This window comes from Phaethon aethereus (genome assembly GCF_964289735.1).
Source record: "Phaethon aethereus genome assembly, chromosome: 4".
Classification (NCBI taxonomy): Eukaryota; Metazoa; Chordata; class Aves; order Phaethontiformes; family Phaethontidae; genus Phaethon; species Phaethon aethereus.
In genome coordinates, this window is record NC_138578.1 from 28,285,670 (window position 1) to 28,352,895 (window position 67,226).

General features: G+C 42.2%; 2 protein-coding genes across 2 annotated transcripts; one reads left to right on the forward strand and one right to left on the reverse strand.

Annotated features, from left to right (window-relative positions):
* Positions 1 to 1,593: 1,593 nt before the first annotated feature.
* On the forward strand, positions 1,594 to 13,316 carry INTS12 (integrator complex subunit 12; the record flags this gene model as incomplete). The annotated part of the gene is made up of 6 exons (XM_081999225.1): positions 1,594 to 2,171; positions 4,168 to 4,320; positions 4,867 to 5,054; positions 8,829 to 8,988; positions 10,338 to 10,490; positions 12,735 to 13,316. The coding sequence occupies exons 1-6, from the start codon at positions 2,016 to 2,018 to the stop codon at positions 13,314 to 13,316; spliced, it is 1,392 nt and encodes a 463-aa protein (XP_081855351.1). The 5' UTR covers positions 1,594 to 2,015.
* Positions 13,317 to 21,378: 8,062 nt separating this feature from the next.
* Positions 21,379 to 59,298, reverse strand: ARHGEF38 (Rho guanine nucleotide exchange factor 38; the record flags this gene model as incomplete). Its single annotated transcript, XM_081998958.1, has 14 exons — positions 21,379 to 21,564; positions 22,342 to 22,598; positions 22,780 to 22,978; positions 24,188 to 24,328; positions 25,941 to 26,282; positions 28,669 to 28,791; positions 29,944 to 30,048; positions 31,737 to 31,870; positions 32,389 to 32,588; positions 37,325 to 37,342; positions 40,320 to 40,467; positions 44,777 to 44,900; positions 47,442 to 47,632; positions 59,103 to 59,298. 14 exons carry the CDS (start codon positions 59,296 to 59,298, stop codon positions 21,379 to 21,381), a joined length of 2,364 nt encoding a protein of 787 aa, XP_081855084.1.
* Between the last annotated feature and the right edge of the window lie 7,928 nt (positions 59,299 to 67,226).

Genomic DNA, 67,226 nt, shown 5'->3' on the forward strand with positions numbered 1-67,226 from the left:
TAACAGTTCCTTTACAATAGATGTCATTAAAATGCTAAAGCTAGAAAAAAATCTGGGAAGTGCTGCCTTCAGAAAGATGAAAATGGAATTAGTATGCTTATACTTGTTCTCTAAATACTCCAGGCACCCTGAATTAGCTGTTAATGACTGTTGAGGCTACCTGTTCTTTACAAGTATATATTCCTAGAAGCCTCAGAAAAGAACTGAAAGTATTTTTTTTAAACAGGGAGTTATTCTGCATTCTGAAATTGGTGGTTTAATTCTACTGTTTTCATTCAACAGAGGGGTTAGCTGAGTCCTAATTTAAGATTATATGGTATTGAAACTTGGTAGGCATATTCACGGAACAAAGTGGTGGAAGAAATAACCCATGCGGAGAACTCAGGAAGAGCCTGAAAATTTATCAGAGGTAGATGCATAAAAATAGAGGGTATGTGCTTTCCACATGCATTGAATTAACTTTTTGTAAACATCAGAAAGAGACTGAATTGTCTGGGTGGTGCTTTGCACCACAGTCTCTGCTGGATCAGCCAAAAAGCAGAGTAACTGGTGTGTAGTACTTACTAGCAGAAGTCCTGTGGCCACCAGAAAATTATTTGAAAAGTAGCAAAGATTAAGGAAGAAAGAAGAAGCTCTTGAAGAGGATTCTTAGCTCTCTGCTGGGTCCATTGATAAAATCCCTATGAAGTCTACTCTATGTCGAACTCCTTGATGATCTCAGTCAAGCGATTCTCTGGTGTCTTGTGAAAGCTCAGCATGAGAGAAAGGTTCCTGGAGACTTCTAGGCAAGTGTTGAGGGAGCAGGCTGCCACTGCTGGTGTATTGGCCAGAGAGGTAAAAGTTTACTGTCTTGAATATCAAAAGGAATTCATCAGACAAAACCTTGGAAGCTCCAGCTGAAAAAGCTGTCCAGGCAGTGCTTTTGAACAGAACTGATGAAAGCCTTTTCAAGAATGTCTTCTAGATTACTGTATAAAAAATAAAATGTCCTGATGTGTTTCAAATGAGATTTGAAGGGATTATTAACAATACAGCTTCTCATCCATTTTGGAAAAGAGCAAGAAAATTCCCTTCATGTTATTTCTTAAACTATTAATTACTGATTAAATTAGAGAGCTATCTATCTTTGTAGAGACAATTTCTGATGTAAATGCAGTTCCGTAGAGCTTTTGTTAAAGAAGTTAACAGAGAAGGCTCCAGAGTACAGGAGTATATTGCTATGAAGCAAATAAATTTTATTTTTTTTTAAATTTGTTCCACCCTTTTCTTCACTTTATTTCATTGACATTGACACTGTGGCATCTTGGAGCTCTGGATGGTCATTATTTGCCATAAAAACCTAGGCTACCACAAGGGGACATAGATAAATCACAATCTGAGTTGAAAATTTTCTCTGTTTCAGCTAAATTTAAAAATGGGCAATATATATTTTCAGATTTTTAATGTATATATAAAATTGTATACTAGCTGCTTTATATCTCTTCTATTGTATGTTACAATGAGCTTTTCTTTTTCAGAAGTTAATTTTTCTACAAGTAAGAGATTTTTCTTTGTTATTCTTAAATGAGCAATGAGATGGAAATCACTGTATGTGCAAACAATGTTAAGGAGAAAGGTAGTAATTTCTTTTCTTGAATTTTACACTTATTTTGCGTACTTTTTAATATTCTGTATGTACGGACTATCAAGAATATGGAATACTTGTTCCATTTGTGTATGATGAGGTTAGTTTCTGAACATCAGGTATGCCAAAGAACGAATCTGACATCATTTAAGATGTAAAGTCAAATTCAAGTTCTGCAGCTCTGAAGTTCACAATCAGTCATCTTCTAATGATTATGATAATTAATTCCCATATTATATCACAGCAAGGATGATATAATTTCATTTTACAGAAAAAAAAGTCCTCAGTGAGCTAGTTAGCCACATGCTGTTTGAATTATGCTCCATATGAATAAAGTTGTCATTGGTTCATTGGTGGGTTTTTTGTTTTTTCTTTCTCCAAAGAGATCACTATGGCTGCTACAGTGAACTTGGAGCTTGATCCCATTTTTTTGAAAGCCTTGGGCTTCTTGCATTCGAAGAGTAAGGACTCTGCTGAAAAGCTGAAGGCACTTCTTGATGAGTCTTTGGCCAGAGGAACTGACTCAAGCTATCGTCCATCTCAGAAGGTATTGGTATTAGAGAGCATGGGTCATTTCTATATGCCTTTATAAAGCTCCTGCTATTCCTGGTCCGTCTTTTATAGCTGAAAAGTTAAAAGAGAATCAGAAATTGAGGAAAAATAAGTAATTATGGAATGTTCATATTTATCATTCCCCTTTTATGCAGCAAAATCTGTGCAATTAATTGAAGTTAATGAAAAAAAAATCTCTATCTTGTTGGTGTACAAAGATCTGTAAAAGAGATATTCAACACTATATTGCAAGTGCTGTGACTTTGTAATAGTACTTTTTGTATTCACTTTTATTGGTTTTAGCATTTTTGTTAGTAAGCTATTATACATGGTATCTAAGATGAACCTAAAATTATGGATTTCTCCAGTTACGATCAGAGCTAAAAGGTCTTTAAAATGCAGATTATTTTTGCCACAGATAAATATGAAACAAAAGAAGGTATTTACTGAGAATGCTGTATCTCTTTTCTTGAAATTTTGTTGATGAAGTCATATGAGAATGAAAAACACCAAATGGTTCAAAGCAGAAAATGATTTACGGGCTGAAATCATTGCCATCCAATGGACAAACATTATTTTTCATCTACTGAAAATCACTGAACACCTGCTAGAGAGAATATTTGAATCTGAGATTAGTGTATGGAAATAACCAAGTGGAGACATCCTCATATTGCTACATATTGCCATATGGATAATGAGGTAGTGTTCTCCCCTAGGATGCCTAGAAGTCGATCTGGTACGTTCTAATGGTGATCTGTATGCTGATACATTAGTAATATTTCATTTCCACATGTACGTGCTTCCGAATAACTAAAAGGCACTCTTACTGCTACAGCGTACGTGATGCTTGCACTGTGTGGTCTAACTGCTTTCTATTCAGATTAACTCCCTGAAACCTAAACTGCAGTTCCCTCCAACACAGGTCTCAAAACTTTTAGGAACCCTCTATGTCAGAGCTCAAAGAAGCACTGGTTTGTAATTTAAAGAGGAAGCAGGGAGCCAAATAATAGTGCCAAGAGGCTTGGGAAACCAATTATAGTAACAGCTTGGCTTGTAGTCACCTGCCCTCAGGTGAGACTGAGATTCAGGCCAGAGGAAAAAATCTTTAGTTCTCTTTTTCAGTGCGTTTCCAGTACCAGCTGGACTGCAAAAGTTAGAAATGGAAAAAAGTACAAGAATTCCTTTCCTTGCATTCTCAGCTGCAGGATTAACTTGTGGTTGACAACGAAATCTAGGAACAGAGTAAGGAGCACAGGATTACCACAGTTGGGCAGATGAGGAAATCCATTTCTGACTCTGGATGCAGCAGGAAGTCAGCAAACTTCAGGGGCTGAAGCTCAGGGCTCAGGACCCATCCCGGTATAGAGCACAGAATTATTCCCTTCTTACCAAGCTGGGGGGGTACCTTGCTTGTGCACACGACTGTGATGAATCACTCATTTACAGACACCCTTGCTTATTATCCATTGCTGACGTGCATGCATCATTAATAAGAACTATTGAGATCTAAATTTGTTAATCTGATAGGTGAATACGGACCAAGATTAAGCAGAGGCCAATATTTTTCTTCATGAGGGAATGAAGTATTGATGTCTGATGACATCAAATGTCAACTTATGTTTTCAGCTTATATTGAATTTTGTCCTCAGAACTATCTGAAAATTTTTGTTCGCTATGTCCTTGAATTTTAAAAACAGAAAAGTTTTCCTTTTTAATTAATGTTCCAAAGAGGATCTGTCTTTGCAATAGGAGCATCTTTTCCTCTGGAAGGTGAGTGATAAGAGGAGGTTTTAATAATGGACTGCAGCATAAACACACTAATTTGTCGATGTGATATGAAAATACTTAGGAAATGTTAAAAAAAAAAAAAGTGTATATATAGGTGATCAATGCTGTATGACGTTGTTTGCCTAACCTGTTATCTAACTAATTGCAAACTAGGAAGTAACTCAAGTGTAGGGTTTGCTTTCATTTTTTGTTTCTGTTTTTAGGAAGTAGAGCAACCAAAAGTATCTGTGACCAAACCTATTTCCAGTAAGCAAGAGCCTAAAGCTTCTTCTAGTTTGCCTTCTGGCAACAATAATGGCAAGCCCACTACATCAGAAAAGGTGAAAAAAGAAACAGAGAAGAGATCTGCTGATAAAGTAAGTAATTTTTGTTCTCTAATGAAATAACTTGGTTCATAAACTTGAGGATGTTTTAGACAAAAGATCTCCTTTTTAACCTGTGTAAACCTCATTGGCATTGCCTGTGAGCTGCATTATCTAATCATATTGCCATTTAGGCAATCCAGCCAAAGTCTTGTTATAATTCTGTGAATGTTTTCCCTGCTCACTGCAGAGGGGTTGGACTAGATAACCTTTAAAGGTCCCTTCCAACCCAAACCATTTTATGTTTCTGTGTTTTAAATATCCTGATAATAAGAGGTTATTAAAATGTAGCAAGCTGAAATGTGGGATTCCCAAAGCTTTTTCAGGGATTTTGAGGTGAAGTACAAAAAGTGGGCTTGAGCTTCTAGTTCATAAATATTTTGAAGACAATATGTATCTAAGCAAAATGTGTTGTGTGTATGCCGTGTAAAGTACACTTTCTTAACACTGCTAACCAAATTGTTCCGGTCATTTTCTCATTTTAATAATATCCATTAGCTTTTTGCATTTTCACATTCTTTGTGTCTGTGTGTGTAATAGATAAAAGGGGATACCGCTGAAGGAGCTGATACACCAAAGAAGTCCAGGATAGAGAAGCAAGAGGCTCGTTCCTCTCCTATTACGGTTCAGACGAGCAAGGATTTATCCATGCCTGATTTATCTAGCTTTGAGGAAACCAGTGCTGATGACTTTGCCATGGAGATGGGATTAGCCTGTGTTGTTTGCAGGTAAGTCAACATTGCTTCATTGCAATTGTATAGTTACCTTTTTTTTTCCCCCTGTGTACTATGGAGTTAATGCTTCCTGTAGTTTTTATTCTGGAAATCACTTAAGCACATACCAAAAATTAATAATACATTTAAGCATCCGTGATGAATAAGAATGGTTTCTTGAAAATGGAACCTTTAATGAGAAAACAACTTTTCTTCTTCAGGAAAGGGCAAGTGAAAAATAATAAAACTAGACAAAATGCAAAATGTATCATGACAAATACTGATTTTTAGTTATCGGAAAACAAGTTAAAATATTAATGGCTAATGATAAGTATTTTTAAAAAATCAGTTCTCTTCTGAAAACATTTTTAGTGGCATTATTATGAGATCTGTATGTGTTGCTCCTCTTTTCAAAATCGTTTGACAAGAGTTTTTTCAGTCAATGGTATAAATATATCTTGCAGTCGAGACAGGTTCTTTTCACTTTTCATTAGGAGCTCAAAAATTGGATCTTAGTAATGTTCTGCTAACAATACATCTAGTGTTAATAGAAGTATAAAATATGCTTTTGAGTATCCACCCTGGGATCAAATCACTCAAATCAGGATTTGGTTTCACAGATGATTTATGTCCTTGTAAGTTCCCACTGCTGCCAAAGGAACAGTCTGGCTCTCCCAATTGTCCTGTTTAGGGAGTCTATTTTTTTCCTGTCCTGTTTAGGGAGTCTATTGCCCGCACAGGCTTGTGGTCTGCTGTATCAGCTTCTGGATCAGCTCTCCCCTTGGGTTTTTCAGCAGGTTTAGGTTTCAGCTAAGTTAGCTTAGTGAGTGTAAATGCTTATGCTGGAACATGTGTGGGTACAGGAATGTAAAGCCAGGACGGAGAGGAAGGTGGGACTGGCCTTTTGGTAGCAGTATGTATTTTATCTCAGTTTAAGTTAGTTGGGAAACTGTGCTTTATAACTTTGTTCTTCAGTCATTTCCATGGTCACTCCCGTTGTGCAGATAAGGAGCTGTCTTCAGTCCATGGAGATACATTTCCATTGTTACAGCTAATTATGCTGTTAACTAATTGTGGACTGATGAGATTTCATGTCACATTATTCCCAAGTGTTGCTCAAATGTTTAATTTCTTATTATAGACATTGAAAAAGCAATAACAGTTAAAAGAGTTGAAGTATGAAATAAATATTTCAATTTTACCTCTCTTCCTGCAAATTCCATTTTTTGCTGTCTCCTAAAGGGGCAAAGCCTTGTTCAGCAGTATGTTAAAATGCTACTAAAAACAGTATGGTATTAACTTATTTGGCAGGAGGATATAAAGAAAAGTTTTGTTTAGGCAATCTTGAGCTGCTGTGGATTATTAATTCTGCATCTTCCCTGGCAAAGGAAAATACGTACAGGCATAATGAGAAATGCCTGCAAAGTGAAGAAAGTAAAGAAAGAAAATGCAACTACTGTGCCTAGCGTGGCCAAGACTTTGCTTTGAAAAGCGTAGGCCAGGTATGTGGTTCCATTGGCTGTTCCACAATCGACGTTTAACCTGGCTGCTAAAGGTGTTGCTTTTACCTAATCATGGTCACAAACTCATAGTGCTCTTGCAAAAGATGCATGTATCCTGGCTAACTAAAATAGCCCTCAACGGAACTGGCTGGAACTGATTCAGGTGGTTCTCGATCTCCAGCTCATGCTGGACAGGATGCTTTTCAGAGTGCTCGTGCTTCAGACTTTCTGAATCTAACACATTGATTAGGTGGTATTCCACTATTTACTCGTCAGCTTTCAACAAGCGGGCCCTTTTTGAGGTTGGCCATCTTGGGCCGAAATAATAACATCCCAGTACATGTGAAATATAAAAGCACTGAATACCCTGTAAAATAACTCAAGTATGAATAGTATTAAGAAAATTACATCTTTTACTAACTCAATCGATTATTCAATCAATTGTGAATGAAAGCATCATGTCCAGTTGCAGAGTAGGTGGGGTTCATAACCAAAGGGTTTATATTTATATTGCTTCAGAAGACAAGTTAACAAGAACCCAGCTGTGGGTTCACAAAGGCAAAAGAGTACATTTGAATATTAGCTATTCCTTTTTTATAGATGTAAAAAATAAACTAGAGACGATAAATATTTCTTCAAGATTTGCTAAGTGTCAAATGTATTTTCATAGTGATTAGGAGTATTGAACACTGATGCCTGTGGTGTTTTTCTTATTGTTCTTTTATACCAAGTTAGGCATAAGGAGAGAGGGAGTATTAAAATAACTTCACCCTCTCCAATACCTGCAGATCTGAGAAAACAAGACTCATTAGTTACATGGCTCCTCACTTAATATGAGGAAATACTACATGCAGTTTGCAAATGATAGTGAACTCTATCTCTCAAAAAAAACCCCAAAATATGTCTTTAAAAAAAGCCTGGTTTTGAAAGAACAACCTCATTTCTTATGAATACTTTTTTGTTTGTTTTCTGAAGGTAAAAAATCATTATGTTTGTTTCTTCGTTATCATATCATTTAAAAATAACTCTGGCTTAACTTGTTTCTGGGCCTGAAGAGTTCATGTGTTGTTTTTTTAATCAGCCTGGGATTGTTCTTTGTAATTTTAAAATAAGGTGAGTCTCCTCCCTTGAGACATGGGGTTGAAATATCACTGCTTTGTTCTGACCCAGTTTATTTAGGAATAACAAGCAAACAGAACGGCTTTTGAAATATCCTGCATCTATAATAATGGGCCCTGGAATTTCAGAAGGGTTTTTCCCTCTGTTTTTAAATAGCCTGTTTAAGAGAAATATTTCTTAGAAAATGTTCTAGTATCCGTATGGACAATACCTTCAGACTTCATTTTCCTGTTATATAAAGAAATAAGGTATTACCTTTCCTCACCCATCTACAAATAGAGTTTCCATGGTTACCTGGGTACCTGCTCCTTGGGGATATGAGCAAAAGCAGCTTAGCAATTAAATAGCCTGATTTGTCATCTGAAAGAAGAAATCATTAGGAAAATGGTATTTGGCTAATTCACAGACATACTCCCAGTCATGTGTATATCACTAATTTGTCATTTATACAGCATGATTACTTTCACCAGAGGCCCACGCAAAATTAAGTCCTCATCACCAGCTTACATGTTTGCTTCAAGGCAGGACTGCACAGCTAATCCTTTCTATTCTATCTTTCTGTGATTCTGGTATTACAATTCCAAGAGTCTGTCTGTGTAGTAGGGACCAAAAGGATGGCTAATAAAACATCTTTAAAGTAGTATACGGCTTGGATGATGATGCTTTTAAATCCTGTAGCAGAAAGCACTCTTACAGGCTTGTCACTGAGAAATTTTTTGTTCTTGGACTATATTGCTCTACAGCTTACAGCGAAATTATCCAAATGTAGACTAGGCCTTCATATGCTAATATAATGAGGAAGCCATAACTGGTATACAGTGAGGTATTGATAAAATGCCCAGGTGAAGCCAAGCAGGTGAGACTTACATTTCTAATATAAAAATGAAACAGTGAAATCAAAAGTGTTATATACACATGTTTAATAGTATGGAAGTTTTAGATTTGCTTGAAAGAAGTTACCTTTAAAAAATACAGAATTTCTAAAATATTTGTTAGGAAGAACTCATACAGGAAGAAAAGGAATACATTTCATTTGCCACAGGTAGAAAATATATGTGAAAGCAAAAATATTTTTAGTTTTTATCTTAAGCCTTGCAAAATTTGCAACAATTGGATAATCCTTTAAATGCTTTCTCCCATAATCTGTTCTTAACTATTTGCTCTGCAGGCAAATGACAGTTATTTCTGGGAATCAGCTAGTGGAGTGTCAGGAGTGCCATAATCTCTACCACCAGGATTGCCATAAACCTCAGGTGACAGACAAGGAAGTGAATGATCCTCGACTTGTATGGTATTGTGCCCGCTGTACCAGGCAGATGAAGAGAATGGTAGGAATCATTTTTTTTGTCTCGTATGAACACTGTTTGAATACAGCAGGCTATTTCTAATATGTGAGGTATTTTATGGGTTGCAGAAATCTTTGGAAGCACATTGGATAACTGTTTTTTTTCAGCAGTCCTTTCCTTACTGCAGCTGTGGGTTTTTTTAATGTAGCATCGCAAACAGTATTCTGTAATGCACATCTTAAACAAAGCTTTTTAAAAAGCAGAAGTTGAGTGAGGAAGAGTGAAATAGGATTATTTCCTACTTCGTAAGCAGCAGTTGAAAACTTTTATTATTTCAGGTGATACTCAGTTTTTAGTACATGTCTACCAAATAGCCCTACAGTTTTAGTTTTCTTCTTTTCTTTGGACATGAATGGTTGTTTTTCTGTAAGACAAGACTGCAAGTTTCAGTCCAGATCTTAAGTGTTAAGTGTTCTCACGCTCAACAGTAAGCTGAGGGTAGCACATTCCAGGGAAAAAATCTCTTTATTTTGATTGATCTGCATGATAATTTCTTGACTAAACAGGCACAGATCCCACAGTAATGCCACTCGTCTTTTTATGAGAAACAAACATGAGAGTAAGAAAGCATCTCTGGATGCATGAAACATTAACCATTAGTTCCCACGACTTTAGTTATAACATTTTAAAATCAAACCCTTTTATACAGCAGAAAAAATGTGTTCTGTTTTGGAACTGTTTTATGATAACTTAGCAAATTGTTATCTATTGAAATGGGTCTACTAAGAAGCAAGAAAAGAAGGCAATGTAAGATCCTGGCCTAGGACTTATCATCATTCACTGAAATACATCATTATTTTGATGATCATCAGGCCTTTGAACTCAGAGGAGTGTTTGCTTGAGGTCAGTTACTGCACAGGATAGCCACTGCAGCCATTCAACATTTGCCTTCAATATGCCCTTTCCTTTTTTTTTTTTGTTTTGGCATAAATTCTACCATTTTACCTGCCACTTCTTAGCAGACTCTTGCAGCCTGCATCCCAGTACTGCTGGATTATGTCCCTGTCTCCCTCAAGTTCACCTGTCTTTGCCTTATTTCTATGAAGGCCGAGTGCTTTCCTTTTCCCTAAGTGTCAACACTGCCGCTCTTTCCACACTGAAATAGCAAGTCCTATTCAATATGCTTTTTGGCTGGACTCTGTCCCCAATACCATCCTCAGTGCTGCCTCCACATGCCCTATTACCTTATTTGTCAGGCACTACTCAGCTTGACATTGTGAAGGTTAGATTGCAATCTGATAATGCTCATGCATTTTGTTAACAGTCAAAACAGTCAATGTCATGGGGCCCATAACTAATTTGGGTTGGGTTTTTTATTACCACTTATACAGGCTCAGAAGACACAAAAAACACCTCAAAAACCAGCCCCTGCAGTGGTTTCAGTTGCACCAGCTGTGAAGGATCCATTGGTCAAGAAGCCAGAAATTAAGTTAAAACCTGAGACCCCACCAACTTTTCTAGCATTCAAGAGAACAGAAGTCAAGGTAATGTAGTTTAAATTTTCCAGAGGAAGAGTTTGTGTTTTACTGCATAGATTATGATATTTTCAATTAGACCAATCTTTTCTCACAAGAACCATGAATGAAAATAGTTTGGTATACTGTGTGTACTGAGTAGTACTATAGCATAGTGGTTTTGCATTAACACTAAGAGAGAGGGGAGAAAAAAACATCAATTCAACTATAAGTCACTAAAGCATCCAGCTCTTGACCGTGCTTTTATGTTACAAGGGAGAGAACAGAACTTACTCCACAGAATTTTTTTTTTTAATGCTATTTTATACAAATAGAAATCCTCATAAATGTGCACTCACAGCCCAGAAAGCCAGTTGCATCCTGGGCCACATCCAAAGCAGCATGGCCAACAGGTCAAGGGAGGTCATTCTGCCCCTCTACTCCACTCTCATGAGACCCCACCTGGAGTCCTGCGTCAAGCTCTGGAGCCCCCAGCACAGGAAAGACGTGGACCTGTTGGAGTGGATCCAGAGAAGGGCCACAAAAATGATCAGAGGGATGGAACACCTCTCCTGTGAGGACAGGCTGAGAGAGTTGGGGTTGTTCGGCCTGGAGAAGAGAAGGCTCCAGGGAGACCTTACTGCAGCCATCCAGTACTGAAAGGCGGCCTACCGGAAGGATGGGGAGTGACTCTTTATCAGGGAGTGTAGTGATAGGACGAGGTGTAACGGTTTTAAACTAGAAGAGGGTAGATTTAGATTAGATATTAGGAAAAAATTCTTTACTGTGAGGGTGGTGAGACACTGGAGGTTGCCCTGAGAGGTTTTGAATGCCGCCTACCTGGAAGTGTTCAAGGCCAGGTTGGATGAGGCTTTGAGCAACCTGGTCTAGTGGAAGGTCTCCCTGCCCATGGCAGGGATGTTGGAACTACATGATCTTTAATGTCCCTTGCAACCCAAACCGTTCTATGATTCTATGAATTGTATAAAAGAGGTGATTTGCTCTCTGTGGTCAAGTAATAGATGCATATTTTGATAGTTAGAAGTATTCTTCTCGAGATAATAGGGAACCTCTACTTGACTCTGTGAGATCTAATTTATGAGGCTGCTTCTTATACACGTTGCCTCGTGTTTCTGTTTCTCCAAGTTATTTAATAAATACTGTCATAAATTGGTCAAAGGTGGTAAACCAGAAGCAGCGTAATAAATAACATAGTAGTCTACGAAAGCATGACCCTTACCTAGGGAAACACATCTTTAACTCAGAATCAAAGCAATTATTCATGTGCTCAAAGTTTTGTTTGCCATTGCTCTGCCTGGATGCAAACCATCATGAATAATATGATGGCTATTGCTCAAGCACTTACACTTGTGAATAACTTTTTTCACCTCAGCACAATTATTTATGTGCCTAAACACGTTGTAAGAATGAGGCCTGGTTTCATCTGTCATCTTTACTGTTTAGAAACTGTCTGGATATATTATAGAAGGGGTGTTACTTGAATAGAGGGTTTTCATTTCCATTTTGCCTCTGCCATTTGGTATAAATCTGGTTTAATAATTGAACATGTGTATTATCCCCATGTGAAAACTGGATATTACAGGGTTTAAGGTGTGGGAGCTGCAGTTAATGTGTATAGTACTTTGCAGGCAAGGAAAACTTTGTTTGCAGGAGGTTTGTCTTTTGCAGTACCTGAATGGGAAGACTACAGGAAAGAAGTCCAGTGACTTTTTTTTTAAATTGTATCCATGGTATAGGCTGCTAAGAACCAAGAGGAGGGAAGGGTATGAAAGAAAAAAGTTTAAACACTGCTACTTTGACCAAAAGACTGTAATAAATGCAGTGCTTGATTTTTGTCTGAGCTTCTCTCATCTTGTTAAAAAGTGACACCAGGTAACCACAGTAACAATCAAAGGTGGGGGGTTGCCTCCCTTTTTTTCTGCTTCACAAATTTGGGCTTTTTCTAGTTGCTTCAGTTAAACTATCTTTTAGAGTTTATGGGGGAACCACAATGCCATATGATAGCCTGCGAGCTGTATAGAAGAAAGGGAAGAAAAGGTAATACTGGTTTTATGTGGCTGGGAAATTAAAAGTTGGCTGCACCTGGCATCCTTTCCTCTTCTTGCTAATACTTTTAATTGTAGTGACCAGTGATGAAATATTGTCCACTGCATGTTCCTGGGAAAAGACCTGAAACAGAGGCTCGATCTATTTCTGCTGTGATGTGTTACATGAATAGATGCCACTATAATAAGAGTGCTTTATTTATTTTAGACCTCAGCAGCAATTTCGGGGAACTCGGCCAGTACAAGTGTTTCCTCTTCAGCAACCAGTGGCCTTACAGGATGGGCTGCTTTTGCAGCCAAAACCTCCTCTGCCAATCCATCAACTGCCAAACTGGGATCAACAGCACAGAGCGCCAGTGGGAAACCTGCAGCTTCTTCAAATAACCAGAAACCCGTGGGTTTGTCAGGGTTGGCAACTTCCAAAACAGGACTAGGGTCAAAAATAGCTTCTACCAACAACAGCGCAAACCCTGCTCAACTGAAACCTCCTCCACCTCTGACGCTGGGGAAGACCACCCTTAGCCGTTCAGTAAGCAGCGACAATGTCAGCAAAGTAGGTCTTCCTAGTCCCAGCAGTACTGCACCGAGCACCAGCAGCCAGGTGAGCAGCGGGAATGGCAACAGTGGGACTGCGGGTAACAGTGGAGGCAGCGCCAGCAAAGCCACGGCAGATCCTGTGAATCAGTCAACCTCCCTAAAAGGCCCGACTTCTCAGGAATCTCAGCTCAATGCTATGAAAAGGTTACAAATGGTCAAGAAGAAAGCTGCTCAAAAGAAACTCAAGAAGTAGTATGGCTGCTTGCTAATTTTGTTGGTTGTGTTCTGTGAAACAGCAGCGTTGGTGTTTTTCTTAAAGAAAATCCCCCAGTTACTGGACTGAAACAGTAGTTAAATCAGGGAAGCCCAAAACCTATGTTATACAGGAGGTCAAACTTTGATAATCCTAGTATTCCTTCTGACTTTGCAAAACTATGAGTATGTTGGAGGAATTCACTATTATATGCTCCTGGTTTTTAGCTCTAAGCAGTGAAACTTGAAATTGTAAAAGTTGGTATTTTGGAGTATTAAAAAAAAACAAAACCCAGATTTATGTGGACACTTAATAAATTGAACTTGCTGAAACTGTCATTCTTAAATGTTATTAATAAAAGTATTCTTAATCTGGGAAATCATTGCCGCTTTTCTTTCATCACATTTTCCAATCCTTAAAATGCTTCGGTTGTGTATTTTATGCAGAGTTAATGACATTTATCCCAAATTATACAGTTCCTTAGGGAAAAAATATTTTTTTCATTTAAACAATTTAAAAAATTAACTGTTAACATGTTCTATTTAAAGTGAGAATTTTAAGTGGCCTATTCTGGTTTTATACAGTGAGAAACTTCATGGGACATTTTGTTGTTGTAATTCTTTGAGGAAGGAGAAAAGAGTGTTGGCAGAAGATAAATGGCTCCTAAACTGTAAAAAGAGTGGAAGACAGCCAAAACAGTGTTTTCAAGCTTTCTTAATCTATAGAGAACCTTAACACTGTCCTGTTGGATATGAATGGAAAATAGGTGGTAGGCAGTGTATATTTTAAGTAAAACACCGATTGAACAACATTGTTTTGATGATGTGAGAGGGGGAAAATAGAACAAAATGGAGGGAATTGTCTTAGGTGTCAATCAGTTAGCTTCCTTTCTGGCACACCTGAAACACAGATGACTTTTTGATTACCTAAGTGTTCCATGATATTAAGTATTGCTATAAAATTCACAAGCCTCACATGTGCTTGCCAATCTATCTTGGAAAATGAAGCCTCTAGTCTCTTAACTGTTCTGCCATAGCCTATATGATTACTATCTAAAATTACTGCTTTCTCATACAAGGAAGGAGCAAAGGCAGAAATCTTTTTAGTAGTTAGTGACAGTGTTGGTCACTCTTCAACACTTCAGATGGGTAAAAAGCCTTTTCTAGCTCTGTCACCTAGTTTCGAGGGGGGGGTGCTTTTTAAAAATAGGTCTATTACAGAGTTTTGAAATCAGTTGGAAAACCTTTTCCAGCAATTTCTGTAGGAGATAGAAACTATGTAAATACATGTGAGTCCATGTCTTCTTTCGTGATACTCAAAGTAGCAAATGGATTCTGGATATTCTAAAGGTTCACTTTCCTTCCCCTTCCTCTGTGATTTGTATTTTAGAGGGAACACTTTGCTAGTGCATGCTTTCCCAAATCTGCTGGAAGACCCTGTATTTGAATTTACTAGCAAGTGTTGCAGGACTTCTCCTAGCTGGATATTGTCATTGGATCTTTTGAGGCTTGTATGTAGATGGGTTTAAACCTGGGGAGAAGTGTTGGATTTCCAGATGCAATCTGGAGAGACGGGCCAGGTCATGTTGGAGATTTAGAAGAGTCTTAAGCTTATAGGAAGTTGATTCCAATCTCCTGGCTGTGGAAGCATATTCACAAAGAAATGCTAGGATACAGGCATTACCCAGCTGTCTTACAGTACCTGTTTTATCTCTTGAGTTGTAGTTAGACAGAGGAAAAATGCCACCAACTTGGAGGGGGAGCTGGTGGAAGAGGAATTTGTCTCTGTGTGTGGGTATTGTTTAAACTGAATACATTCAATTCCCACTTCCAGGGCCTTGGGTGGGATCAGCTTTGTCTCTTCCTTTTGCAGAACATAAGCCTCTTCCACCCCCCTCCCAGCCCCAGCATGGTCTTGCGCTCAGCCCAGCTGCTGCTGCAGAGGAGGTTTGTAGGCACTGTGACCGACTCGGGAGCTTCCTGTGGAGCATGTGGCTTTTCCCTGCCTGGACCTAGCTCTTACACCCACAAACCTCTCTTCAGCTATTTCCACAGATCCTGCCAGATTCTGTTAAACCCTTTCAAACCTTTCAAACCAGCCACACATGGATTACATTTAACACTTCACCACCGCCACTAAGACGGGTAGTTGAGAAAGTGTCAGGTCTTCCAGCTCTCCGATCACACCCCTGAGCCGTTCTTCGCAGCTTGTGCTGCTTCTTCCCAGCTGCTCCAGGTTTTGTTCGGTTCTCAAGAACTGGCTCGGGCCGAGGAAGAACTGGCACTGGCAAAGGATCTCATTGCTGTCTGTGACCAGCACTCAGCAATCCTCTCTCTACGCCTTCTGTGGTGGGGGAAGCATCTCTAAACAGGAAAACATCTCAGACTTTTGCAGGTAGGTGAAAGCTACCGCTTTTCTTAGCCGTCCTGTGTTTTAAGTACGTGTAAAGCTGATACATGCAGCTATTTCCCATACCTCTTTTCCCTTCTCCACTGTTAAGATTTAGGCTAAGGTTCCTTAAACATCCAAAGGAATAGTTTCATTTACTCAGGATTGCCTTAGCTACTTGGAGAATTTGCATACTTTTTCAACTATTATTTCCTGTGGAGGAAAAAAAGGAAAGGCTTTGTCTTTGTAGTGCCTGAGGCTGCCAGGGCGATTTAAAAATAACAGCATGAGGAGAAGGAACCCAGAACTTCTACTGCTTTTTAATCAGCCCATCTTTCTTCTGCTCTAGCACAAAAGGGTTTTAATGGTGGTATAGTAGGAAAAGACACTGAAGCAGTTTCCATTAACAAAGAAGGCATATTTTCTTCCTGAATGTTCATCAGAAGAATGTTGCCTACACTATAGAGTTTGAAGATAGATTCTTTTAGTGGCTGGAGTGCTCCTATGTAAAGTGTTCACTTTAGTAGTAAAACCTGCTCCCACAAGAAGGTTCAAGGTGCTAGCTGCCTCTGTCTTGCCTCTGAATATACATACAGTTTTGCTTGTGAGAGTTCAGGAGCTTACATCTGAACTGCACGGATTACTTTAGGTACCATGTATGGAGTGATCAAAGGCAGAAAAAACTGATCTTTTTTTCTAAATTGTGGTAGCTGTGGCATTTAAAATACCTTCGAGAACTGATTCAAGCATATCCTGATGTTTTTACATCTGTAACTCTGGCAGGGGTTGACTGTAGGTTATATCCTACTCATTTAGAATAAAGTAACTTAACGCTATACCTTTTATGCATGCCTGTCTTTTCCCTCTAATAAGGCCAAGACTACCTGGACTTGCCGATATCACTGTATGAGCAAAATCTACAATAGAGCTGCAATTTGTATTGGCAAAAGACTTTCTTCCACTGTAACTTTCCCAGCTTCCTAAATGAAATACAAAGTCTGCTTCTGTTGGTAATAAAAATGTCAGTTAGGATTGCGATTCTTTGAAGTACTATATCAGGAAGGATTTATAGCATAGACCTGGTCTTTTAAATCAAGTGTTTAGCTTGAATATGTAAGATAGGCACCGCTGAAAAACATAGTAGGTGGAAGGGAACAGTTGCTTTCTGCTTTGAAGTTATAGTTAGGATGGAATTAACCACTGTATTTTCAGGAAAGGAGTCTGTTCTACAGGATGGTTTGACTGAATTTGCACGTCACGTTGCGGAATCTAGTGTAGGGCAGGAAGAAGGAAGGCCCTTCTGAATTTTGAGAAGCATACCTCATATTTAGAAAAAATACCTGGAAAATAGTCCTGTGATTTTTTTTTCTGCCCCAAAACCAAATTGCTCTGTGATTTACCATAAAAATAGCTACTTGACTTTCCTTATCCATTTTATAAATTGGTATGGTAGTACTTTACTTCCACTAAATTATGATGTTTTTTCATAGATGCCTGAATTCTGATACCCTTAGTAATGTGAAATGATAGGTTACTCTGGTTCCATGAGTGCTCCTTCTGGCTGGACTAGGGGATACCAGTAATACCTGGATCTAAGAGGAAAGATCTAACACAAAGTTCTGTTATTTATTTTAGTAACACAAGCTTTTATCTATTACAACTCGTGACAGACCTCTGGCTGGACACAGCAGTAAACAATGGTCACTACCTCAGGAGCAGCTAGAAAAGAACAGAACTAAGCTGACATTTGAAATCTTGAAGTGTATTTTGAAACTTGCTTGGTATTTTGATAGTTTGACGCGTTCTGATTGATAGATACGCTAGGATGCATACTAGAAATGCAGCATTTTATCTGAGGCAACTATTTCTTCTGCTCTGCTAATTTTGCACTGATGCTTTTTATAGTTCACAGTAGAAGGCAGCTCTTGTATAGCATATAAAGCTCTTTTGCTTCTGGAAAAAGTCTTGTTTAAAAAAAAGAAACAAACTTTTACAAAAATAGATTTTTATTATCACAATAATTCAAAAGTAGATTTTTTCACCATCTTTGAACAAACAATATTGTAAGAGGAATTATCAGTAGTAGATACACAGGCACAAGGATTGTCATGGCTGTGTTTCCTATTGCAGGCGTCAGGACTGCTTCATGTTTTTTTACAAGCTCTCTTAAAATGACAGCAAACGTATACTTTAGTGTTTGAAGGAGGTAATTACTCAGTGAAGCTTCCTAAGGTGAAAAGTCAGAAGGAATATTTCTTCAATCTGTGTTTGCATTGAAAAGGCGAACCCTTACTTAAAGGTTCACGAGCACCATCCAAGCAGAGGGAAGACGGTGAAGCACACAGGTGCCAGAGGTCAGAGCCAGAGACTCTGTGCTGTTCATTGGCTTGGACATTTTCTGGATTCCAGGTTATCAATGGCAACACTTAAAAATATTCCCTGCATGGAGAGACACTTCAGTTTGAGTGGACCCAATCTTGGAAGTATTTGTACATGCTTATTGTCACAACAGTTCAAGTAAGTAAAATGCACATTTGAATAAATGCAACATTGGTCCATTAAACTGCAGCCTGTCCCTGCTTCAATCAAAATAAATCAGTTTTGTCATTAATCAGAATAAGAAAACTCTTAGAATATTGTAACCTTCTCTGCATTAAGGAAAGAGCTGCAAAAACATTGCATGTTCTTAGGAATTTCTAGAACCTTAACATAGCTCAGTTTCTAGTATTTAAAGCACTATCTTAACAAAAATGTGTCCTGAGCAAGTCTAATATGAACTGTTGTAAGTCTCCTTAATGTAGGAAGGCTTTAGATTCAAAGAGCATCTCTAATTTTTTGCAATTGTAGTTTGCAATATATCTAGTATCAAATGATAATGAAGTAAAACCAATACTGAAATGAAGTAACCCAATCCACTTGGGTACCTAATAAAGTACTTTTTCTGGATCCCAAGTTACAAGGGATTATAAAGTCATAGAATTATCCCACAATATTAAAAATTATTATGGGTTCTAAGCATACACTGGGATTTCATATGGCCCAAGTCCCACCAAAATTCAATGAAATTAGGTGGCCAGCTCCAGTATATTTCATCCTTCATTCCTTGTTACTTCAGGATACCTAGCGAATATTTTGGAGAGCAGCATTTGAGTACTCTTTGAGACACCTTCACAGAGTCTGATTTTTCATGGGGAACGTACCTAACACTCAAAATCAGAGTTCTCCCTATGACTCAAGCTGAGTTCTCAGAACTAAGACTTCAGAAATCTCTTTTTTTGCTGACTCTTGCCCTTAATTAATTTCACTGTCTGAAATACCAAACTTCATCATTGTGCTTATGCGACTGCATTGAGCCTATTAAGTACAACTCAGTCATTTCTAAAAATCATCTCCAAATATCATAAGACATACCGATAAACTTCTTGTGTGCATCCTTCCCATAACCTTAAAATACAAAAACTAAAGCAGCGCAAGCTTAGTAGGGGAGAGTCAGTCCATCTTCCAAGCTGATACTCCCTCTCCAAAGCTCTATTTTCTTCATTTAACTAAAGGCAAAGTTTTCCATAAAAACAGCTACATCCGTTAATAAAATGAACGAGAACCTTTTTAGCTTGCTGTGGAAACAGCAAGATTTAAGTGCATGAGGTGATGTACAGTCAGGCAAAATAATGCAGTATCTATTAGTGCTCATTGGATTGCAGTAGGTCACAGAGTTTCACATACCAGTTTCTGGATGTCCATCTCGGAGAACTCAGAAAGTTTCTCTATCATATGATTTAATCCAGCACAATTTCAGATTCTCATCTCTGTGATCCATTGCATTCATCTTCCAAGCAAGACTGAGAACTTTCTTTATCATTTTAGGAAAATAATATGAAAATTTGGGACACTAAAGAAAATGAAACTAGGCTCATTAGTGTAGCAAAAACTATTGTTTGGATCGACTGCCCTAACTTTTCTCATCCTTTCTTTGCTGACAGGTTATTTCCTATTATGTCTCAAGCAAGGGTTTTGAGTCAGTTCATCTTCATACCCCACACTTCAACTATAGGAACTAGAAACTTCCCCAAAAGCTTCAGCACAATTTCTGTATACCCTTGATCAGCAACACCCCCCCCCTTAATTTTAATAGTGTTGTCATTTTAATGGTCAGTCAGTAATAAGCAATTATGCAACAAAACAGAAAATACCTGGCAGTTTACCTTCAATTACACTGCCTCCTGCAGGCATAGTCACTTTTTTGATTCCTTTTTGCAATGCTTGGCACAAGAAGGTCCTCACTTCTCACTAGAGGGCCTAGGCATTGCTGTATTGAAATAAATTGTGACGAGCACTCAGTTATCAATGGTAATAGCAACGAGATGTTGACTTGCACACTAGTGCAAGTGTAGGGCACCAGCCTGACCTCAGGATCGCTGTAGTCAGTGAACCTAAAGAAGTACTATTTGACATTCAGATCCTTCCTTGGGACTTTTTATCTTGTATGCTGATTGAGGATGCAATGTGAACTATATGAACTTCTTGTTAAAATAGCCTCAACTTTGAAGATACTTTAGCAAAATGCAGGGCTTTTGATTCTGAATTCTGCAAACAGTGAATCAGCTCGTCGATATATTCTTCACTGTTCAATCTAACATCAGACACTTTGAGAATGATTTTTTTTTCCTGAAAGAAAAATGTTGATGTATCTTAAGTCCTGGTTTATTCACTAGACATTATGATCCCTGTATCTGACTTAAGGAGTCAGATAGGCAGTAAATATTCATTGAAAAGCATTGCTTGACTTTTATTTTTTTTAAATCTTAATAGATTTCCCCAGTCTAATAACACAGGCTTTGTTTCACTACACATATCTTGCACTATAAAGCAGTTAGTGTGGAGACATATGTGGAATTTCAAACCTGGGGCACTTTCACATTGCTACAGTTTTCTACCTTATGAAGTAGTTGTGTAATTCTTTTGAAAATTGTAACTTCTTTATTTCACAGTACCTGTTTCTTGTGCCCCCTCTTTCCCTCCCCCCATTTCCATATTTAACTAAACATACCTTCTTCCTTTGGACCAGCCACTGCTACCACCACAGTTGATATGTTTTAAGTTGAAATGTTTCCTACAAAAATTAAACCCTTTTTTTTTTCCCCACTCCACTAATCTCCACAGAGAAGAAGGTTCATTACAATATGGCTGAGGACAAAAACAGACAACGAAAAAGCTCAAGATGTGTCTGTGTTCATTGAGGTAGTGGTTCGGGAGCAAATTAGCCTGAACTACAGCATCCCTGAAGACTGAATTTGTCCTTTTTCAAGCTAATTCTCTTCATCTTGAATATTATTTGCTAAATATCATGGAAGAAAAACATAATTTTAGCTGTGATTTGTACTTGTAGGTTGACTTTTGACATAGGATGCTTTGACAAAAGAAAATTATGGGGCAATAGAAAAGCAAGCTCTTCAGGATGTTAATCAGAATCAGTCTTCCTGTTAAATGTTTCTTCCCTCAGGTCTTGATAAGGTGATGGCTTTTGGAGGATGGAGGTTCTCAATATCATTTGTGTGCTGTACCAGATACCGTGGCTTCTGTCAATCACTCACGAGTTTGCCTTGTCTGCTGCAAACCATAATAGATGATTATTCTGTCTACTTCAGAGAAACTGGCTCAATGGGCCTTTCTATTCCTAAGCGTATGTCATCTTCCCGAGATAATTAGATGGTACATATCCTTTCTGACCTTTTGCTTCTGCTAGCCACCATTCTTTATTGCCACTCAGGTCAGAAAACCGAAGTATCCTAACCTTCTGGTGCTCCTGAAGACTGAGTTCCTGATCATTTCTTGCTTGAAATGCATAAACAGCATAGAAGGTCTGAAAAAGGAAAGCCACAAAAACCAAAATCTGAATTCAGAAATGCAGCCACGTCTTACCCTGTCATTGTGTATTAGTATGAATTCTGTATACAGAAAATGTGTAACACCTTACACAAACTGGTACGCAACTACATGCTCTGTAATTGCTAGACAGACTACAATGAACAGGGCCAACATAAAAAGTAAAATTAAAGGATCTGGGCAATTCTGCATGGGAGGAACAAACCAAGCTCCAAGATCTCATCACCTTACTACACTAGTAAGGTTTTCGGCTCACACCAAGTGTCTGTTTCTGTCACACCAAGCGGCCTTGGACTGGACAGAGAATTTTCTAGCAAGGTTTCCTCAGGGAGAATCGCCTTTCCTAAAGCTCCTGTGCTCAAATGTGGCACATGGGTCACTTCTGTGCTGTGCTGATCAGCATTGCCACGGCTTTCTTGTCAACAGCTAAGTGGAAAAATCCCCCGAACTGTGCTATTTTGCAGGTTCCTGCTCCACAGGAGAACCTTGAGGCATTGTACGTGGGGTGGAGTAATGCAACGGTGTGTTTTCTGTGAGACAGGACTGTGATTCACTGTTTAACTGATTATCTTTTCCTACCTCATAGCTATTGAAGAAAGGCAAAGAACAGAGGATAACACATTCCCATGTCATACTGACAGATTAGTGTCAGTCTTTCCCAGTGTAAAAGGAAACCATTTAAATTACAAGCAGTATAATTCCAGATTTGAAATAGGAAAAACAAGAATACAGGCACAGTGTGTCTCATACTTACATGCTGATCATCCATATCCTGCAAAGCATCAGTCCCCGTGCCATTAATTGTGGGATTTTTGCAGAAGTTCAGAGATAAGCTGCTGTCAGTCGTCTTGTGCCCTGGGCTTCTTGCACTGCTGTCAGAGGGCCGTGAAGAGACAAAGAGGCTGATATTATCAAAGTCATCATCACCGAAGCTGTTTTCTGCTACGTCTTTCTGTGCTTTGGCTGGATTGTAAGGCCTCAGGAAGGAGGAATACACATACCCTTTAAGGACTGGACACCAGAATAAAAAGAAAGAAAATAAACAAACAGCAAAATACTGCTAAAACCATTTCAAAACCAACCATTTTGTGCAGCTGTCAGTACGACAGAGGCAAACAGATGGGGCCAGAATGAAAAGAAATCAATACCCAAAAGGGAAGCTGTTATTGGGATGTTTGTGCAGAGAACTCACTTCCTGTGTCAACAAGCCATCTGCTTGTACTTCCATAGGGGTCCTTTTGCTCCACGACCGCCACCAGTTCTCCTTCATGTAAATCAATATCAAATTCCTGCGTGGCATTGCACTTGCGCTTAGCTTGGTATAGAAATTCTGTGCCATACATAGACAACAGCTTGGACCTGTGGCCTTCTGTTTGACGTGGGGTTTCGAGCTGAAAAGCAAAAAAATGATTCACTGGGAATAATGCTGAGGCCATTTCTAGAGCAACGTGGATGCATAAAACCCAGTGCATGCCGCATGTGGCAACTGACCCTACATTTTACACACAGAACAAGGAGTTACTTACGGAGCTATATGTAACCAAATCTCCTCTGCATATGCAGCAACGACCTGTCCAACTGCTGTATTAATAGATGAGCAATAAAGGGCAGATTTTGAAGAAATGTAGGAATTTCACTAATTAAACACCCCTTAGTCTGTACTCTGCTTTCAAAGAGCTGGTGTTCTATATGTGAACTGTCACTTGCCTAATTGTTTTTTCCGTAGCAATAATCTTTGAATTCCTATGTAATACCACAAAAAAAGTATAATCCAAAAATCAGCTGAGGTGTGCTGCGGTCACATAACAACTTGCGTGATAAGGCATTAGGCCAAAAAAAAAAAAAAAAAAAAATCCACGGAACCCAAATGGTCTGCTTTTTGTGTGAAATTACCTCGCTAAATAAGGGCAAGGTGCTATTAACTGCTGGAAGTATATTCACTCAGAGTTTGGTTAGAGGGCAGGGAGTGAGGTGCTGCACATCAGTGTGATGTTAACATACCACAGAAACAAGAGCACACGTGCCTTACCGATGCTAAAAGGAATCTTCTGCCTCTCCTGTAAATCTGTACTTGAGCTTTTATCTTACTGTAAACTAGACTCCTAAAAGCACTGGAAATGTCTGATAAGATTGGCAACCAGGGGGACACAGATTTCCTGGTGGATTTTCTGAATCTTCTGCTATGAGGGTGTATGTGTGTACATATGTGTGGAGACACCAGTACACATAACCACAGCTGAGGATGAGGGAAAAAATTAGCCTGGTCTTAGTCTTCTGAATTAGAAGACTAAGATGAACTGTAAGAATATTTAATAAAAAAAGTAAGCAAAGTTTACATATGCAACCGTATACTTAACATGTGCTTACAGACCTAAGGGTAATCAGAGAATTTCAAGTGGATTTTCAAGACACTGACATGAAAACAGAGTGGAGAAATCTTCAGAAGTTACTGGTCAATGGAACAGCTTCATTCCAACCACCTGATTCAGAGTCCCAGTGAAGAGACCAAGCCCAAACCTCTAGGTCGCATAAAAATGGATTTGTTTCAAAAACGATCAAAAGGGGATGCTTCATACACAATTCGGATGTGCAATACTCACTGGAGAAGGGACAGGTTTCTTTTTTTCCAGGCTCAATTTTCTCTCAATAAAGTTTGCACTGCTGTTTTCTTTTACAAAATTCAGCTTGTGAACCTCCTCCATCAACTGATTCTGCACTTCACAGATGCTTGAGGAAGACAGCTGCAAACACAAAGTTGGGTTAGATCTCAGGAACAAAATGGTGAGGAGATTGGAGAGAGCAGATTGGGTTTTATAGGCTGAACGGTAGGAGTCAGGATGTCTGACAAGATACTGCTTTTTTCTGCAGAGCCTGTAGTGTGCTAGGTACAAGGTGGAAAGAAAAGAAAGGTCCTTGCTTAAAGTTTCTAATGATTGCTATTATATTTTAAAAAACCACAGATTTGAGTTAAATCATTAAAAAAATATTCTAAACAGTGATGAAGATGAACAGCCTTGCATTTATGCTACTGAGCCACCTGCTTTCGGATGCAAATGTGCACCTCACCAGCTATCAGAGTGGCCAGTGCGTTGTAAGGCTTGGAGAAGTTTACCCTACAGCTCTGTGTGTGTGCAACTGGGTGCTGCCACCACGTTAAAAATTGCTGGGTAAGCTGAAGCTCTGTCTGTGGCACTGGATAAGTGCTTTTAGTCTATGCCTAACCCCAAATGTATTTGCTGATGTAAACAGAAAAAAGAAAAAGAAGGTAATTTTGTAGGCAGAGCCTCACAGAAAACAATGCTCAATACAACAGCTTTCAAAACACAAGATGGTCAAATTACAGGGATGCAGTTTCTTCATGTGGGAAAAGCCTTCATTTTCTCATTAAATAGCACAGCTCTATGTTTTGATCCTGACCTTGCTTTCTTAATTTTTCAGCTGCCTCTGACTGTAAAGTGCTGTGTTCAAGCCTTGATGGAAAGGAATACTCCAGAATTGCCTCACTACAATGTGTTTCCTGTCTAGAGTCTTGCTCTGGTTCAGATGGGTGGATTTGGATGTGTGGAAGGCATTGTTGCAGCTTCTCAAGGGGTTCAAGTCCTCTAGGCAGAAGTACAACAAAACTGAAACACTGTAGGATTTTAACACAAATTAAGAATAATTTCTCAACTTCAGTCTTCGGGTAATGATCATAGTGCCCAGGAAGAGTAGAGTGGGCTGGAGGGACTGATGCCCTTCTGTGTAGCTCAGACCAGTATCTTTGCTACTTTTGGCTATGTAAGTGAAATGATTTGAACTTTCTAAAAATGCCAGTGTAGACAAAGCTATTCCTTACTGCCTAGAGATGTCTGCAGGAGCTTCTGCAGCATATTTGGGTTTAAAAGAAACTTGCTTTTCATAGAAATTATTTCATCAGATCTCCTAACCTGCTGCTTTTCTGCAGGCATCTGTGACTCTGCAGGTCGAGCAGCAGCAGGAGTGTTCATATACTTTCTTGGAATTTCTCTTCCTGTGTTTTCTGGGTTACTCAGGGTAGACACTAAGAAACAAAGACTAAAATGCTGCTTTTTGTCTTACTGTAATGTTCTTACCATTACTGTCACTGTACCAGCTTCAGCAGCTGCATTAGGATCATTCTTGATGAAAAGTCCAGGCCTGACAAAACTTAAGCTCAGAACTTAACCTTCGCTGAGCTTGCAGGGAAAAAAACCAAAACCAAACCTGACTCTGCTTAGCAGAACCAACAAAATCAGTCTAGCTTGTAGGAATGTGTCCTACATAAATCTAGCCAAATCAAACAGAAAGAAAAAAGACGAATAAAGGCAGAGCTACACCAGTTTCTAATGTACTTACCGGAACAGGCACCACCACAGCAGAATTTGATTGAAGTGCTGCCGACATAATATTCCTGAGGAGAGCGATGAAGCAATGCAGGCAGTTCAACACAATCTTTTTGCCTGCTGTGTTGAACACTTGAAGTTCTTCCACTAACTGTGCATTTAGAGCCTCGTAGTCTTTCTTTGCCAGGTCCAGCTCTTCTCCTGTTGACCTCTGAAGGTAGCTGTTGTAGTCTAACAACTTGTCATAGCGCTTCTGGATGAGCTTCTGTGGGCCTGAGAACAAGGCTTGTAGTGCTGAGAGAGGAGTCAAAACAAGCTTGTCCAGCTGAGCCATCTGGAAAGGTATAAAACAGACCTACTGATTACTTTATTCATACAGTTCTTCAGACTCAGTAACAGGTTAAGCCTGATGGCAGCCTATTAAGCAATCTGTTAATTACTCCTCACAAAGTATTGCTGTCAGAGGCAGCTTCCAGCAGGGTCTAGCATGAGTTAGAATCTCCTTTCCAACATGGCAAAGGAGAGCTAACGGTTTTGCAGCTTGAAGTGTCTAGTGATGGTAGTGGTTCCTTGGAGCATGCAGCTTGCAGAACTGCCCGTAGTGGTTACCACTGACGAAAAACTGGGCAAGGATCGGTGAAGTGGTCCAATAAAACTGGGATTTCTGTAATTGGAAGGCCCATGCCAATGTACACTCTACAGGCAATGAGGTCATGTTAAGTGGCAGTCTTGCAGTCTTGAATGCTATCAGAGATTTTTCTTTTTTTTTCCCTCCTGGAAACAGCTGTAACTCAATTCCTGTTTAAGCAAACACAAGCAATCACTTGATTTGATTAAATTATGTTATGCTTGTTGGTTTTATCTCTAGTAATCAACAAAATTAGACACCTGGTAAAAAACCAAAGTCTTTCTCAGACTTTTCCATTAGTCTCTAATTGTCTCAAGGGATTAATATTGCATGAAGTAAAATTTATTTTTGTAAGTCACTTGTTCAAATACAGCACAGGCTTGTAGTGAGTCAAACTCATCATCATATTAAAGCTCTTGGACGTTCTATATGAATTAAGTTATTGGGTTGAATGTGAGAATAAAAAGAGCAGCTGTCCCTCTACGCTTCGTAACACACCACAGTTGAGGACAGATCCATTTTAGCACCGGAATTGCTCTCCCAAGGCCAAGATGATGTACACTGGCTAGATAGCTCCTACTTTATTTCCACATGAAAAAATGGGCTGTGTTTTAGTGAACCAATTTCTGATGCATTAAAGAAAACAATTTTTCCAAACTGCTGGACCTGATTTCTGGAAAAGAAGAGGCTATTGTGGATTTCTGCCCTAAAATTTTCCCTGGAATATAATGCAAACGGAAGGTATTCATTATTGAAAAATGCACAAAGGAAAAAAAAAAATTAACCTCAGCCCATTGCTGAGATCTCCATTGGTAATACTCTTTCAGGAAAATATGTGAAGAAGACTATGGGTTGTTCAGTGAGAACATCTATTCATCATGCAAAGTCAGGACAAAATTTTTTTTAAAAAAAAACCTTATACATAGGATGGAGAATTCTCGTAACCTTGTAAATCCAAGACACAGAAAAAAACAGAGAATAAGTAGAAATTAGCATGGTTAATAACAATGTCCACAGTTAAAACAAGTAAGATTAAGTTTGTTTGTTTTTTTTTAATTAGATAGAACTTCAGAATAGCTGGATCATGAGTCAAAAATTTTCCTGAAAAAAAAGTTTTCTGTTTCATCTATTGTGGAATTGCTTCTGCTTTTCTTTGATGATTCTGAATATGGGGTCATCTTCCATACTGGACACACTCACCACTGTAATGATAGAGGGGTACTCTGCTACACTTCAGGCATTCATTCATTGTAAAGACATTGCAAATATCTTTCTGATTATTGAGATTAATTTTTGAGATTCTTTTCAAATGTGGGAACTTCAAAGGAAAGGAAATAAAACATCTTCCTTCCCTGTCATTAACTGGGAGGATGTGGTCTGTCAAAGATCCCTCTGTTTCTTAGCAGACTCAGTGTTTTGGAAAGGATTGAATGGCTATATTTTAGTCGACACAAACCTAGGAAAGTATAAGAAAACCTCCACCTCTGAATTTTTCCAGCTTGAGCAGCTGTTAGAAGCAGCAGCCTGCCCCATTTTGAAGAGACATTTTAGTCTATCTTAGTGGACCCTGAAAGCAAGAGACTAGTTGAAAAACTACCACCTTTTTTCTGTTAAATTGCTTTTTAATTCCGATGGGCTATATTCAGATTCTTCATTGTTTCCCTAGATGAAGGATAGTAACTTACTCGAAAAGGTAATAAAGCTGAGATTTTCATAGATCTAGGATTCCAGGAGCTAACAGTCCATGAGTACAACAAAGATCACAAAAGTCATTCTAAAACTGCAAGTGTTGGTAACAAACGTAGCAAAGCAAAGATCTGCTGCTTTTGTCTGAAGCTCAAGTTGAAACATGCAAATTGAGCACAAAGATTTTGGTTTAAACCAAGGAATTTAGCTTGAGAAGTTTTCTTTAGCTATTCTAGGGAAAACACAGTGCACGCACTTACACTGAATTTTATCTTACTTCTTACAGAAACTCAACCAAAAACCCCACTCATCTAGCCCAATGGATTCCTAAGGTTTTGTGCTCTTTTTTGGCTTAGTCTTCTTCACATACACCTGTTTTCTCACACCTACAGTTAGCTGTGTAACACTGGACGTTGCGTAAACTTACAAGGTCTTCACAAAGATTTGCAGTGTTGTTCCTTTTTTTTAAGCAGTCATTGACTTTGTCGTCTTTGTCTTGCAAGATTTCCTGAAGCCCAGTTATATTCTGCGCAGCCAGATGTATAGAATCCTAAATGAGGTGGTAGGAAGATGAAACTGTATTACGGTCTGGTTTAATATACTGCACTCACTCATGCAGATATTGCAATACTACTGATGGAATCAGAAATATTTTCCATCTCTAACACCTTTGCAGTTTCCAGCTATTGTGGGATTGTAATAATATTTTCCTGTGTTTTGTCTATTTTCAATGTAAACTATCTAAGGATCAAGTTGTTAATGTTCAACTGAAAAAATTATGCCCCAACCTAAGGAATGTCCCACTGGAAGTTAGCTACTCCTCAGCAAGAAGCCAGCTCAAGACCCATGCACCCTCAAAGGCCTCTTTTCGGAGGACAAAGTAGGACTGCAGTGGTGCATTTCACTTACTCTGAATTTTAATCTCAATGAAGTGTGCATGAGTTTGGATAAGGAACTGTCAACACCATTCCAGGCAACCACCCTTGTCGGCTGAGCTCACTGGCCTTCCCCCGTTTGCTGAACCAAATGAGGTGCGTTTCCGATAAGCTCTGGCCAGCTGGTTATTCATCTTACTTACCTCTCAAACAACCTCTGTGTCCGGTTTGGACACACTTACACTTGGAAGGGCCTCGTGTCATCTACAAAGTTGGCAAGTTGTCCATGAGAGGGAAAAGTTGGTAAGTTACAAGCCAACCCACATTTTCAGAGACGGGGATTAAAGCAAAGACATTTACAGCAGTCTGTACATCTAACGTTAGCCCTCAACACAACCTAGCAAGAGGATAAAGGAAGGAGTCCTCGCATCCAAAATATCTATTTTAGGGCATTTTAATTCATGTGGCTGCAACTCAGTTCTTCCGTTTTTGATGAGATTCAGTTGGTGCTCCACTGCAGCAGATGTGCATGACCCATATGACGGCTTCCCACAGTGATTGAAGGTCGTAACTGTGCCACCAGGCAGCACCTTCTTTTCTGCACTGCACCCATGGGTCTCCACAGAGCCTGCTTGTGTAAGGGGAAATATGCAGAAGTGTGGGCTTCAAAACTTCCTTGCCATGGGCTCAGCAATACAGCACCAGCACAGCTCATTTATTTAATGCTTATAAATAATTTGGTGTTGCCTAACTGGTGGAAGAAACGTGTGTTAAACTGGTTATGGACATGGTTTGTGGCCACAGATTTCAAAAAGGCCTGTACCCACCTGTAGATGTTGCGAGGAGAGTGAAATGTTCTTCACGCAGAACTTCACAGTCTTCTCTAAACTTCGAAACAACTTTTCTTCTGTATTGAAAGTTTGATCTTTTACCTAAAATACATGTGTGCAGTGTTATTTTGGCAGCCCAAAAGAGCCTGGCTAATGAAAGAAACATCCAGAACACTGCTGGAAAAATCCCAAACCTTCCCGGAACTCCTCCCTTTGAAAACAGAACAGATTGGCTCCTAATTCTCCCAAGCTCCAGTTTTAATCCGAGAAAAGTCAAAGGCACAGGGCAGCATGACAGAGAATTTAATTTTTTAACCCTTGTGGAAGTTGGGAGTTACTTTATTACAAGCACACCTACGTGTGCCGATAAAACTCTTCATTTTCTCTACACTGTTGCTCCACTTGAGGAAACGGTGGTGAAAATTACATGTAAAGACATTTTTACGTCATGGCGTTCCTTCCCTGGGTACTTATTTGGGGGTGATGGGGAGATTTTCCTCCAGGCAGGCTGTAGGTGGGGCTGTTACCTCTAGAGCAAAGCCCGCTCCGCAGCTAGAAACCTCAGCCGCTGGAAAGAGCCTTGCGCTACTCTTTTATGCTAGCTGAAATAGCCCTAGAAATACCTTTATTTCTGCCTACCTTTTACTGGAGGAATTTGAGAAATCTCAAGTCTCGTTTTCAGTGGTCTTGCTATAAGGGTCACAGCATGTTTCAGAGGTGTGAACTGGGAATTTTCTTAGTCTAATTAAGCAGGAAGAGAGGGCTGAATCTTTAACAGATGTATCCTGATTCTAAAATGATTCTCAAATGTTTTAAGCTTAATTAAAAAAAAAAAAACAAACACAAAATCATAAACTAGAAGCTTCTAAAGAGAAAAAAAGAAAAATCATATGTCCTTTTAATCAAATTTAATTCCCCGTTTTTCTCTGATTTTATAGCCTTGCTGGTGTCCCATTCTGAATGCAAAAATTTCCACTGTACAAATAAATGAACAGAAAAAATAAATGTGGGTAGTTTTGTGTCAGAGAAAGGGGGAAACCACTGATGAAAAACAAAACAGGAAAAAAGGCATGTATCTGGTAAAGTCACATCTAGAAAGGCAAGTGACCTTGTATAATCAGCCATCGCATGCAGTGAGGTGCATTGGATATCATTTTCAAGGTCAGTTGTAATTGATTTTCTTTGAGATTTAGATTTAAGCTTTCCTGAAAATGTTTATCCTGCTAGGTTTTGAATTACACCCTCGAAATTATGAGGGAGCATTTTATTTTTGGCCACCCAACACCCACTGGACTTATCACAGGGTTCTTTGCCTCTGGTAGTTTTGACAGTTCTGGGTCCTTACACATGTAGAGGCAAAGCCCATGGCCTCTCCTAATCAGAAGTACTGCTTGTCTTCCTTGGTGGGTTCAGAACCTGAACGTTATGATGGGGAGCAAGATGGACTGAACACGTTCTCAGCACTGACACTGACTATTGCCAGTCTGTCCACAAAGCGCTGATCTCAGGCTGAGTTTCACAAAACTACCAGTCACTTCCTCTCTGCTGAAGATCAGAAGTTTGAGAAACTCTTAGATAAAAGAGGAAAAGGTGGAGAAAACATTATGCTTTTTTCTATTTCAATCACAAAGATCTTTCCTGTCTGCTATGAGAGTCAGAAAATGACTTTATAAATGATACAGAAAAAAAGCAACACCACAAACTCCATTTCCAACAGGTTTTAAAAACTGCCCAGTGCAAAAGCAGAACTGAAGATGTCAATGCAAATCTGCAGCTGGATGAGTAAGTACCTGAGGTTCTCCCCCCGTCAGTATTTTCAGATGGCTGGTGACCCTCTTGGATTTCTTGCTAATGGAGTGGATATTCAGTCGGGAAAACTTTTCTTTAAGGGTTTCATCATCATCATTCCTCTTATACTTCAGCACTGCAGACAGAGAATTTCATGACACTAATAATCTGTATTCACAGGGCTTTTCACAGGGACAGGCACACAAATATGAAACCATTCGAGAGCAGTCACTTTGATGTCACTTGCTGTAATCTTGTGCAAAAATGCCTGAGATGATGAAAACCCGGTTATCAACGCTAGCCTTGGGAAGGGTGAAGTTCAAGGCCTTCAACATGGCAAGTCTATAAGAAATATTGTTATCACTGCATCTTAATTATTATGAGTGTTTGCAATTGCATTATGGACAATGAACATGGATATAACATGAATTCTTTCATCACTTTCATATTTCTGGAGTTACCAGTAAGATTACATAGATGGCTGAAGACAAGTGACATTAAGGCATCTGTTACCTTCTTGAAACCAAGCATATTGCACAACTTGGGTGGCACCAGCCAAGACTGTTGCAGTGATATGACTGGAGTTGAAACCTCTCTTGTAATTGCCAGCCCAAACCTACAGAGACAGAAGAACTTACTGTGCCTTTTTCTCACCTAAATCTTTCCTCCTTTTAAGTTCGTTGATGTTCACATTAATGGTTTTCATAGCAAAAAGGGCATCTTGTAGCACCTTGTGGTCAGGGTGACAAGCAGGAGTTGAATTCAAGAGTTCACAGAGTAACAAGGGATATTTCATCACCCGTTGCACTGGTTTGATCATCAGGGATCCCATGTCCGTTAGATTAGGCTTTCCTCTATAATTTATACAAAAAAATTTGTCACATAAGGAGAAACTCCTTGAAGACAAAAACTTATTTCTGTCTAGTCATTGAAGCTGCTGCCTTTTATATCCTTCAGTTGAGCTTTCAACTATAGAAAATATCAAAACCAGAGCAGTGGTTTGCACTGAATCCTAGAAGTGCAGTTGCCACTTAAGTCAAAAAATAAGATACATCTGTCAGGGAAGGGGAGCCGTTGCAAACGAAACCCTCCTCTCGCCCCCTCAATGAGAAATACACACCGGGTCTGAGTTTTCTGTATTTTCAGCATCCTACCAGATTATTGCTTAGACATTGTCTCTGAAACTGTCCCCCTCAGTCTGAGGATGCCTGTGGTACAACTTACACACCACAACACCCAGGAAGGGAGACGTAGGTGGAAGAACAAATAACAGGAAGTTTGAGAAACACATGTGAGCGGGGCTATTGCGTCCTGCTCTGGCCCCTCAGGCTTAAAATCGCAACATCTCCCTGCTGCGAGATGCCCGTTCACGGCTGCATCCCTTCTCACAACATCTCTCAACTTGCCACAGTGACCCTTGAGCTTTACTGTCTTTTACCTGTGGCTGCCAATAGGTTATTTCTAATTATGCCTGAGCTTCCAACGGGTACCAGCTCTGGTCTGGGGGAATGCTGAGCGTACAGGATGTTCACCCAGGCTTGATCCAACCTGCTGGAAGTCACCTAACGCAAAGGCGAAGCAGGCAGCTGCCTAGGGTGGCAGAAGGATGAGGGTAGGAAAGTCACAGCTTCCAGCACGGGCACAGGGACGCTCTGCAGCTCCAGCCTCCGTCCCCGCTGGCTTGGCAGGGGCAGCACAGCAGCTTCCCCAGGCACCCCTGTGGCTCAGGCCATCAAGGCCACCCAAGTTCTCTGGCCCCCACGCAAGGGAGTGACCAGCCGGCTGAATTCGTGCTCCATCCCCACTCTGGACAAAAGCCTTTGCTCACACTCTCTAGGCTTGAAGGGGAGACGCCGTGCAGTTTGCAGGCTGTCACAACAGCCTGGGAGACAAGAGGGAAAGGGCAGGACCAAGCCACACGTGCCTTCATTAACTTCCATGTGGCTGGTAGAAACATAGGGTCTCCCTGGAGTAGGTAACACCAGGTGGCCAAGCGCCAGGGCCAGGGCCAGCCGTTTCTGAGGCTCCAGCAGCAGGTGGCCTTTCAATATACAGAGGAGGCTTGTAAGAAAGACAGGGAGAGACTGTAGTGACGAGGGGAAGGGGCAATGGTTTTAAACTGAAAGAGGGTAGGTTTAGATTGGATATAAGGAAGAAATCTTTTGTGACGAGGGTGGTGACGTTGAGACAGGTTGCCCAGAGAAGTTGTGGATGACCCATCACTGGAAGTATTCAACGTCAGGTTGGATCGGGCTTTGAGCAACCTGATTTAGTAAAAGACCCTGCCTATGGCAGGGGCATTGGACTAGATGACCTTTAAAGGTCCCTTCCAACCCAAACTGTTCTTTGATTCTGTGATTCTATGACAGACATATCCGTTGTGTCTCCTCCTTGCAGCATGCTCCTGAGCAAACCAGGCAACACTCCAGCATCAGTGCTGGTGCAAACTACCTGTGACTCACAGACCTCCCCTTTGAACCTGAGCATGAGCTGTTGGTAACAGGCTGAAGGGCCGTAAAGCACAGCAAGCTTCCCATTTGCATGCAAGCAGGCAAAAAAGGCTGCTTTGGAGGGGAGAAGGTTGGCTGACGTTAACTACGCAAGAGTTAATGCCAGGCGAGGAGGGATTTCTGCATATGGAAAGATGGAATAACACAATGTAGAAGGAAAGTACAAAAAACAGGGAACAGCCACTTGGTTTTGCAGGCTGACATCTATTGTTTTGTGCAGCAGGAAGAGTAAAAGAGGGGAAAAAAAGCTTTCATTCCCACTTTTGTACGTATAAAAAGTATAACAGCCAGTCCTTACTGCTGACTAATTAACTAACAATTTGAATGCCTTTGAGAAGAGACATCTGCATATTTAAACCATCTCTCTCACACAGGCATTATCTGTAAAAAATTCTGCAAGAAAAAAATTAACAGTAGATGCCTTTTAAGGCTTCTTGATGTGCCCAAACCTTCTCATCGTTTCAATCCCCCTCATTTCCCCTGTATCCTACAATAAATATAGCGCGCTATTTTCCCTTCTTTCAGCTTCTGGCAGCAATAATGAAAAAAAAATCTTAAATTGTTATTGTTTTCTCTGAAAAGCCCCATGAATGCAAATCTGTAAAAGCTGCCTCATGAATGGAAAAATCTTCAAGTGTCTTCTCTTTATATAGTTGCACTTTGGACAGCTGCCCAAGTGATAAACAGCCCTCTGTTCGCGTATCTGCATAACACAGTCTTGCAATATGGTTCGAGAGATAGTAGGTTTGTTATAAGATAATGACTCCCTGGGGCACCAAATGCCATGAAGTTCAACTCATCTAATTCTCCCCAGCAAGATTAGCTGACGATAGCCACTCTCCCTGGATGAGTCCCGTTTGCAATGAGCCCGGTTAGGACGCACCCGGCTGCAGGGCAGGACGTGGCCTTGCCACGCGACCGAAGCAGGCGAGTAATGGCTTGTGACATCTGTTGTGCAGAAAATTAAGTTGATAATTCATTTGTGATGCCGCTTTGGCTTTCCCTCCCGTGTTATTGTGAATTTAGCAAGTATTCTAGGTCATACGTAGCTGTACTAAGCTCATCGCAAATTACTACCGCAGCTCTGCAGTAAATGCAGCTGGCTTAACTGCAGCGAGCTCCACAGCACACCCTTCCTCCTTCCTCCCAACGAAACAAAGTCACCAACGCAGAAAGATTCCTGCCTGTTTAAAAAACACACGGTGGTGAGCTCTGCGAAGACAGGTGATTCAGGATTTAGTTTCATTTGCTCTCACTACCCAGCAACTAGGTCCAGCGGCAAATACGACAGCCAGTACGGTACAGCTGGGCTGAGCCCGGCGTCACGCACGCAGCATGGCAGCTTTGAAATGGTGTGTGTGCATCACGGGCTGCAGCATGACTTAAAAGCCTTGGGCTTCATGGTTTACTGTGCGCGAGTTCATTTTAGTACAAGACATGCAGGGCAAATAATCCACCGTGCCGTTAAGACTCTCATGCAAACCCAGGGAATTCACTGAGGGTGCACACTTGTTAAGCCAAGCAGGGTTTAACCTATCGAGCTGCTGGCAAAGGGCAGCACTGTCTGGTATTTATGTAATTGTTTTCTTGATCGTGCTTGAATGAAAAGCAATCGGGGAGCTGCAACATTGCAGACCGTTTGGGGTGAGTTACGCTGTATTTTCCAGTTCAACGTTAATCAGATTTTTGGGCGTAGTCCTGCCCAAGGGCTGCTAAGACTCTGCAACCTCTAAGCAGGGCTGCAGGTCTCAGTGCCCTGCGGGCCAGCGGGGAAGGCAAAGGCCACCACACCGTGCGAGGTAGCCGAGCTCAGGGTGGGTCCCGCAGCTAAACCTGGCTCGTTGCATTCTGCACAGCTTTATATGAGCCAGTGTAAACTTAGAAAGCGAGTTGTGTCCTACACTCCACTGGAAACTGTTTGAAGAAGAAAACTAGGCATTCCTTTCTGATAGAGTTACGCAAGGCAGAGCAGCCAGTCTTGCGCTATTTCTAGATGCGTTGCTGTCTCACATGACCTTACTGTGACTCTGGATATTTTGTTCCTCTTGGAGCCCCGCTCCTTGGGAGACAGGAGGATACAAGAATGTCCCTTATCAAAACAAAATGCAGAAGAACTATTTCCTAGCATAGACTAAAGCTTGAAAACCCCAACTGTAGAATTCCAACACGCAAATCCTTTAAAGTGTATTTTACACTGATCTTATTTATGGCGTGTGATTGACTGACTTAATTTATTAAATTCTCTGACTTTACAGGTGTTCCTCTCCTACCAATATAGACCATACTTTATCCTCTTTTCTCTCTTAACATTTCTGTCTGGGGTTGTAATAATTTTTTTTTAGTTCAGCTAACCCCTCCTCTGAGCTCTGCCTGCAGGCAACTTCAGGAGATGCTGCGTTTCAATGACCCCAACCTGCTGGACGTCCAGAAACTGCAGCTGTGATAAACTCTCCTTTATAGCTTTTCAAAGACGTCACATTTGGCACCGAAATCCTTTAACCACGAGTTATCAGTGGCTGGGTGAGTATTCTGGCAACGTGTTGCAACGAGCTTGTTCTTTTCTGATGTTCCTCCAGGCACTGTCAGAGGGAAGATCCTAAGGTGGACTTCCGAACGGGTTGTCACCTTAGCAATAGCTTTACCTGTGAACCTAACCTGTATTGTAGCAGGTCTACAGAGGCCTATGCAAAATGATTTCCGAGTGTCTGGATTTCAAAGACTGATACTATGTTGTTGACAACCACTCTTGCGGACCTCAGAGCTCTCTAAGCACATTTACAAGACAGCGAGGTGATAATAAAGCGCTCCAAATGAATTAGCAAGCAAATTAAGTAGCTTCATAAACCATGAGTTTTGAAAGATACTGCAAAGCTAGTGCAGTGGTAATTAGAAAACTAGACAGACTTAGGGAAATTAAACTGAGCATCTTTATCACGTACATCCTGGAAAAATCTACAGGCTATATTGACACGAAAGGCTTGTGCCCTTAAAACTTCCACACGCACAGTTTTAAGCATACTGAAAATAAATTAAAGATATTTTAAAGATTATTTTACATGTAAGAAAGGTATAGTACTTACTCTTCCTCATATATCTTTCTGCAAAAGAGAAGAAAACAAAACATATATTAGATTCCTCCTAAAAGGGTTTATACAGATCAGGGGCCAGATTCTCAGATACACTTCAGTGACACAAAGCAGCAGTAACTGCCCAGTTAACTTAGGTTTATGGCTGCCATGTGTCAGGAGAACTACACAAAACAGCCAGCGGGTACCAGTGAATCTGGCCCTATATCTTTTTGAAAGGACAGCCCCAAATGAGAAAGGATTGTCAGAAACCTGGCATTAGCTATAAGACCCAGCCTTGTCCTAACACTGTTAGAGAAGGAAGTTTGTGTCGCTGTGCTAACAACAGTAAGTAACATCAAGTCCTTAATACAAAAAGTAAAATTAAATGTGTCATTCTTACACTTTACATATATTCACACCTACTCTCTTTAAATAGAAATGTATTTCTAAATGAGAAATTTCATTTCAGCCTTTTAGAATCTAGAATCAATGAAGCTGTTAAGTTTTTTGTAGGCTACACATCAACTGAAACCTCCTACTCTTCAGAGTAGGATGGTGTTGATACATATACTGAAAGCAGCAGGGACGTACAATTGTAGTTTGGAAACATGCAAACATGCACATAGAATATTTTCCTTATGGTATGAACTCGCTCAAATGCCAGGGAACCAAAGTGTGGCTCCATCTCTGCGTTAGGCTTTCCTGACATCACGTCATCAGCCACTGCTTTTTGACTGCCTGCACTCTCATCTCCTTGCCTGCCGGTGCCTAACTGAGCACCTGGAAGCTGGTGCTTTCATTGCTTCTGCACTGTCAGCACTTTGCGTGCTTATGACGTCCCTGTGCCCCAAGCGACTTCAGGCTGAAAGCAGAGCAGGTAGTTGCCAGCGTCCTTTCATTTTTACCAGCTGCGTTTCTTTGGCTAAGCTAGCAAACACCACCCCCGGTTTGCATAATCGCTGCTGAAACACGGGACTCTACTGAATTTGGATTTGCACATGTCTCCAAGGCAGACACCTATATTTTGGGATGGAATTTCTCCTCTTCAGTCAACAGGAGGAATAGGAATCTCAGCACGGCTAATTAAATCTGATTTGTCTGTACAGATGTGCAGAGTGCCACTCTCAAATTGCTCCTGATACAGAAGTTGTTTTTCACATGGCAGATACTACTCAGCTGAGGAACAGAAGCCCCTAGTAACATTAGCCCATTTTAAATTTAAAGCTATGAAGCAATATTCTTTCCAAGGACAAAAATAATTATTTAAGAAGTAAACATTTTTCAAGAATAGTCATCACCAGCCCCATTTATTATGTCTCACATTGGAAAACGGCCTATAACTTATTTGGTAAAAATGCTGCATAATTTTCTTCCTAGGGCAAGTGTTCTCCAATCAGTAGTAACAGGTTTAGGTGACCACAGGTCTGCGTTTGAGTGCACACTTTCAGGTCTTAATATTTGAATTGGCTGCGATCTTTAGGCACTGGGAAAAAACACAACATAGCATACATGCACCGGTGCTTTTTTCGTTGGTTCCTGTTTAATGGCTAATCAGGAAAGAACAAGACAAAACAAGGTTTCCTTGTGAGGAAGGCTTTGTCACTTCCTCCTAGCAAAGGCTACAATGGCCTAGCACCAATATCCTTTCTCTTCAGAAATCCCAGCTGTGGTGTTGGAACAGGAGCGCCTCTTGCTGGTTCTGGAATTCAAGTGGCAGCATCCACCCTAGCATGAACATGGATGCTATCTTTTATCTTTATTTCCTTCCATGTCCCCTTGCCTCAGCAGCAGGGATGAGTGAGTGACAGTAGCGGCCTCTCTTGATTAGCCGGAAAAGCATATTGTAGGCATCAGCAACTAAAACACCCCCTTAGGGGAGATACCTGGCCATCCGTTAGCCTGAAAGCCTGAGTTTATATGAAAATCTGTTTCTTTCAACTTCCAGGGTAGTTAAAGCCTAAGTATCCTGCAGTTGTACTTTGTTATGTATTTAATATCTAGACATGTTGCACAAAATAAGCCTTATTTTCAGCATAACCTGTCTTCAAAGTGAACATTTCTTTTTTAATGTTGTTAATATTTTCCTCCACCACTCTTTCCAGATTTCACTTCCCATCTCCTAAGTCTTAACGCACCTCTGCAGGTCGATCGCTCACAGGGGCGTGGTTGAAATATCTGTTGCTGACGTACATGTCATTATTCATGATAGCTTTACATCTCTCCTACACGCATGTATCATGGGCCTTTCCTGGAGCTGGAGCTAGACCTCTGATCTGAAAGACTGTGGTGCGTTCCCTCCTGACAGCTCCGTACGACGCTTTGGTGAAAGTGAGGGGGCAAGGGGATTCATGAGTGGGAAAAGAAGCACTCTCCATGGAGTGGATAAGCTGGTTCCTGCGACCGGCTGCAGGAGGAAGCCATGCTGGAGGAAAGACGGATCCATTATTCTGCGGCATCCCCAGCTCTCGACACATTTCCCCGAGGGGCTGGTGCTAGAGGCGATGGCATAAAGTACCTTCCACTGGTGGGACCTTGCAGCTTGCTGCAATGCTGACCGCTCTCAAGTCACCCCATCATGAGAGGTCCAGCACCACATTGCACCTTGCAACAGGGGCCCAGAAACACCAGTGCATGTGAATAGTGCCGTTACAGGCTATTTTAATTCAAGCAATAGAATTGCTGAAGACGGGGGCAGCATGTTTCTTAGGAGCTGGGCAAGGTGTTCCCAATAGCCCATGATATGATGCAGCATTTTTTTGCCAGTATGGGGCACTGAAGCTAAAGGAAGAGCAACCTTTCTTGTGCTATTTTTGGCCATCTTCTAGAGAAAGAAATCTAATCATGGCCCCTGGCTTGTCATCTTTTCATGAAAGCAGCATAAGCCAGAGCTCCCAGCAAGCCTCATAAAACTCCAGATTTACAGGGGACCTTTCATCTACATCCATTTAAAATGTTCCCTGCCAGGCAACTGACTATGGACGGAAATCATCATTTGAAAAGATCTTACCTTAAGGACTGTACACAGTGTCTTAAATGCTGCTTCAGTTCTTCATCCTTTTCATAGGATTCCAGCATGGTGTGTGCATCATCGTGGCGATAGCAGTAGATTTTATATGTGTCTTCTAATGGGCCTTTAATCTGCAAGAACACTTCCCCTGTTAAGGAGGAAAACAAAGCGTGTCAAGCCAGACAACAGCATCTCAGAAGGAGTTTTATTATTCCACCACATTAGCCGTGAGCTAAAAAGGCTGGCTCCCACTTTACTTCCCTTAGAAATGATCTTGCATGTTTATGTGCATTATTTATTACGTGTATTTCTCAGCTGCTCATCTTTGTCATAGCCAGGCACCATTATATCAGTGTTAATGCACAAAAATTCCCTCAGGAAAATGCATGAAATCTCTACACCCCGCACCCCTTCATACACAACTCCCTAATTCTCTGCCCCAGCTTAATGCCCCTTCAGTGGAAACCACACAAGAGAGCTTAACTGTTAAGGGGAGATGATTTTTGTGTTATGGGCTGGCAGGAGGGATGAATGTAAGCCTGTTAATTTTCCTTTTGACTTTTTTTTTTCAACTGAATATGAACTTAAATGGGTTAGAACAGGAATAATGACTCCATCTCCCATTAGCTGTTTCACTTTTATCTGTTTTGCAGAATGCTGAAATGGCAATTGTTATGGCCTAGAATAGAGATTTTTCTTCAAGTGACAGAGGAACAACCTCTAGTCGTCCCTTAATTAAATAAAACCACTGTGGATTGCAGACATTTTTGTATGGTATTTAGGTTTACATACAACTGAAAGGGGAAAACACTTCCATTTCCAGTCTTCTACACCACCATTTTCCCCCCAAAGAACAGTTGGGAATTTGAGAGGCACTAAAGTAGTCCTGCACCCATTTCCCATTTAATTCTGCTGCCTAGTTCTCTCAGCCTAAGAGACCTGCGTTGGTTTCTGTGTACGTAAGAAATACTAGCTGAGCGGAGAAGGCATGCTGCATCTCTTCTGCTGAGATATTCATCCGGTTCTTACACCCTCATGTAGCAGCGCCCTGATCAGCATCCTTGGAAATGCGTGTAATAAACAGCAGCAGGGGTGAAAACTCCTGTCTTGGGCGTTTACTGAAAATTGCATGTATGTGGCAACCAGTCCGATGTTTGATAAACGTTTCTGTTGAGTTATAGCAATGATTATTAAAGTTAAAAGCCGAACACCACATTAATTGGGAGCTCTCTATTCATTCACAGAGCGAGCGCCAAGCTGTCAGGCATCCTGCATGTTTCATCCTGACCGGAGCGGGCTGTTTCATAATACATTGCATTGAACTGCTCCGTCTTAAAGTGAAAAATGATTCAGTTACCACAGTAACACAGCTCTGGATTTTTTCCCCTGGCAGCAAAGGTTAACTGGGCTGTCTAATGCATGTTGGTTTCAAGGTGCGAATAAGGGAACAATAATGACAGAGCTAAGACCACACGAATTTGCTTTTGTTACTGTAAGGCCACAGTCAGAAAAGCACCAGCATCCTATAGTTAAATGCTCTTTAGCTGTCTGACTTCTCTGTCTTGTGCTTAATGCTGATGGCTACCAACACACATTGCATCCTGACTTTCCCATGAACTCTCCATACAGGCCTTTATTAGCCAACGGTGTAAGGGGAAACCTTAATAAGCTTTCTCTTGTTCCTGCTCCCTTGGCACCTGATTCTCAGAGATGCTGAGCTCTCACAGTTTTCACTAACTTTAAGTGGAGCTCCAAGTGCTTAGCACAGCCCGTACTATGCTAAGCCCTCAAGTGAGGTTATGTTTTCAATAGCAAAAATGCAAGCTACAGACTTACAGTTTATTTCACCATATACTAGAAGCTGGAAGTTATCATACTCTGCTCCAGAATGAGAGATGAGCAAGATCTGTTCACTGATGTATTGTGCCACAATGACAGATACTTTCATTGATGCTCGATGATGAGAAAAATTACATGCTGATTTCACGGTTAGGGCCTTTTAAAAGCAGATGGATTTCTTAAGCCTAAAGCCCTTCTTGCTTCTGAGCCATATGGACCAAATCAGATGAGCTTTGGGCGTATCACTATGGGAGCTTGCTTTATGGGCCAAAACCACATTGGATTTGGGCACAGGTTTAAAAATACTGAGTCTTTTGCACACTCTGACAGATCCAAATCTGCCTGATGCCTCTTCTTAAGTGTGGTGGTCATCAGTCTCAACGAGAAAATCCTAGGAGGAAGGCTTGAGTGACAGAAACAGTTTCTCCCTGTGGCTTTCAGTGGTGCTTCCTGTGTGGAGGGAGGAAGACGGGGTCTTAACAGCTAAAGCCAGGGTAAGGTTACTAAATCTTCGTATTCCTCCATATACCAGTACCCAGAACAGAGAGCAGAAAAAATACAGGAGAGAACTGGAAACGGTATTTAAGCCTCAGTGGCGTTTAGCATCAGAAGACCAAGCACCACAAAAGATCCATCTACATTAGCATTTTAGCTCAGACTAAGAGCGGGCTTTTGAAGCCAGTCTCTCAGTAGCCCTCATCTCCCATGCCTTGGCTGTGTGGTGGAGCAGTTAAAGACACACAAACTGGATCCCTTTGAGGATGATAATTACCAGAAGACACACTGCAAGGGCACATCTTACGCAGTCCAACCATAAAGGACATCTCTCAATCTACAGGAGCAGGCTACAGCCAATCTGAGGTAAGACCTCTTGACATGTGTAGTATGGATACCAGGTCCTTAGCCCCAGCTGTTCCACTCTACAAGTCTGCTTCTATGGGACACTACTACTCGTCAATGTGCACATAGCATAAAGTCTGGAGAACATAGACTCAAATAAGACATGAATACAAGCAACCATATTGTTTGGTTTCAAACCAGTGAATTAGCAGTTCTTCTCAACCTCACCACGACTGGTTGCCTTCCAAAGTAAGATATTTCAATGCAAAGTGTTTAAATACCATATACATGATAGAATGTGATTGGTGTGTTAAACAGATTCTCAGCCTGCTTTTTCTACACACTGGCTTTAACAACTTTTACACTGATTATGAAGATCCTGAAGACAAAATTATCACCTCGCTGTACTTTTAGAGGATGACAAACTTAATAACTTATTGCTTATAGTGATGCAATTATTCGCCCTGCTTTTGTCTCAGCCTTTGGAAGAACATCTCACTTTACTTGCCATCTTGTTACCTGCCATAATTTAGTCAACTTTGTGATCCACAATCCCACACATTTTCATGGTTCTTTGTCTGATTCTGGAGAAATACTCGCTAATAGATGTATGCAATTGTTTGTCTTTACTTCTGGATGTGGCAGAGAACTAAAAGGATGATTCTCTTGGCTGTGACAAAGACACTTCCTGCTAGAATAGAACATTGCTTATTAAGGGTATGACTCATCATGATGCACTTTTATTGAAATATCGCCAAACACAGTTGCATCAAACTACGTTAAGCTGTTGCCTTGGCAAACCAGATTGAGACATGCTAGGATTAATACTTTCCCCAAGTATCATATGCTTTAATTATGAATTCTCACCTGATCCCTTAAGGTGGATCACCTACTCCCTGTGCACTGAAGAAGCAGTTATGGGAGAGCTGATGAGTGGTAACTTCTTATATCTCTCCAGCTGTCCCGGAATGCCAAGTGACTAGAACACAGTCCTAACATTCATGTTAAGAATTCTGACCTGCAGAACGTGTGACTGTTGTGACATTGCCAGGGGCAATCCCTTTGCTGAAAATACCCATGATCCCTACAGACATTCCTGCACAGAGTCCCACAAACTTCATATCAGCTACAGCTTGCTTGCCTTTACTTTAACCACATCCCTGTTAAGCTTTAACCACCTCTTACGTTAATTGTATTGCCAGTAGATAGTATGTTTACAATGTTCAGGGTGGCATTGTAACGTGTTTATTATTCCAATCATTTTTAATGTTTTTCTTGATACATTGCTTCATACAGTTATGAGCATGCAAAATTGTTGAGTTGGTGTAAGCATGAGCAGAGTTAGGTAGGCAATATCAAACTAGATGAAGAGGATAGTATCAGTATGTGGCAGAACTCAGCGCTGCCGTTTTTACTCATGCTAAACTCAGTCTCTCCTCCCTCCCTCCCTCCCTCCCTCCCTCCCTCCCTTCCTTCCTTCCTTCCTTCCTTCCTTCCTTCCTTCCTTCCTTCCTTCCTTCCTTCCTTCCTTCCTTCCTTCCTTCCTTCCTTCCCCTCAACATCCAGATAGGTGGAAAAAGAGCACCATGATCATGTGAGTACAGTAGAGCAACTGGACAGATTTCACATGTCATTTTTCCTATGTCTTTACGGACAGCTTGCAGCATGTTAGCCTCTGGGAGTGGTACTAGTTAAATCTGATGAGGGTAGAGGACAGCAGAGTGTTATGTTTATTCTTTCACGTAGCTTTGTAGAACTCAAGAGGACAGTAAACATACCGATTAGTTGCATGGGTGGTTCCACATCTGTTGTGGCTTCTTCCAACAATGACAGCAGTTTGGCTGATATTTGATGGACCGATTCAATGTTACTAAACAAGCCATCCACGTCAAAGCGAGCAATCTAACGGAATACAAATATTAAGCAGCTACTGACGAAGGATAAAGAAGGACATTGTGTATTACAGACCTTCTCTTGCTATGCCCTGAGTGTTCAACACTCCAGGAAGTACCACTTCTGCAAAACCTCATATAAACATCCTCCTGTGACTTCAAGGACACATATACAGTTTTCAGATTAGTATAATATGGTTGACGCAGTTAACAAAGGGCATGTTATCAAGTGCTTTTAACCTTATTTTGAACTATTCCTAATCTGAAAGTGTTTACTTAAGAAGGAAATAAATATTATCATCTGAATAAAAAAAAAGATCTTTAGCTGGCTTTAAAATGTTTGTTTACTTTCCCACTGAGGAAAAGAATAGTTGCCAGTGGGTTTGATTCCCTGATTACCAGTTGCTAACAGAGGCCACTCCATAAACTGAGCCCTTGGCCCTTTTGTGCCAGCTACCAGATACAAAGACTTCCAGGTGGTGGTACGATTTTAAGTTAGTTGTTCTATAAACCCAAAAATACAATCAAGATCATATAATTTTCACTTCAACAAACACATTTACAATTCTGGCTATTAATATAACCTAAAGAGCTTCCTACAGAGCCTGGGCACACAACATTGACTTAAGTGAACTGCATCAATTTACACCAACAGAAAATTTGGTTCTGTGTCCCTACTCATTTTAGAACAACTAAAAAAAATTCCAGGACACATGTTTCATGCAGCAGTTATTTATTTCCTTGCACAGCAGGGCAATAGTTAATATTGGGGGACAACTGGAGATAGCCAGTGGTAATGTGCTAATACTGAGAACAAAGGCAAGACTGATTTCATCATCCATATTGATACCCTCTGAATGTATCTCTCTATTAGAAACAGAATTTCTGACTTACATAGCAGTTTACCAGATGCCAGGAAGATCAAATTGCATGCTATTGTAACAGAATCAGAAATACACTTTCAGTACTAATGCAGTTAATTTCTTTATAAGTATTATAGGGGCTAAAACATGTTTTATCCATTTGGAATTATGAAACATTCATTGCTAGGTCAATTTTCTAAACGCTATCCTTCTCTAAACACATTGCAAACTTTCAATAAGGTAGTTTATCTGAGAACTAGCCTTAAAACCATATAACATTCTTTCAAAAATGCAGAGGTTATTAAATTGAGACAGTTATAATCCCTAAATTACTTTTCCTGTATACATCTAGTAAGGACTTCTGACCTCTGCTCCAGCACAATGCCTACCTAGTATTTGGAACTACGCTGCGCAGGGACACTTACACATGTTAATACAGTGAGAAAGGACAGAATCGAACCATATGTTTTCAGTTGGCTGGAAAAGAGCAAAGCAATACAGCACGTTTGACAAAAATCTCAGTGAGTTCAACCAGGGAATACTCTTGCTCGGTGCTGGCCAGGCTGGGGAGGGAATCAAGTGGAGACTACTTCTAAGCGGATGAACAAGTGAGGAGGAAGAAGTAGTCAAGAACTCCTTAAAGTTATGCCAGCAGATGCCATCTCTTCTGAAAACAGGTCGGAAAAAACTCTGACAGAGTTTTAAGACAGAAAAAAGGTCCTGCAGGAACTTAAACAACACGGGTTTCAGCTGGCCACAGCCTTTCCGAAAAGGCAGTGCCATTGTCATCTAAAGGCACTGTGGCCCCTGCACCTGTATTTTGTCACCAATTTCATAAGGAACCCTACATACAGAATGCTTAGTTTAAGGTCTGTTTGAAATTATTTTTATTCTGTGTTAGCAGCAGATATCATTTGTGTGGCCTCTGTGAATGCCACGTGGCAGGCCCCACAAATATGACTATTTCTCTGGACAACCTCTTTTATTCCCAGCTTGCAGCTGCACAATTTTTCTACAAATTGAAATACTGTTGAGGAAAAGGTGTTCTTTAAAGTCTCAGCTGAAGAAGAAAATGGGTATCAATGGCCTAATAAGAGCTTTTGCCTGAAAGAGAGTTTATGAGCCTTCCTTCTTAAATTTACCTTTTCTGTGTAGAATGCAAATTTCTGAAGTGCTGACTGAGCTGTCAGGCATGGTATTTCTCCACCACCGCTGTCTGAAAGGCTGGATTAAGTTATTTTAATGATTGAATTTAACCTTGATTGGGAGGTTCATGCCATTCCAGCTTGTTACAATGGAAAAGACTTGTTTTTATTGGTTTTCACTGCTTTTGGAGGCACCAGTAAAGGTCTGCTAGGGCATGTACCAGGGGTTATGATTACAGAGCAGGTGGAAGCTGCTGTTGCAGCCCACAAAGAGGATACAGCATCCAAGCTGCCCTCTGGGCAAGTACCTCGATGCAGGCTCTGTGCAAGTGCAGCACAGGTGTCACAGGAGCGTATCTGACTTCCCCATCTCCTCACTAGAGCCCTGGCACAACCCTTTCCAGAAAGCTAGCTCTGGACCCGCTCCCAGCACCGCATCACTCACATGCAGACACTTGTGCTTGCGTTCAGATTATCTGCAAGCAGAACGTGGGTGAGTTGAGACCTTGATATCGTCACCTCATCCTCCCTCCTGGCACTCACCTTCTTGTTTCTCAGGGGCTGAATCACTTCCTTGATGCAGAGATCCAGGTCGCTGATATAGTCTTTCTCCGTCTGCATGAGTTCTGTGATGATTTTCACCCTCTTGGCCATCATGCGTCTGCTAACTTGTTCTTCGTCCTCCTGCGACAAAGTGGCAGGTGTTGAGGACCCCGCCTGTGGGGCCATTTTTTCTATTTAAAAGAGGGAGATTTGTAAGGAGCATCATAATCCCACGTGATCACCCATCTTGCCCTGCATAACCATGGGGGAATGTAACTGGTGCCGGCTAGAAACTCCCAAATTGCCATGGGGAGCAGGAAAAGAAACGTAAGAAATGGCAATCCCAGATCAGACCGAGTGTCATCCCATCTCTCTCCTCTAAAAGCGGACACGGTTTTGGCAAAGGAAACCATCCATTTGGCTATAGGGAGATAACCCATCACCTGCTCCCCTGGCTTTAATGTTATGTATGCGGGCAGAAATTTTCCATGGAGCACAGGAGAGTCTGATCCTTGTCGCACTGAAATTCAAGGATAGCTGGTGCCCTTCAACTCCTTTGAAAACACAGTCTCGGTCTGACATCTATTATGATTTGGAGGATGGGAGAAAATGTGTTCCTGTGGAAGAAAAAGGCTGTTTTCACCATAAACAAGCTTCACTGGAATAACCTTTGCTCTGTACAATGTAATGTTGAGTCTACGCATGGGAGGCTGAGGGCTGTAGGTACTGGAAGACAAACTTTTAAATTAAGACAATGTTACTAACGATGATGATGAAACCTGTAATTCTGTTTAAAAAGGTTTCTTTGAAAGAGGCGAATGAATTACAAGAGAATATGGGAAAACCTTTAATGACCAATAACAAACATTTCTTGGAACAATGGAGGTCATTGGGATCAGGACATTCTTAACTATTTTTCCATACTTAAGACCTAGAATATCTGATGTGTTCCAAACACATGGAAATGCAAGCGAGTCTTCTACAGATAGGTAATTTATGTATGCTACAGGACCTGCACACAACCTACTTATCTGTAATGATGGTCTTCTCTTTTGCTGGTTCATAAGCCAGCCTGCAGACATCCATGTCAGCTGTATAAAGGGCATCGAATTTTATCTGTGTACACTGACAATCTGTATTTTTCATTAGGAAAAACACACACACAAAATACAAATTGAGAGATTTCAGAGGCTATTCTGGTGTTTTTCTGCTAGCCACAAGATGGTGCAGAGTACCAACAAAGATGGACATATCATTACCGTACCCATCTCAGCATTACCCAGGTCATGCTTTGACAGCACGAGCTTTTATTACTCAGCGGCAAAGGATGGGAATCTCTGCTGAGGATCAGACTGCTACACCCTTGTCTCAACCTCTTGTAGGGACCGTAGCGTGTAATGAGGCAGTAGCAAGCGGTATCTGATGCTTTGCTCGCTGATAGCCAATACTGAATATATTGCATTTGTTTGAATTGTCAAGGGTGAGGTCATGAGCATTCAAGTCAGCATCGAAAGCATGCAGCTCACCAGTACAGCACCAGCCAAGGCCGTAAATGATAACCTGGAGCTGGACTTGCAGGAAAACCAAGCCACTTTCAGGAGAGAGGGCTTTGAGCTGTAAAATGTTGTAAATCCATCAACCCCAACCCATTCCACAATTACGCTGACCACTGATATTCAGAAAGGACAGTTTTCTTATTAATCCTTCTCCCATCAGGTTTTTCTAGTGATACTGCTGTGACCACAGTTATTGTTTTAAATAGCTGCTTTTGGGTCTGCACTTCTACCTCTGTACTGATTGTTTTAAACAGTGAGGACAAGGAACCCAAACAAACTGGGAAGGAGGAACTGTTTTTTCAGACTTTTTTGTATTTTGATGTGCTTTTTACATTTGAGTTTTTAGTCCTGAAGTCTGTGTATAACACAGGAATGCACATTTTGTCCTCAAGTTTGTACACAGACAATATAACAGAAACATGATAAGGATGTCTCCCCTCCGCAAGGCTTGGGCTATCAAAAGAATTTTAAGCTGAATCTTGCCCTAGTGAGTCCGTGGGGGTGTGAGGGCACGGACTGCACAGGAGCTCACTCTGATGCAGAGCTCATCCATCAAAAGTGCTGTGTGCTGGAAGAGACAGACTCTGCCCTTACTTTCACAGAATCAGAATCACAGAATCATTAAAGTTGGAAGGGACCTTCAAGATCATCAAGTCCAACCGTCAACCCGATGCCACCATGCCCCCTAACCTATGTCCCAAAGCGCCACATCCACATGTTTTTTGAACACTTCCAGTGATGATGACTCCACCACCTCCCTGGGCAGCCTGTTCCAATGTTTGACCACTCTCTCGGGGAAGAAATTTTTCCTAATATCTAGTCTAAACCTCTCCTGGCACAACTTGAGGCCATTTCCTCTCATCCTCTCACTAGTTACTTGGGAGAAGAGACCATCACCCACCTTACCACAACCCCCTTTCAGGTAGTTGTAGAGAGCGATAAGGTCTCCCCTTCAGTCTCCTCCACACTAAACAACCCCAGTTCCCTCAGCCGCTCCTCATAACACTTCACCAGCTTCATTTCCCTTCTCTGGACACGCTCCAGCACCTCAACGTTCTTCTTGTAATGAGGGGCCCAAAACTGAACACAGGATTCAAGGTGCGGCCTCACCAGTGCTGAGTGCAGGGGCACAATCACTTCCCTACTCCTGCTGGCCACACGATTTCTGATACAGGCCAGGACGCTGTTGGCCTTCTTGGCCACCTGGGCACACTGCTGGCTCATGTTCAGCTGGATGTCAACCAGCACCCCCAGGTCCTTTTCCACTGGGCAGCTCTCCAGCCACTCCTCCCCAAGCCTGTAGCGTTGCATGGGGTTGTTGTGACCCAAGTGCAGGACCTGGCACTTGGCCTTGTTCAGCCCCATACAGTTCCCCTCGGCCCATCGATCCAGCCTGTCCAGATCCCTCTGCAGAGCCCTCCTGCCCTCCAGCAGATCAACACTCCCACCCAACTTGGTGTCGTCTGCAAACTTACTGAGGAAGCACTCGATCCCCTCATCCAGATCGTCAATGAAGGTATTAAAACAAGACCGGCCCCAAAACTGAGCCCTGAGGAACACCACTTGTGACCAGCCAACAACTGGATTGCCATTCACAATAACTCTGAGCTCGGCCATCCAGCCAGTTCTTTACCCAGTGAAGAGTACATCTGTTGAAGCCACAAGCCGCCAGTTTCTCCAGGAGAATGCTGCAGGAGACGCTGTCAAAGGCTTTACTAAAGTCCAGGTAGACAACGTCCACAGCCTTTCCCTCATCCACGAGGCAGGTCACCTGGTCACAGAAGGAAATCAGGTTGGTCAAGCAGGACCTGCCTTTCATGAACCTGTGCTGGCTGGGCCTGATCCCTTGGTTGTCCTGCACATGCCCTGTGAGCACCCTCAAGACGAACCGCTCCATGATCTTCCCTGGTACGGAGGTCAGGCTGACAGGCCTGTAGTTCCCTGGATCCTCCTTCTGGCCTTTCTTGTAGGTGGGTGTCACATTGGCAAGCCTCCAGTCTTCTGGGACCTCCCCTGTTAACCAGGACTGCTGATAGATGATGGAGAGTGGCTTGGCAAGCTCCTCTGCCAGCTCTTTAGTGAGCTTTAGTGAGGAGGAGAGCAAAACTACTTTAGTGAGGAGGAGAGCAAAACTGGTACCAGCACCACTCCACAGCTCCCTCTGAGAAATTTTCTGCTAAGGTTGCAGAATGAGACTGCCTTGTTTGCTGCTTATGTGCTAAAATGGCAGGTACTTTTCCCCCTAAAAACTTGCAGTATGTAACCACGCTTGCAGTCTCACAAGGAACCACATGAACAATCCATTTCCATTCCAGTTCTGCACCAAAATCAGCATTTTTCTTGAGATCGGGTGTGAAAATGTTTGCGTGTCTGTGACCGTACGTGAGAGTTCAGGGTGACTCCTGAGAAAGTGCAGAGAGGACCAGATATCCTGGAAGATCTCAGAAGTGTCGTTTCATCCCAGATGCAGCACTGTTATGATATCACATGGAATTTGAAGGTAAACGCAAGATGCTGTGCAAAAGAACTTTCTAATCTTTTATATTAGTGGCAGGGGAGGGCATTATATAAGCAAAACAAAGTCACTGTAACTCACTTCAGGCTTGAAGTTGCAATCCCTCGAGAGGCTGTTCTTTCAGTTTTTGCCATAGATCGCCCTGATCAAATTTGATTCTTGAATTATGTCAGGGCTCATCTATTATCCTTATTGCATGATAGATAACAATGCCAGGAAATAAAAACTATTCTCAACAGGAAGAAATAACCGTGAGAAGTATCAGGTAGATGCTGTTTCCATGTAGAAAACATGCTTTTTAATAAATGTATCCTTTTGTTAAAAGTAATATAATTTTCCACTTTCACTCAATACCTTCACTTTTTCATTTCAGACATGTCTGTCTCTATAGAATGCAACAGCAAGATCCTGAAGTGATGATTACAGCCAAAAACTGTGATTTCATGTTCAGCTGACTGCTTTTGACCAGTTTGAGAACACGAGTAGCTTGCTGAAATCCTTGTGGAGTAAGTAAAAGTTTAATGAATGCACAAACAGCAAGTGCATACCTGGAATATAAGCAGACTCGTTTCTATCTGGTAACGTATATCAGCCCTGGAACGGTTCAAGAGAGAGGATTAGCAGGAAGAGACATTGCTGAGGATTAACCGTCACAGTAAAAATTTGGCTCATTTGTCCTCAGAGATGCCAGGTTTAAGAAAAAGAAAAAAAGTCTGTTGAATGGTTTATTAGACAGCTACGTCTTAAGACCAGTTTACAAAAAAGTAATTGGTTCTTTTAGTAAGCATAAAAATGGAAAGTAGAAGGTAGTGTTTGCAATTTTTGCTTTGTGATGTCAGTTATCTACAGGAGTTGCCTTTCTGGAGGATTTTGCTTTCGAGAAGAAGGTGCTGACTTTGGTTTTCCAGCTGTGCATTGAAGTACATGTCTCTAGTTGCATGAAACAAGAGGTTCACTATGTGATGACATGGACAAAGCAGCCCCATGTCTTACAAAACAGTTTCTTCCAAGTGTCAAGTCTAAAAATATCCCCCAGATGGAGATATCCAGCAATGCAGTGAGAGCATGGAGGAACAGAGCAATGGGCAAATGCAGCAGCTTTCTTCTAGGCCCAGGAGAGGTACTGGGGATCCACAGCAAGCAACTGGAGGAGCAGCCAGAGCAGCTTTGCAAGATCTATGTGTGCAAATTTCCCTGGCTTTCCCACCTAGAGAGTAAGCATCTCCAAGAGGTCTGCTCTATCCATCCTTCCTCCCAGGTAAGATGCTCAGGTTGGATATTATGTTTGCCCTTGGGGCCAGGACCCTGGTTTCTCCCCATCTAATGCTTTCCATCTGGAAGTGAAGGTACTGGCACAGAATGTAGCAAAAAGTACAGCAGTGTCCGTGCACAGAGTAACAGGCCTTTTCATTACTTAAGCATCATTTGGAGGATGCCAAAGGAAACGCAAGTTCTGCACTCATGCTGCGCAGATACAGGGATTTTGCCTGGCCCAAGGGAGCAGTGAAGGCGTAAGTTATCGAGGTGTAGCAAACAAATTACAGCATTACTGTGTGTTTTCACGTGTGAAACCTGAGTCTCACATCACCCTAGATAAAATTATTCCTCTGTGAAAGCAAGTCCTCAGATAGCCTGCACCCTCAGATAACCTAGAGATTACACATGGGAAGGTACACGGGCTTTTATCAGCTGGATTTGGGAATGAAACCCAGGCAGCCAAGTTCAGAGACAGCTGCTGTGGCAGCTTCCCTCTCCCCCCCTACATGTCCCCTCGCACAGCGGCCCCGGCTCTGCCCCTTACACACCTGCTTCCAGAGCGGGTGCTGGGGAGGCTGCGGGGCACTGGGACCCTCGGCAGCGAGGGAGCCTGAAACGGGACAAGCAGTGGGAAAGGATGGAGTGTCCTGCTGCGTGCGGGAGGAGAGGGGCACTGCGGGAGCTAACACACAAGGAGTTTTACGCCAGATCCCCCTCCCCTTTTGAGGGACCACTTCATACGGGTGTCGTTACAGGGTTATTACAGTGCAACAAAACAGTGGAAACACGGTGCGAATCAGACCCGCTGAACGCTGGGTTGGGCATTGAACTATAAAAGGATTAGGAGAGGGTTGTGGAAAACGCCTTTTTCTCCTTTACTGACAGACGCATACAACAGCAGCACTGTTCAGGAGCGGGCTCGTTGCACATGGGCTGCGAGATACACATGCAAAAAGCCACTTTCCTGAACGCAGGAGGAGAAGACCGCAGGACCAGAACGACCTTGCACCAGTCTTCCCAGGCAACAGGTTCGCTCATAAAATCTGCATCAGAGACTTCTTTGCAATTAGGTCATTCAACCTTTGATCATTTTTTTGTTCCATAAGGTACGGAAAATATTTACATTCAACACACAAGTTCTTTCTTCAATTCCTTGACAGCAGACCGCTCTAATTATATGTGTGCTGACAGGACTACAGAGAGATCCCATGCGACCGCAGCGGAGGGGAAGAAAGCTTATCATCAGGTGACAGAAGAATGCCCTTATTGTTAGCGCCAATACTTACAAATAAACCTTTCCAGTGTGCCCTATACCGATATAAATATACCACTCCTGTGGCAGTGAGTTAATAAAGTAAGGACCGAGGAAGGGCTGCGTCTGAAACGCTCGCCCGGGGACACACGCACCTGAAGATTTGCCATGGATTAGCTGTATGAACTGGGAGCTGTGTGACCCACAATGCAAAGTATCCCAACTAATACACTGTTTGCTAATATGCTCAGAGAAGGGTCTGTAAACCTCCTTGGGTCCCAGTCTTCGCTCTCTTCCCCCGGCTGCTCTTACTAGTTATGCTGCAGCAGCACCTAAGAGTCCTAAGCCAGGCAGTGGGATTTGATAGTGCTAAGTGCTGTGCAAACACAGCAGCACAAAATGGATTCTGCTCTGAAAAGATGAGCTCACTTCCCAACCTGGCTGCCACTGCAATAAGTTCAAGGAGTAACTCCAGCTTTATTGCAGCGCAAGTTAACAGAATTATATCCTCTGAGCTTAAATTTGCACGGGAGAAAATAAAAGTATTTGTTAGATTGTGATTTCTCATCACAGGGCACAGGGAGGTATTTTCAACAAGCCATCTCCTGCACTTCAGGAAATGTTCTGGACTCCTATTCCTCACTGTACTTCAGCCAACCAGCCATTCCAAAGGTCTATACGTTTTGCAGTGAAATAGCATATTATCTGCATTGTAGTCTGTAGAAAGTTAATCAGTAAGTGTAGTGCAAAGCAAATAAGGAACTGGGGAGAGGCGTGGAGGATCTTTGCTCCTGGCGGGAGGTGCCGAGAAGCTGTGTGCATGGGCAGCCCACGCAGGAGAAAGCGGTGTCCTCTGCAGGCAAGGGAGGAGGATGGGATGGAGGAAGGTGCCCTGCTTGCGATGGCGTGCGGGTGGATAAGTTGCCTCTAGCTGGGCTTTTGTATACCAAGGGGCAGCAGCTTTCCAGGAACTTGTATAATTTCACAGGTTTCTGCATTTCTGGTGGTGGTTATTTCTCATAACTGCATCAGACACAGGCAAAACGTAAAATTCAGGGTGCAGATGCGAGCTCTGAGGCAAAGGATTGTGATAGCTGTGTGATCGGAGTCACTGTACCTATTACAGGTATGTCACAGATGTATTTAAAATTGAAGCACGTGCAAGTCATTTAACAGTGCAGTTGACCCATTCACAGCTAAAGATACAAGGGAGTTAATACGTAATAGATTTGTAAGGCAAGGAGTATTTTCAAAGCATGTATTGTCTCACTGAACACTGCAAATGTGATTTCTGATTCCTTCTGGAAAACTCACCATTTTCTATAGCTCATTTTTCATACCAACCACAAGTTTGGTACATGATTGTTAACAAAAACCAACAATCTCTCCAAAACCTAACAGACAGTGAACTATGTTTTAATTTCCTTTTCATGGTCTGCCCTTTTTGATTGATAGCATCTATCCCCATGACACATTGTACCTTAATCTGCCCTGATCGTGCAGACATTCAGTGTCCCAGTAACTACACCAAGCAAACTCCTATTGCCAAAATACATAGGTACTCACAGAATGGTAGCTTTAGGTTAATTCAAAGACTGATCCCAACATTAATGCAATACATAGATATTAATATAGTTACTTTTACAGCTGCTACTGATGGATTTTCACCGTAGAAGAGAGACCAACTCCTACCAGCTAAACAGCTACGGATAATACATTTGAAAACAGAGCTGCTAAATACCTTGTTGTGCCATTGCTTAAGGATAGTAGCAAGTTCTTCATTCCTCTTGAAAGGATATATATGTAGGATTTTCTAGTGAATGTAGAACAGAGCACTGCATAGAAATATCACAGGAGCTGTGTCTTAGCTCTTATAATGACCTTTGATATTATTTCTGCATCCACCACAAATGCTAGTGAATATATCTTCCTTAACCCTATTCTTCTCTCTTTAGAAAAATGATGCTTCTGTCCAGTTGGTGGAGGACTAGGGAAGAAAAAAAAATATATATATATATGGCTTGATCAAGGTATTTCTGGACCCATCCAAGAATGCAGCTACAACCTGAGTTCTGGATGACTGCACAGGTGTACCAGGAACCTGACATTTGATAGCAATCGTCTTAATTTCCCCTATCTAAAATGGGGCTGCAGGCATTCGGTTATCTCACAGGGTGAATTGAAATAGATGCACTAGTGCTTGCCAAGCTCTTTGAGAATATAATGGTTACTTTGCATCTTTGTTGCCTTTTTAAGAAGGGTAAAGCCAGGAGGTGTTGCATGGCCATTCACACCAGATAAGGTATTGAATAGATGTGTCTAGTATAATAATTAACAATGAAAATGCTTTCTTGTGGTTTTAATGAATCCTTAATTTTAAACTGAAAAACACTTGCAGAGGTTTGCACCTTTGACAATGCTATTGTGCTCATGTTTGTAGAGCAAACCGCCTTGATCACCCTGGAGATCTGGGTGATAGGCCCCCTTTCTCACTCTTCATAGAAAACATTTTGGATTCTGTATGAAACAGCAAAACTTAAGAGAAACCCAAGAGCACAAACTGACGTCTCAGGAGGTTTTATGCCTGACTGCTTGCTCACTTTTTTGGGTTTGGGTTTTTTTTCTGTTTGTTTATAGGATTTTATTTGGGGACCTATATTTCTAGCATATTGACCTGCACTTTGAGCATATACTTCAGAGCTGCTGGAAATGGTTGGGGGGGCAAAAGCCTGGTTTCTGCTCAAGGAACCATATACAGAATGCAGAGGACTGGAAGGGCCTTTGAGAGATGTCTCGCCCGTGCCTCAGCTTGCGTGGATGTGCTGCAACGCTGGTGTAGCCACTGCGATATAAAGTCTGCTTGGTCCCCGTGCTCTGCCTGGATTGCCTGCCTCTAGCAGGGATGGGTGTCCTGCGGCCTCTGACTCTTGGCTTCCCAGCCCTGCTCATGGGGGATTCCCTTCTGCAGGGTTTACTCCTGTCTTACACATCCCTGTCCCTGCTAATATCAACCACAGCTCTGCAGACTGCCTGTCAGAAAACGTATTAACGGGGGACTATAGAAGGGTGGGGCAGGTAAACACTTCTTCCAATTCATACAGGAAGCAAATGCAAATTATTACGATTTGTATCTTTGCGCAGAGCATTTACCATTCTAGGGTGATCAGAGTCCTGACCTGGTGATACGCAACAGACCAACAAATCTGTTGGGTTTTCTTACCAAGAATGGAGAACTCAAAAGCTGTGTGCCCACAAAACCACTTCCCTCACCTTGGAGTAAGCTGCCTCACATCCAAGCACTAGTGAGAAAAATAAAGAACATAAAGGTGTACAATCGTAGCACATCACCAGCGCTGGCAGGTAACCCATCAGGTCTGGGATCTGTGATCGTTATCAGATCCAGGCACATCTAGCTCACCAAAATTTGATCCAGATCAGGCCTTGGCACACAACTATTTCTTTCTCTTGAGACCGTAAATACATTTCATAGGAATTTCTGCTGACTTTATATTTTCAGTCTGAGGACAGGCAACTTGTAATCCAATATAAAGCCTGCAGGTACCTTGTTAACCCATCACTGTTCTCCTGGAACAAACGCGAGCAAGCAGAGTGAGACGATACCAGACCAGTGCTTTGCAATAGGTGGCCGCAGCAGTCTCAGCTGGTGGCAGGAGCCGTAAAGCTGGATTAACCGTCTCCTTGGATCGCTGCCATAAGCGTATAAGCTCATGCTCTGCCATGACTACCTAGGCTTCCCCATCTCCTTTGCTCCAGATTTTAAACAGGGGACATTCATGGCATGAATACACCTGACACGGGACAGAAACATCTCATACTTTTTGCTGGATACTGCTCTGCTAACCTTGACCTCACCTGGGCAACCCCCTTCACGGGTAGAAACCTGCTGTTTTGGTGGGACGTGTGCCAGGAGCTTGCCTGCCCAGCCGTAGCAACCCGTGCTTGTATCCTGAAACACCCCTGCAGCGTGTGCCTGCCTTAACTGACAATTCTTCATATTCTCATTGATTAGCTATCATGAGGAGGGAACAGCATAGTCTATGAACCGCTCTGTTGTTTTCACTGTATGCAGTCCCCATATAAATCCTATTATTTTCAGGTTTATTATTTTATTTTCTGCTTTTATTGTCCCTCTGAAGGAATGCTACTTCCTAATTAAGTGCATCAAATCCATAATACGGCAATCCAAAGCATTTTCCTATTTTATTTCTCCATAAAGGATTATTGCCACAAGAGTGACTGTCACTAGGTAGTTATATCACTATTAGCAATACACGCTTATATTATAATAATACTCAAACACCACATTTGTGATGAGACCCTGTTGTTCAAGACCCTGGAAACCCACAGAAATTTGTTTGTGTTCCAGAGCCCTGCTGGAAATAGCTATACACATTCTCCATACCTTTCTTCAATTTGTGGCATCGCATTTCATTTTTGATTGACAGGTCCAATACTGCCATAATTTGCCAATTTCTGGTCCAGATGCAATTTGGTTATTTGAAAAGAAACCCTCTCCATCATGGTATCATTTGAATCAGCATATCCATCAAGACATGTATTTGGACGTACTTCAATCCAGGCTTGGATTGAAGAGCAACAGATAAACACATTATAGATCCTGGTATTTTTAACTGAAAGGAAAAAATGCCCATGATGCTTCTAATTAGTTGGCATATACCCCACTGGATGTGGCAACCAAAGACAGATAGGATGGAGCCATCGTATTTTCACCTTACTGTTGGTATTGCAAACGTTTCCTGGTGACGAACGGGAAAGATCCCGGTTGCACACGCATTTTGCGGGAACACACCAAAACCTTCGATCGCATTTTGCACCCTGTCTACTAAACATTATTTAGAAAAATTAGGAGAAGCATTTCACACCCTGGAAGCTGGAGGCCAGGGTGAGAGGGGGGCAATGGCTCACTCCGGCCGCGAGTGTGTGGGGCAGAGACTGCCATTCCCATCTTTACCTCGCGGCTGCGGCCTGGAGGGCGTCGAGATGCCGCCCCAGCCCAGAGCATCCCTGGCAGCGGGGCACCAAGCAAGCCTTCCCCGTACCTTGTAATTTCTGGCTGTACTCCGTCCTGTCGGACTGACTCCTCCTCAGGGTGCCGTGGTCCCCGCCGGCGGCGGTGCCCTCCACCACGGGCTCCGTCCTCCTTCTCTCCCCCAGGTACAGCTTGTTCCTCAGCAGGGCCAAATTCCTCCTCCTGCCCCCCATGCCTTCCTTCCCCGGACAGTCCACGCTTGCCATGGCCAGCCTTGCTCGGTGGTGGTGGTGGCAGGGGAGGCAAAAGCTCGATTTTTGGGGAGCCGAAGTCACCACCCAGCTGAAGGCTGGCTGCTTCGGGCTTGGTTTTGGAGCAGGGCTCCCCGGGCTCCGCAGGGCCCCGGGCTCAGCCCCGTGCCACCTGCGCCGTGCGCTCCACCCCCGGGAAGCTGACGCCCCAGGCAGTGTTTGCATTCACCTGCCTTATGTGCAAGCACGCCTGGCGGGGCCAGTTTCAGAGCCAGCCCCAAAACCGCCGCCATTCACAGCCCGCTTGCCCTGTTTCAGGGGACGCTCTGCAGCCCGAAGCAGAGTCGCATCCTCCCAGCTTTGCCCCGGGCAGCCTCTCCTGCATTAGGCAAGGAGATGCCCGAGTGCAGCAGGGCATGGCCGCGCTCCCACGGGACGCCTTCCCTCTCCGTACTGCTGGGGCAGCGGGCAGGCAGAGAGCAAGGCAAACGGGAAGGGGAGGCCAGCCTCCCCCTCGGCCCTTGCTCCTTCCCCTTCCCTGGGGCTGGCACCTGACCTGCAGCCTGGTCAGGACCCCAACTCCTACGGTATTGACTTGCACTTGCCAGGCTCCCGACCCCACCGAGAGGTGTAGCCTTTAGGCTGGAAACTCCTGATCTACAGGTTTGAAGGGAAACGGATCCCCCTGGACAGGGAAGAAACAAACTGGGAGGGAGACGAACACCCCCCCAACCCCTGCGCCGGGAGGGGGGAAGCAGCGTGGAGCTGACGCTTGTCTCAAGCGAGGCTGTGTCCTGCTTCATGCTACACACAGAGAGGCGACGCAAAAGCCTGCCCGCGGAGGCTGCCGCGACAGGTCACCGATGGCCGAGGAAGCAGACAGCAAAAGCCCTCCCCGTCACACCTCTGGATCGGCCCCTGGAAGAGATCTTATACTCCTGCCTGTTAGCAATGGCCTCTGGCACGCAGGCACTGCCTAGCGACCCTCCACAGCGCCGCTCTAATCAAGCTCATGTTAAAACAGCAGGAGCTGCTGGCATCTAAGCTTGGACCAGACTCATCCTGGGAAGAGCCCCAACAGCCATCAGTAGCAATCACGGCCGCTGCTGTGACACCAGCCCCTGCAGCCGTCGCTGCCCTGGGAAGCGCCTGGTGGGAGCCCCGTCGTGCAGCCTCATCAGCGTCCGTCGCACACGTGCTCGTTGCCACCGCATCTGCCGGGGGACGCAACTAATGTCCCGCCACCATCCGCTGGTAATGCTAAAGCCAACGCTTTGGCGTCGCCATGCTATGTCCCCGAAGGACGGCGTAGTAAAAAACAAGTGGGGATGCGATGTAGTAGTGTAACCTTGTTTCTGACTTCTATTTTTCTTTAAGAAGCTGGTCCTGTGATGCAGCCTCCTGATCAAAGCCCCTCATTTCTACCCAGCGGTGAAAGGAAAAGGTTATGAAACTGTTAAGCAATTTACTGCGTCAAATTGCAGCACCGTGCCAGTGCTGCACAAAGTGTCCAGCCCAAACACGCAGCCTGGCAGAGGAATAAAGTAGTGAGGGGGATACTGGGAAGACTTTGTGCTCGCGCAGAGAAGTCACGTATTACGTAGGCAATTCATGTGTTACGTCTCACCTCCTCTTTGATATTCCCTAAGAAACTCTCTCTTTTGCAAGTCAGACCACAAAAGTTCCTTGAAAGGCAGTGGTGACAGCCGGGAGAGGCGGATGCAGGGACCGACTGGTGACAGCCTTGTTACAAGCATCAAAGCCCCAGCCACAAGTAAACAGATTAAGGTGGGAGTTGAGGGAAATCAACCACCCCATTTCCTTACACTGGGGACTTCCTGAGGGTTGTTTGTTTTGTTTTTTTCCCGAAGTAATGGCTTGGCATTCAGCAATGGTGGTAAAACTGGTTTAAACAGTCACCACCCTGACTACCCCCCTTCCCCCGATTAATTCTGTTCCCATTATTGCTTCAGGGTGTAAACACCCACATTTGAGATGAGATGAGATGGAGGAACTGATCTGGCCAAAAAACTGTCTCCCTCCCCGCTTTCCCCCGGGCTATTTTCCATCTGGATCTGCGCTCCTGTTTCGTTCATTCAGCTACGATCCAAGCAGTTGTGGCAGCATGAGGCAGGGGATGACGCAGGGGCACGTGTGAGCAGCGGGTCAAAGGGCTGACGGTTGCTGAAGCCAGCATTGCCCAGAGAAGGTATTTCCCCCAGCCAGGATTTTATGGTGTCCTGCTTTTCAGAAGACACAGGTCTCATCATTTATATGACATTTCATTATATCTATTTAAATTAAGATGGTTTGGGGAAGCACTAGGGAACACATTTCGGCTGGAATAACAAACTTTATAAAATGCTTGGCTTCGTAGGCTCTCTGCCACACATGCAGAGTTACAGCCAAGATAGGATATAATAAAGTTTGTTCAGGTGTTTATTACGACAGCAACCTACTCACATGCAAAAGCTGTCTTCCTCTTCCTCCTCAACTCCGTCGCAGGGTGTGAAAAGGCGTATGTTTTTTCAGCAAGGGGATGGTTGCGGGGAAAGCTGGCTGTGGTTTGCTGCTGGCTTATCTGGCTTCAGCCAGCAGCACTATTTCTAAAGCAGTCAGGAGCCCAGAGCTAGCTTACACCGCAGTTTGGAAATGAAGATGAGTACTTCCTGCAACCACAAAGTATCTCCTCTGTGCCACTCAGCACGGAAAAGGCTGAAAATAGCATGTCCTCCGTAACACTCCAAGTGAGGGGGATGCATTCAGGACTGGCGGCTTCCCTATCCCCTCTGGAGCGAGGGAGGTTTGAGACACATCCTGGTTTATCCATTATCGCGTTAAATCCAAGGGTTGTTTTACACTACTGGGGCTGTGCCAGTGCAGTCAGTAGGAGCAATATGTAAAAACAATCAGTATTTGAGCGAGATGCCCCCATAAACTCTTATTACTGTTTACTGTACTTCACCTCGACTATAACAAAATGCCACAGAAAGCACAGTCAGAACTGCACGTGAAATACTCGACTCACAACAGTACGAGCAACCCTCTCTCAATTGCCAAATTACTCCTGCTTCCTTATGGCCCCAGTAACAACTGATGATCAAGCAGTATCAAAGTCACTAACCTGTAAGACAAGAGGGAGTATTTGGCATCTACATGGACAAAACACTCTTTTTACAATTAATGCGAAAATCTCTTTAACCTCTCTACGTTGTGCTCATTTAATTCTCCTAAGCAAACTGGAATCTAGTTGATGCGAGCGCTCACATAGGAGTTATTTGCACGGAAGCCACCCTGCTTAAGAGACAGAACAGGTGCTGGTGCCAACATGGAAAATACTGGCATTGTGTTCCCAAGCAACTGTATTAGACGCATATAAGAGCTTATTGTTGTACAGTCAATGCGAACCTTTATCTCGGTCCTGAGCCATAAATGAACCGGGAGTACCATCAAGACTGCTGGCCATTAAGTAAGCAAACAGTTATTTGGTTTCTTGTAATACCTCATAGCTGTTACAGAAGACTTCTTTATAACTTAATATCCCAGAGCATATATGAAAAATGCTGGTGCAGGTTGACTACCGTGCCTGTCCCCTTTGAGTGGAGGTATGGACCACTGCCGGAGCCCTGCAGCAATGACACCGGACTGCCGTTTTCATGTTTGTTCACTGCAATGGCCAGCACAGCCATCAAGCAAAAGGAGAGTCTCAACAGGCAGCCGCAGAGCGACTTCACCAGCCAGCACAAATTTTGCCCACGTAAAGCAATTACACTCGCCAGGCAGCGGAGAAGCAGAAAGGTAGCAGGGTACTGCTGCAGAAGGCTGTCCTTCTTCACAGGAGGAGCGCGACAGCGAAGAGCGTAGACATCTCTACAGCTCCCCGCCTCCGCAGGAGGAAACCTAGGTGCGTAAGAAAGCAAGCCCATGTCTCTTGTCACTCTGCCTGTATGCACGAGTCATAGCAAAGATGTCTTCTGAGGGACAAGAAGTTGAGGCTTTGATAAGAACAATCATGCGTAAGGCCCACCAAGGACTTTGAGCACTGGAAAGTTGCTAGTAAGTACACCCTACCTGTTTGCAGCTACGCCTGTAAGGTAAGAACAGAGTGACGGGTGAGGATAAAAGCAATATAAAGGGAAGGCTTAAGGACAGGTAAAACTGGAGTCTACACATTGACTTTTCACAACGAATTAATCAAAATTACTTTGAAATATACATAGAAAAAAAACTTCAAACACCTTTCAATAGTACAAAAAGAGACAAAAGCCTGTCTTGTAGGTGAAAAGTTATTTAGCGTGGCAGTGTCACCTTCACTCCTACTGTTGATCTTGCCAGACTGGTGATTCCTGTAGAGAAACAGGTCTTTAGAAGTAAGTGCTCAGCGATAATTTCTGCTAGCCCTGTCTATAGTGTTTCTTTTCTAAATATTTGTAGGAGAAATTAATAAAGCATATGCCTGCCGGGGCTTAGGTGAGGCTGTGGATATTGTTAAGAAGGGATGGCACAACCTATCAGGCTATCCCCTCCGACTGCTGCGATGATTTCTCACTCCAAACAAAGCCTCTGCCCTGGTTCATGCATACAAAAGGCTGACGCGGGTTCTGCCTACAGAGAGGGACCTGGTTCTCGAACGAAACACTGGTCAGGAGGAGCGGGAATGCTGAGAGAGGGGTCGGCAGGGCTTGGATTGTCCTTGCAGCACCAGTGGGTCCGTCACTGTCCATCCAGGGCGTTGTGTCAGGCTGTGAAACGGGCTCGGAGCCAGGCCAGCCCCCAAGGGCGCACATCTATGGGTAGCGCTGCTTTGGAAGGGCTAGGAGGTGCGGCGGCGGGGGAAACTGGCTAAGAAACAGAGCAGCCCTTCGATTTCTTCGGGGTTACAGCTGCGCGGCTATTTTCTAAGGAAAAGAACCTGACTCTGTTGATCAAGTAGATGGCACTGCGATATCAAAGCTAATGAGGAAAGACAAGCAAGCGAGCGAGACACAGATAAAAGGACAGGAAGATGAATCTTCATTATTGTTATGTTTCAATATAAAGTAGGGAGGTGTAGAAACTACCAAAGATGAAATATTTTCTGTGGGATTCTTTGAGAAGCTTATGTCTGGCAATTCACAAATCAAGAGGGGAATGGAGCCTAAAAGAGACTATCGCGAGCAATAGGCGAGATTTTCCTTCTAGGTCCCTATTTTGAATGGTTATAGATTTGCAGCTTTGCCCTAAACCCTTAAAACTTCATGCTTCCAGACAGTATTTTTATAGTTGAACTGGAACATTTTTTTCTCTCTCTCTTTTTGTGTATGTGCACATATGTGAAAGAACGAATGAAAGAATGATCAGGAAAGAAGATGACTATTTCGTGATGCCTGTTTTGTGATGGGGAAGTTGTTTTGGAGTAGCAAAGATAAAAGTCTTTTAAAAAAATCAAGTTTTAGTTCATACTCACAAACAAGTTTTGGTGGGAGTTACAGTAGGCTGAAAAACCTTGGTTCACGGGGCTTAAAATGAACTCAGTACAGATGCCCTGGAGGGAAGAAATAGGCATATTCTACAAAGCTTGACTCAGCCATGGTTTCCTGGCCTCTTGGTAGGTAAATCACTTTCTAGGCAGAGGTCCAGGGACATTAATCTGGCAAGCGAATCCTAACATACATTATGAGGAGTCTAATGAAAAACATGGTTAAAAACGAAACTAACAGCTCAGATAAACAATTTATTCAGAAAAAATCTGGGTATAAACTTGACATCTTCCTATAGACGGTAGTGAGTGTTATGACTAAAAACGAATTTTGCATAAATATGGAGGATCAGTCTTTTTAAAGCAATAGGCTTACTGAAGTGAGTTCACTGCTACAAAAAAGGATACACAATCTGACCCAAGGTACTTAGTTTCTTTGGGATAGTAGCCTCTGTCTTTATTCACATTGAGATAGGTAGTAACATAACCTAATAAACCTAATTCTAGTTACTGAAATACACAATTTGTTCCTTTTAGTGAGGCTGCCCAGGGAAGTGGTGGAGTCACCACCATTGGAAGTGTTCAAAAAACGTGTAGACATGTCAGTTCAGGACCCGGTTTAGTGGGCATGGTGGTGTTGGGGTGATGGTTGGACTTGATGAGTGGTCCTTTCCAACCTTAATGACTCTGTGATCTATGATGTAGTCTTCTGCTGCCATCAAGCATTTGTCAGCGCATAAAATGCAAATACGTGTGAGAGGAGGCTGCGTGTAGACATCCTCTCCCAAATCCAGCTGTGCCAATGAAAAAAAGTTGTTGACTCCAACAACTCATCATCCTCCTCCTGCTGCAGACCGTCAGTGCACAGATCTGCAGAAGGAGTTGTTCACGCTCCTTAGCTTGCTTTGGCTAACAAGCAGCCTGACTAAGCCCGTGTCCCTAAACTGCCTCAGCTAGCCATGTTCAACTTCATCTGAGCTAGTGAGCACTGCTATGAGCTGGTCCATCAGCACGTTGGTAAGACAGTGATGGCTGAACAAGCCAGGAAGTGCAGGCAGTGACCTGTTCCACCAAGGCAGCTGGATGGGGGGACAGCTGCCCGTGACTGCTGGCCTTCGGCACACAGGTAGCAGCAAAAAGAAAAGGCTGTCAGGAATTGATTCCTTCAGATTAATGGTTTTATAAGGCATGGAGATTGCAGTTATTTTACAGCAAAAGTTAACGATTAATGATGTGATCACCAGTCAAGAGCAAACGCACTGAAATAGCACATAGTGGTACTAATGAAATTCTTCAAAGCCTTATTAGCTAAAAAGATGAAAATTATTTTCATTCAGGAGGAAGGGAAACTGGTCTGGATTTTTTTTTTTAATTATAATACAGATAATGTTTTCTGCATTTAATTTGCGCAGCACTGTCGGGGGCAAAACATTCATTTTATATATAGATGCCTGTCTGTAAATATAGATACATATATAAAATAAATTTAAATGTACACTTCAGACTACAAACTTTTAAAGTAAGGATGTCCTTCAGGCTTAGGTGATTATACTGCTGCTCAGTTTTCGCTATACTCCAGTGGCATTCTGCTGGAATGAGATTCACCCCCGTGCAGAGGGCAAGCATAAAACCTAAGTACCATGTAAGTCCTACTTAAGTCTTAAGGACCTGGTTCTAATTCCATTGAAATAAATAGCAATATTTTCACTGTCTTTGAGTGGGAGCTGTTTCAAGGTCAATAAATGGGATGAGTCCTATACATGCCTTTTGCTGCCCCAATTAGAATGATACCTGAAGGAGCTGGATGTAAAATGCTTGGGAATAGAAAGAGGTAAAATAATACCTTGGTAGTCAAAGCCTCGGTAATTCTGGAGAATTTGCTTAATGTAGATACTGGAACCAAAACATTCATTTGTTTCAAAGATTCAAGAATGTTAGGTAAATTTATTCTAACCAGGAAGCTGGTCTTACCCAAATGTTACTTGCAGAGTACTGGCTATTCCTCAATATTCTGCCATATTCTGTGTAATATAATGCATAATACTGAGAAATACAGTCAAATCTATTCAAAGCATTATTATTATTTCTACAGTAGTAGGAGAATTTTGGATACCTTAGAGTACTAAAATGTCATGTTCTCTGCTCTGGCAGCATTAACAGGGTTTGTGTGGTTTTCTACCCTTGCTAGGCAACACCATGGCATCTATTTATGCATCTAAAAAGTGCCTGCACAGAAGCTCATTTATATTTCATAAATTCCAAGTGTTTCATAGCTGATTTCCCATTACAGATGAGGAAGCTTTAGATAAGACCACGTTCACAACACACGGCAACGGAGAACTCTGCGCTCAGACTTTGTGCCTCTTATAGGGACTCCTGGCCACAGCAGTCCATTTCACTTACCAGCTTGTATAGGGAAATAAATATATATTGGACTCCTTCTAGAATAACCTTACACCCAGATGCCAACTTTGCAAGTGGCAAG